Below are 72,089 nucleotides of genomic sequence, written 5' to 3'. Positions count from 1 at the left end.
CAATGACTTTAACAATTAAAAAATTTCGTCTCATCACCACATCAAAAACCTAAACGAGATGTTAAAATCCTATCGAAAGTTTTAGGATTTATCCTTCAAGGATAAATGGGTAGAACTACATAGTCGCTGATAATATAGGGTAATAATAGCATTGTATTTTAACTTAATGGTATTCTAAAGTAGGAATTCAATCATAAAGCTTATCACACTGTTATAATTTCTCTTATTACGACCCAGCTATTCCTATCCCTTATTATTTTTTGACACTACTTCACTCGACAACTCCCTAAATCAGAACACGGTTGAACAGGAACGAAATTATATTCCAGATAATAAGGGTAGATGGAAGTAGGAATCAGAACAAGAAAATCGTTAGTATGTTTATAGTTTTTACATGAGATTCTAGAGTCTTCTCCAAGAATCTACTATCGCTGATTGGATAAGAAATAGCCAATCAGCGTGTACCAATACAATTGTGCACGGAACGTGCATTAATCCAGTCTATATTCCGCTAACATACGCGAATACTTTTTATTTTCAGTTGACTTCCATGTGGGGTCGATAGTTCGAACACACAAGTTGTTTCAAATTAAAACAACATAGCGTTTTGGATTTTTGCACTTCATTAACTCCAAATGATGTCGGTTTTCAAAGTAATAAACTCTATAAGAGACTGACAAAGTATTGTAACTGAGTTCAAAAAGAATTATTCATCTATAAATCATCACTGGAAATAAATTTCCCATCACTTAAATATGTAAATTATGTTACAACGGTAGAGTAGTTCGTAATTTTCCTACAATGTAGTTCTCTTCAACATATTATCTCCTCTATAAGGTTGAACTATTGGGAATGTTATCAGGTCAACAATACTTGGTATTAAAATTTAAAATCGATAGGATAGTTTTTAACACGTCACCTATGGTCTATAAATTTAGTACATGAAACAGTAACTAATTCACAACAACTTTAAATATTCCAGGCAACTATTTTGTAGTATTGGGAGTTTATAAAAGTCATATAGGCTCTGTCAAACAGTAAACATATTTCAGTGCATAGTTTTTGTTTATTTTTACACTGTTGTTTTTTATTTATTTCATTTTTAACAGGTTATTTGGCTTTAAAATACATCCTTTGGCTTATCAACTACAATATCAAGCTGCGGCTAATTATGTTATGCCTGTACGCCCTGGTTTTTCAAAACGTGCATAAAATTAGAAACGACTTTACTGTTGATCGTTGTAAATCACGTCTGATTTAAGCGTGGTGGAAACTAATACTTATTTGTACTGTTGTTATTGTTTTTTCTTCACATCTTTAGTGAATTCATCAGTTAGAAAGAGAAATATAATTTTAATAGAACCAGATAATTGATGTTCTCTTTCTATGTTAGTACCCTATGTGTTTATATTCATTTCATTGGAAATCTGTTAAAAGAGTGCAAATGCACTATACTATATGTTCATTTTGGAAAACTAGTCCCCAATTTGTTCCTACTTTGAACCGTTAATATGGTGTACATAAAGCATCGATAAAGTTCATTCTACCTGTGTAGTTTGAACTCATGTCTTTCAGTTAAGAATATTAGGAGTAAACTTTTCTGCTTTAGATAACCTTTTGCAATGAAAGACCAAATGAGAAAAGTAGTTATGACGATTTTCTGTTTTTCATTTTGTTAGCCAACATGCTTCTTGTCAATAGGTGTTAACTTCATGGATTGTAGCCTTCGTGGTATTATTATGTCATCTCTTGTGTACATTACTAGTTTCAAAATAATCTTACTTCACGGTAGACAATGACTTAGATTCTTAAATACATTTCCAAACAATTTTATTTGGTACAAATATACAACCACAATTGTTAATCAAAAAACTAGTAAATTTATTGAGAATCACTTGTGCTCAAAACTTATATCGGGGATCGACTAAGTTGAACAAGGCCTGCTAATTATTCTCTGCCGAACGAATGCTCTTCTCAGTGTGACCAGATGTGGTTGATATTGTCTTGTATGTAAGCGCTAAGGAAAACTTCAGACCATGAGTTAGTGTCATTTCAGAGCAGTGGTATGCGTGTGTGAAGAAAAGTAACTCTGTAAAACAGTAGTGATGTAACAGGAAGGGCGTGACTAGGAATTTCTCCATCTGAATATCGTGGGGGTATCGCCAGTAATTTAAGATGCCTGGTTCGGTGTGTTTGATTGGTATCTGGCCAGCCGCTGAATTAATCAATGTTTTTGACTGTCAAACGACCTACTGGGTAGAAAACTGTAATTCAAAACTCAATAACTCAATCATAATGTTGTTTACGGTGGGCAAAAATTGCAACTTTTTAATATTAAGAATAACCCAAATTAAGTTTTGCATCCGAGGATCCTCTCTAACCAGTTAAACAATTATTGTTTCCTGATTGTAATCCATATGACGTCTCTTTGTTTTAATCACTCACATTGTGGTGGCTCAGCGATCAAAGCTCTGGACTCACTAAGTATCAGATCTGAACTGCCGCATCTAATTCGATTTGGTTAGATGCCTATTGTCACTAGCCTTGACAATTAGAGTGTATCTCAAAGCCAAATGCACTCATATGTACCTGATAAATGAGTTAATGATTTAATAGATAGAAAGACTTAATCATTAGGTCAATTTCAGTAGACAGGGTTCAGTACTTATCATTCATATTTTATATCTGGAACACTTTACCAGTCTCATTTGCAAAATCCACTTAATCATATGGAATCAGATTGTTCGAAATGTATGGCGCAAATACACCATTTTGTTTTCAGATCAACTTAATCTCATTACATTATAGAAATAAACTAATGGTCTCGGAAAAATTTATATTTTTCCTTCTGAAAATATCAATATAATAGGTTGTAATGGAGAAAATTGATTGCACAATTTCCAGCAAACAATTACATAATATAAGAAATATTCGATCATTAGGGTGAACATAATCAATTTTAGGTATGTAATTAACCTATAAACTAAAAAAATATGCATCTATGAAAGAAACGAGAACCAAGAAAATACGGATCAAGTCTTTCATAATAATAATGATAATAAGTAGAATCATTGCAAATAATATTAAGTAGAAGTGAACAAAATCAAGTAGGGTTTACTGTAAAGAGAGTTTGTCTAATGAAGAATACTTCTTATAGTTGATCCTTACTTTAAAATATTCCTGTGTAGACTTATTTGTATTGATTGTCTGGCTCTTATAAGTAGCGTCGAGTGAAGAATCTAAGTTCGAATCAATGTAAACTTGGTTAAGCTATAATGATAGATGCTTATTAGTTGGACAGAATAGACATACCCATCTGACTGCTACTTATAATGGCTTTATGTGTTTTTGTAAAAGTATTTTTGTTATAAGGAAAAATTGGAACTTGAATTTGGTGTCTATTACAACATGCACGAAAACATTATCCCTTAAACTGCTGAATCCGTTTGATCACCAACTTGTTCAATGCGTATGAATTTATTTATAAGACTTTATATGTCTGATGTTATGGTGTCAACTGATCTGATCCCAATTTGGATGAATGTATGAATATACTATAAATATAAATCTTCCATTTAACTTTGTATATTACCTAGACTAACCCCGTTTGTATGACGGCAGTAATAAGAAACCAAATACAGGTGGCGTTGTAGGAATTTACTTCTGGCATTCGTTTGTGGAGATAGGCCTAATAAACCTGTTTCGTAAATAGTTTTTGATAGCTTTCGCATTTATTTTGTTTATTTCCACAATCTGTACATTTATCACTAAACGATTGTACTTGTTGTTTGAGTGTGACCTTGATAACTACTTCCGTTTTGAATTACACATAGGACTACATTGTTAACTATGCATTAATAAATACACTCTTATACACACATACCTCGTTCTATCATCCCTGTGGATATAATAACTAAACTATTTATTAACTATCAACTATATTTATAGACTGTTGTGACATTCCTATTGCATTCTACGTCGAGAAAACTGGCTGGAGCCATATTTACCTCATTGAAATTATTAATTATCTATAATTGTGGATCTTTGGTACCAAGCACAGTGGAATAAGCAACGTCCCTGAACCTTTATTTTGCGTTAATGATTTATAAGTTGTTTATTGTTATATTAACTTCTGGACGTAATAACTTTATTACTATTCCTTTTTGGTTAATATACTGTTTGGTCCACCACACGTTTATCCCGACAGACGATCAGATAAAGGAAGCGAAAGGAAATGACGCGCAGAGGGGGAAAGTGAGTCAACTCAATTTAGTCAAGCGTTAATCAATATTTATATTCAGACAAAAATAAACCACAGATATGTGATAAGTAGGGTAAGCAATACACGCACATACGATCATATAAAAACAACCAGGTTAATAAGCGGACAAGTGACAAGGTCAAAGTGCAGCTCGAGTAGAATGAATAAATTGATCTGTCCAGAAGCTAGAATAGCCAATGTGGGCCTGACATAGCACCGTCCACTACAGTGTCAATAACTAATTGTGAGACAGATCAAAATTAACAACGTGGAAATGTGGACTCGTACAAATAAATTTGAATACTGTTTTAAACACACTCAACTTTAATTAGAACACTACAAATTCACAGTAGACATTGATAAAAATTTTAAATTTACCTAAACATATGTACTGAAAGAAGTGTTTTCCAGAAAAGATTCCAGCTTGATCAATATTGTCATTTTGTATAGAATACCAAAGAGAATTCAATAAAATGCGTTCAGACAATACTGTGTGAATAAGACAATATTTTTATATCAGCTTGTGATCTTGATATTTTATTAATATCTGTTTGTTGAACAAATAATCGATGGCTGAAAAACCGTTCAACATTGAGTAACTGTAATGACTTGACAGAATACTGGTTCTGCTACGTGTTCTAAACTGCGGACACGATTGTTTACTTGTTAATGCATAATGGAGCAAACACTGATATTGCTTGATTTAAAGGAAGAAAGGTAAGACCGATGATTAAGTGTCTATTGTACGCCAAACACAAATCCACTACTGATCAAAACAATATCTAAAGTTACTATGAAGTGTATGTCATTCAAATATCCAGTCAAAAATCAAATCTGAAATCATTGGACTGGCGGTAAGTTACATTGCATTAATCAATAACTGAATGTGTGTGTACACATTTTACAGTATAAATGAATTATCTGCTTTAACTAATCAATATAACTAAATTACTGAATAACATAATTGTACCCTCGTAACAGTAACGCGGTATGACTATTCGATTTAAGTATAAGACTGGACACTATCGTTCATTTTTTATTTCTTACAGAGTAAACCGTACGACTGTTAACTTTGAAATTGAACGCGTCTTAGTTTTTTTTTCATATGCCTTTAAACTTTTCGTAATTAATTGAAATATGTCATGAATGATGTTGTTCAGTGTAGCAGTTAAACAATATTACTCTAAGATTAATCCAGATAGCTATTAACTACGTGACTGTTCTGTTTAATGTGAATATTGAACACTCTAGCAAATTATTTGTTCAATGGTGTTGAGATAATGATTTGCACACCATTAACAATGATATAGAGTAGGTCACTTGTCATGGAATGGATTAGGCATATTTTAACTGTCACAACTAGTAAATTGTATACGACATATTAATTATTCAGTGATAAGTTTGACAATTATAATACTTGATTCAAAATGTGACACTATTCAATATAAAATTAAAATGCAGTGAATAAATGTTTTAGTTATTGTACACCTCAAGTATTTGATTAACATTTTTATTTGTTTGTGGTAAATTCTTATAACAGACTATTCTGTTGATATATCCGATTGATGCTTCTTCTACAGTTCTTGTTTTTGTGCCTTATATAGATCTAATTATTTCACTACTAATTCTTACTATGATTCAATTATCACAGAAATTTATTTCAGTGTAATAATGAGTGATTGTGAATCTACCCTTGTTCATTTTTATTTCACTTTCATCGAGACGAATATGTCCATGTGTGGTAAGTGAATAAAAAAAAACAACTGTAATTTACGTTTATCCAAACAAAATTCGATTGGGTTCATTATCCAATATTAAACAGACGAAACCAGATCACACCAGAAATACTTTTTATTCTTTCATCAGACATTGAATTAATTATATCATCAATTTAGTATGTTCTTGAAAAAACATACCAAATATATAATACTTTACTCCAGTTCTTTTTCCCCTTATCCCTCTTCCTATTCTTATTCGATTTGTCTTATCGTATACGACTACTTTCTATATGTAAATAAGTGTTAACTGGTAACTTATACTAGATAACAGATTACTTATGCGATTGTGTTGCACGTGAATGGTTGTAAAATGCTATTTCCTTCGTGGTGAAGAGATAGGGTTGTGGAGTATTATATATGTACGGCAATATCTAATCAAACGGTAGTAATATGTTGGTATTTGAACGCTAATTTTTATTCAAGGTAAAACCAAGATATCCCCAGTTATACAAATGAATTCTACAGGTAAGAAGATACATTTCAAATGTTAAAAATGTTATACTCTGAGTGTAGATACAATTGAAGTAATAAATAAGCAAGTCTCAATTATGGCGTCTCTCATTAAGAAATCCGTCAAACACACAATGATTCAAAGAATAAAATAAGGGCTATTAAACAAACAGAGCAGACAACATGCCACAAAAGTAAGTAAACAGAAAAAAGTTTCATATAACAAATACATCAAAAACTCAATGATCATGACTAAATCTCGTGTCCGTCAAATTAGTTCGTGAGAAATGGAAAATTACAAATAATAAGACAAACTGAGTACAATGACGGTAGTGATCTAGAATAATACCACTTCATCATAGCGAAGAGTATAGATTTCAACCAGAAAAGAGCAGAAATACGGCCTGAAAAGTACACCGTACATATATAATGATATGATAACTAGATGTATCGGAATTGATTTTCCAACTAGGAATTACCGAAATATTGTAACTTTAGGCGGGTAGAACTAGATGACCACAACTGAAAATACTAAATTAGTAAAGGTACGCGTCTTCTACGATGGTACTTTGTGTGCTAGGGGTACACAGAATAGCGTGAGTGAGGATGACTGTAAAAGAGAAAAAATAAAGGTTATCTGAATACCAAGCAGATGCACATAATGCACTTAAATTTAATAAAGAAGGCAACTGACATCAACTACAGACATCATAAGTCTCATATCAAGACAATCTTCGAACCGAAACTATGGGAAGGTGGTTTAACCCGCTACATATTTGGAATTAGTAATAAAAGCTCGATGACGTACAAAGTAATCATCAGTTAGCTTGAACACTACAAATTTGTAAATATGTTTTATTTTGAAATATCCACGAGGCATTTATTCACTTTTTATATCACTTACCCTAATTATATTTGTTACTGTTTTTCCTTGATGGTGTATAATTTTCCAAAGACAAATATGAACGCGTGACAATAGTTTATTTTAGCACTGCGCAGACTAGAGTACCAGCAGCCGTATGAAAGTAAGAGAAAAATGCTAACATAGATACGAATGAAAGCGCGAGTGAATAAATAAAAATGAAGAAGCACACATATACAAGGGTTAGCTAACTCATAGCACACTAATTGTCACTAGATACGTGTAGTGTCAATGAAATGTCACAGAGTCCTAGTTAAACCATCTAGCAGTGGGATCTGTAAAAGTAAAAAGCTTTAACTATCCCAGTCAACGTTGAGGACAGCTAACGCAAATTCATCACTTATAGCATTCACGAGCAGTGTCATGCGGCAGTCGTTGCGTCTTGTACTCTAGGCAACTATTAATGCTAATGGGATAAATGTTACCTGTGTTGACTCAAAAGCAACATGAAGCATCAGTAAGAAGTGAAACATCTGGCAGCAGAAGATTGAAATTAAAAGGACAGAAGGGAAATCGGAGAGCAATCGAAATAACGACAGAACGCGATGAATGGTGGGGTGTGTAAGGGATAACGCAGAGAAAATGTGCAAATGATGTATTTAATGTATGGTTTCCATTATTTGCTAAACCACTGTGCAATATTCCACCGAATATTAACTTGGCTTTCCCTACCTGAGTTCTCGTTTGCTACACTAGTACATGCTATTGCTCAATGGGAGTATCTGTAACAGCTTAGGTTGGTTGGTTAAGAGTTGACCCCAAACAACCAAGTATATGCCAAAACAGTATTGTTCAAGTATTCATTCACTTCCTTGTTTTGTATAAGCGTTATATTCCCTATTATCTTATATTGAATGTTGAGAGCCTTTGTTTGTCTGAACAGATAATCCCACGCTCCACTGTGACTGCGCTAAGATCGAAATAAAGACCTATTCACTACTTGTCTGGTTTCTTCTATCAATAGCACGAGGGTTACCTATAGACACGAAATTGGTGAGCCCTTTTGAACACAAATTTAACCTCATTTTTGTTATTAATATTATATTTTTTGTACTCAATCGTAAAAGTAGACCTGATTATCCGTAAACTAAGTTGGATATATAAATAGTTTTTTTTCTTTTTTTTTAATTACCTTAAGTTATTCATGTTATAGAAACCATTTTTTTCGTGCTAACTTTATTGCTATATTTGTCACATACCTCATGTCAGACTCAATAGAAACCCATAATCTGGATGATTTGTCACCAGTGGAGATAGACACTGTTATGACTACGAAATCCCGACTTCCAGAATTTGATCGTAGTGATCCTGAGTTGTGGTTTGCTCAACTAGAGCATTATTTCACGAGACACAATATCAAATCTGAAGGGATTCGCTATAGAGATTTGTGTTCTATCCTTCCTCCTTCAGTCGCCAAAGAAGTCCGTGACTTGATTTTAGATCCACCATCACCACAACCATACACCATCTTAACACGAGAGATAATGAACCGTTTATCATTATCAGATAGTCCAAGAATTCAAAGACTTTTTCAAGGTGAGACACTAGGTGATCGGTCGCCGTCACAGTTTTTACGTCACCTCCAAGTCTTAGTGGGTGATAACACAGTGGGTGAAGCAGTCCTAAAACAAGGATGGGTACAAGCTCTCCCATGCTACGTCCAACACTGTTTGGATGCACAAGATCCTGAAACCTCATTATCTCATTTAGCGCGTATAGCCGACAGAATAATGAAAAGAGGTCCTCCAACTGGATCAGGCACAATAAATCACACACAAAAAGTAGAATCAGCAAAAGACCCCGTAATAGAAGGACTCATTGCGAGTGTTAAGAGTCTCACTGAGGCTGTCACCAGAATGCAAATGGGTCATAGAAACAGGAGCAGGTCACCACAACGACCACGATCCGAGTCACAAAACAGGTCACAAATGTCCAGACAATCTGGGAAGTTTTGTTGGTACCACTGGAAGTTTGGTGTCAACTCAACCAAGTGCATGCAACCATGCGCCTGGCCTAAGCATAATTCTAAGACAGCGGGAAACGAGTAACCCCTCCCCAGGTCGCGACGACTGAGGAGGGGCGCCTAAACAGTCGCTTGTTTTATGTTAGAGACAGAAACTCTGGCTTGAATTTCTTGGTGGATACTGGCGCTGCTCTTAGCATCATCTCTCAAAATAAAACTGAGATTAGTCGAGAAACATCATTAATTACACTTCAAGCTGCAAATAAAACTAAAATCGCGACATTTGGGCACAAAACTTTAACCCTAGATTTGAGGTTCACGAGGCAATTCCCTTGGGTTTTCACGGTAGCCGACTTAGATCTGGCAATACTGGGGATGGACTTTCTAGAGAGATACGAATTTCTAGTTGACACCAAGAAACGGCGATTAACACTAAAAGAAACTTCGTATTACACAAAAGGCAAAGAAAGTCACATCAGCTCTCTTAACTTGATTCAAACTCCCCCAGTAACAACAGCGAAATTCCAAGATATACTCGCGGAATTTCCAAACTTAACTAAACCAAACCCACAGCCTTCTAAAGACAAACTAAAAGTAAGTCACACTATCAAAACCGAAGGTGCACCGGTTTTTGCAAAACCCAGGAGACTAGCACCAGATAAGCTCAAAATCGCTAGGGCCGAGTTTGATTATATGCTACAATTGGGTATTATCCGTCCCTCTGATAGTCAATGGGCATCCCCTTTGCATATGGTCCCAAAGAAGAATGAAGGTGACTGGCGACCGTGCGGGGATTACAGAGCCCTAAACCGTCAAACCGTACCAGATAGGTACCCAATACCTCATATCCAAGATTTCACAAACGGTTTACAGGGTATGAACATATTCACTAAAATTGATTTAGTCAGGGCATATCACAGTATCCCGGTGGCTGATGAAGACATCCCCAAGACAGCTATTACTACACCCTTTGGCTTATTCGAGTTTGTACGCATGCCATTCGGCCTGAGAAATGCGGCACAGACATTTCAAAGATTCATAGATAACCTACTTCGAGATATGCCATTTGCGCAGGGGTATACAGACCATTTGTTAATTGCCAGCCCCGATTTGCAATCACATGAACAGCATGTACAAGCAGTGTTGAAAAGACTGGATGAACATGGAATAAACATACATCAAAGTAAGTGTGTTTTCAGTGTTCAAGCTTTAGAATTTCTCGGTCACACAATAAGCCCAGAAGGGATTAAACCTATCAAAAAAGAAGTGGATACCATCAAACAATACCCCATACCTAGTTCTCTAACACAACTGAGAAGTTTTCTAGGTCTAATTAACTTTTATCGCAGATTCATACCAGGTTGTGCACAATTAATGCAACCTTTGACAGATTCACTTAAAGGAAAACCAAAAGAATTCAAACTGTCTTCTGACGCCATCGAAGCTATTAAACAGCTTAAAGATAAACTGGCTCAAGCAACTACGTTGATATATCCGAATTCTCTTTCCCCACTTGCTTTGATGGTGGATGCTTCAGATAAAGCAGTAGGCGGTACCCTTAACCAACTGGTTAAAAACGCCTGGAAACCAATTGCTTTCTTCTCGAAAAGACTCGCCCCAGCCGAAACAAGGTATTCTACCTTCGGGCGAGAACTTCTTGCAGTCTACCTGACCATTAAACACTTCCGACACATGTTAGAAGGCAGAGAATTTATGGTTTTTACGGATCACAAACCACTAACGAATGCATTAAAAGCGAGAGCCGATAAATACTCACCTCGATAAGTCTGACACCTTGACTATATATCACAGTTCAAAAGCGATATCCGACATGTCAAAGGTCAGGACAGTCAGGCGGCAGATGCTTTATCCAGACTAGAAATGAACGTGCTACAGCAGTCTACAGTAAACTTCGAAACGTTGAGACACGAACAAGAGCAGGACCTAGAATTACAAAACCTACTTAAAACAAACAATTCAAGTCTTAATTTAAAACAATTCCCATCACCTATCGATGGTATTCTAATTTATTGTGACACGACCAAGGCAATGCCGCGACCTTTCGTTCCCAAAAATATGCGAAAGTTGATATATGATAACTTTCATTCTTTGTCTCATCCTGGCGCAAAAGCTTCAACAAAACTAATCAATGCCAGATATATATGGCCGAATTTACAGAAGGATGTACACAAATGGGTTAGAGAGTGTTCAGCATGTCAACAATCAAAGATTAATCGTCACACAAATTCACCCATAGGTGTTTTCTCGCAACCAGATGCACGTTTTGCCCATGTGCATATCGACTTGGTAGGTCCTTTACCACGTTCAAACGGTTTTAATTATCTGTTTACATGCATAGATCGATTTACCAGATTCCCTATAGCCATCCCGATAGCGGACATCACAGCGGAAACAGTAGCCAAAGTTTTCATGCAGAACTGGGTAACCATTTTTGGTACACCCATAACAATAACGACGGATAGAGGAGCGCAATTCGAATCCGAACTATTTAATAACTTGACTAAACTTCTAGGCTCCAATAGGATACGCTGCACTGCATATCATCCTCAGGCTAATGGGATGGTAGAACGTTTTCACCGTCAGCTAAAAACCGCCCTTATATCTCACTCAAACCCCAATCAGTGGACAGAATTCCTACCGTTAGTTATGTTGGGAATACGAACATCTGTCAAAACTGACGCACAGTGTTCAGCTGCGGAACTGGTTTTCGGAACAACCCTGAGACTACCAGGTGAATTTATTAACCCTAATACTAACAGTCAAAAACTTAATTTGGAAAATTATGTAGATCAACTACGGGACCACATGTCTAAAATTAAGCCGATTAATACTCGTGAACGATCGCGCGCCGTATATATACCTAAAGACCTAAGCAATTGCACGCACGTCTGGATAAGATGTGACAAAATAAAAGCACCACTCAGTCCTCCATTTGAAGGTCCTTTCAAAGTCGTCTCAAGAAAATCTAAATATTTCGTGATAGAAAAACATGGAAACATCGACACAGTAAGTATTGATAGGCTAAAGCCGGCTTATCTAGATCATGAACCACCATACGTGTTGTTAGATCGTTTAACTGACAAATCCATTACGGAGTCGAAATGTAAAGATAATAAATCTTTACAAATGACTAAAACGGTTCGCTGGGCACATCCAATTAGTCAGTCAAGGATGTTGACAGTTTCGGCTGCAGGATAAAATCTAACCACGCAGCTAATCACACCCTGCATCTACTTAAAAATAATTTTTTTTTCCTCATTCCGTCTCACCGACAACTCCCCAGACCTTTTACCTTTGATATATACGTTATGTTAAATATTTTTTTAAAATACTGGACACATAAGCTAGGTATTCCGCAACGATGGCTGAGGATTTTAATCAGACTCATACAACTAACACTGGCAAATACAACGAATTCTAAAAGCAACCCAGGCGAGTTTTATAATTTCTTTTTCTGGTTAATTAACTATGTTGGCTGTACTTCTTATATATTTATATACATTTTTCACGTAGACTGGCTATACATATATACCATATGAACTACTTCTAAAAGTTTTCGGTTGAGGATATGTTCAGTAGCTTGATACGATTAATACTACCATTAATAAGTAGTTTTCTAGACAAAACATTTTGGATTAAACCATAGTCAAGTACTTATCAAAGTTCTCATCATTTTTTTTCATGTTTAGGAAACTTACGTAATGACTTAACCAGTTTCCCTGCAGCATGCTTTTTAGTGTGATCATATAACCCATCTTTATTGGCAATATTCAGATTTTTTTTAATTTCTGACATTTAAGAATCAATAACCGTGAAGATATAGTACAGTGCGTTACTGTAAGGTTACTATGTCAGCCGCATTGATTCCACATACCTAATTTTAAACAACTTATAAGGGAACTGTTTAGTAATCATAACATTGAACTGACAATATGAATATCACGACTATGCTAACGTTAAACCAATTATTATTAGTGGCCCATACAAAGTCCTGGAACTTAACATTAGCGTTATAAAAAGACATTTTATGTCAATAACTGATATATATATATATATATATTCGTTAGTTTAAATATAACGTAAAATGGAAATTTACTAAACTTGTAGTTTTTTTTTCTATCGTGATAATATTCATGTAAACAAAGAACTTATACTTTTCCAATATGGCACTTTGATATATCAATCTGTCCTCTTGTCATTTTTTCTCTCATATGTGCGCGACTTACGGGCAACAAACATCGTATTGAAGGTGGGCCTGGTGAACAAAAACACAGGCTCCACACGCACTCGAACCTCTGCCCTCCTGAATGCTAGACCGCGTGCTTAGCCGTCAAGCCACATCAGACCACGGAGAAAGTGACTTCAATATTTCCTTACACCAATTAATCACTCATAATACTAATGAGTAATAGGACTTACACACTTCTGAGGTGCAAACCAATTCGTTACTTGGATGAATTGACGATATATTGCTTCAATATATCATGCATACCTAAATCAAACAAGAAAAGGGTATTTGACACAACTGTACTTGATCCGCATACTCTACACAATTTTTTTGGCTTCTTAACCGTATATTCCTTTCCTTTTCGTGGGGTATTCTGATGCACCCTTGGTTACGCACCCAGTTGTAAAACGCGGTCGTTACAGGCTCAAGGTCACGCGTTTGATCGATTTTGTTAAAGAGTCCAACTTCTAGCAAGTTTACCCTTTTACATATATGCATTACAAAAGAGTATTTTTTTGTTTTCACGGTTTTTCGTGCACAAGATATCTACACTATGTCTATTCTCTTCCAGAATACCAATCCGTTCTGGAGACCAAGCACTTACGTGGAACCGAACAACTATCAATTACATTTATGTATTTCCATTTTGTATCTTATTATTTTATGCAGGCAGTGGAGCAGTTCTTCAGGTTTGCTTGATTTTCACCATTACCTTTGAAGTAGCTTCTTCTTTACTTTTTACTTGAGGGCGACTCAAGAGGCAGGTGAGTAAACACCTGATAGCCGGTCTGAGCACGGAAAAATCGTACCTCACCAACATGGTGTTGGGTAGCCCGCTCGCGGCACTTCCTCAGATATTCTTATTCCACATTCTCACACTTTCTCTTGAAAGCACGCAGCAAACCGTCGGCGATAGTTGTAGAAGAAATCACGTGCTACAAAATAAGATGACAAGCTAGTAAACAAGAGACATCCATGGACTATCGTTGACAGCGTCAGTCGTCACTGATTGTAAGTCAAACAGTGAGGGAGTTGATAATTTTCCCTTGGGATGAGAAATAGAACTAAGGTGTTTTCGATAGATAGGTTAATCGAACCGACGTTCCTACGGAAGTCGATTCTAGGGGGAAGCTAATGTAACAGCTTAGGTTGGTTGGTTAAGAGTTGACCCCAAACAACCAAGTATATGCCAAAACAGTATTGTTCAAGTATTCTTTCACTTCCTTGTTTTGTATAAGCGTTATATTCCCTATTATCTTATATTGAATGTTGAGAGCCTTTGTATGTCTGAACAGATAATCCCACGCTCCACTGTGACTGCGCTAAGATCGAAATAAAGACCTATTCACTACTTGTCTGGTTTCTTCTATCAATAGCACGAGGGTTACCTATAGACACGAAATATCTATCCTATTATTAAGACAGCATAATGAGAGTTACGTATTATCAAAAAATGAGACATTAGGGTAAACTTGAACGTCCCACTATGTCACTTGAAGTCGAGGAGACGCAAAACCGTCGACAACCGAGAACTACGTTAGTAATCTACATTAGTGAACAAGAATTTAAATTACTCAATCTGCGATGAGTATTAAATTTGTTTTTACTTTCCTAACAGATTTTCTTCACTATCTTCACTGCAGTTGCTTACTAATTACTGCTAATTTTAAGTGTCATATTTTAACGACAATTAGTATTCAAAATCAATTAACTAGCTCAGTCGATAAACATAACATAATTCTCTATATGTAGACAATCCTTTGAAAGTGTCTTCGAAATCTTTCATTTCTAACTCCCGGTTTGACTGGGTTCGGTGCCCTCGATTATAAAGCTTTTTACTGGAAACAGATTTGTCAAGCTCGGAATATCTGTGAAATCTCTAGGTTGCTGGAACTTACCTATTTTTAGCGGGATTCGAATTCAATGTATTTTTTCAACGTCATCTTGATGAAAGTACTCGACACACTGGTTACGAAATTAAATATGGAATATGTATTTCATTAGTATCATGTACCTGTCGTCGTCAATTAACTGGATTCAAAGACAAACACTAATGTCTTGAGTTCATACTACCGACACTAAAGTGGAAAGCTTGAATTCACTGAAATTTTAAACTTTTATTTTGGTGGCTGTGATTATCTGACACAGTATCTATGTACCTATCGACTACCCGCTCCCTATACATCCTGAAGTTATTTCGGTTGAGTAAGCAGCCAAGTGACAAGAATATTTGAACAAATCACTGAACGCCAACGAAAGTTAAAGGTTTCTTTGTATTATACAGGGGTCACTGTTGGAAGTGGAGAGGTGGAAACTGAGCAATTCATCTGATCCTGACAACGTACACAAGAATTTCCTAAAACAATTTGTAGGCGAATCGTTTTGACCACTTTCTTACATGTTCAGAGATCCGTGAACCACAAAAGAGTTTGTAGTGACATACTTTTGTCAAGAGAACGCGATTGGTGTAATGGAAACAATTATTATTATAACCAGTTGTACCAGGGATTGTTTTACCGTACTTGTTTGTTCAACTGTACCAAAACACAAACATTCTTCCGTTGACTGTGACCTTGCACGAATTCGGTTACGCTCAGTAACTACTCTTGCAACCTGGCACGATCTCTGTATAATTTCGATATCACGAGCTCACCAACAAATACATCTCGACTTCAGCCATCAACTGCCTTCTGATATTTGGCTTACAGGGGATGTTATCGGTTAACTGGCACGTAGTCTTCCTGTAATGGTGATCATAGTCAACCGCAACTCGACGCCACACAACAAGTTAGAAATGGCTTATCAGCTCTCCAATGCTCGAAGGTTTTAGGATCGAGTCGCATGCCACACAACGATAGTATTCTTTAAGTTGTCCAAATGTCCAATTAATGACCACCTGAAAGAGATCACTACTAGGGATATAATATTCAGGAATACTCAAGACGTGTCACGTGGCTCAAACATCATTTAATGTGAGATTATGGAATGGACAGCAATATCGTAATGAATCATTTCATGAGTGAAATCTTAATTAGTCTGAAATTTTTAACCTTGAATTGAGCTTTTCCACTCATAAATATGTAAAAAATGAGTTTCGTCTGCCTGCTTGAATTCTGGGCGTATTTCCACTACAACTATCCTTACGACGAATCGGAGACATATCTATTGTTGCTCGACTTACTTTTTGTCTTATTCTCTCCTTTCCAATGTTTCTTCGAAGGAAATTTTGTTTTAACCACCTCAGAACACAGTGAGCCTTCAGGAAAACCCTTATTAGTATACTAAAAAACCATGAAGATATTGGACATTGGGTTCTCTTTGATCCACAATTAATTGGTTACGCAACCTTGAATCGTCAAGTCAGTATGTAGTGTGTACCAAATATATTTAAGTCTAAAAGATTTGTGTAAATATCCTTACTAATGCATCAGTATTCCTTGTGATTCTACCAAACACATGTTCACCCAGATAATTACGTCTGAGGGGTCGGCTTGTGGAGATCGGTTTGACAAACTTATGTTTTAAATAAGTTTTGATATTATTTGCATTCGTTTTGTTAATTTTCACACTGTGTAGATTTAACACAAAATGATTGTACATGTTGATTAAGTGTATGACTTACTTTTAACACTTCAAAGTGTAAAGTAGTCCATCTGCGATATGTCGCAGACTACATTTATAACTTAAGAAACTCCTCTCTAGTAGTATCCCAAGTCTAAAAAGATTTAGGAGTCCTGGTGCCCTACGATTTAAAGTCTTACGCTAACTGTGACAAAAATGCCTTCCGAGCAAACCTTGCACTGGTAAATTTGAAGTGCATTTTTGGACAGTTTGACGGAAGAACTTTCCACACAATCTTCAATAGTTTCATCCGTCCCCATTTAGAGGACGGAAACATAGTACTTCCCCACTTAATCCAAAAGGATAAGGACACTTTGGAGCGTATCCAACGGCGAGCCACGAAATCTTTTCGAGGACTCAAATTTAAACCTTATGAAGAGCGCCTCCATCCATTAGACCTTTACCCATTAAAGTATAGGCGTCTTAGAGGTGACCTATTAACGGCTTACAGTATCCTTAACACTCCTGGACATTCTCTCAAACACCTACTTAAGCTTATTTCCAACACTAACCTAAGGGTTAACACCCAGAAACTGGAGACACAACATAGCAGAACGGACTGTAGACACAACTTCTATTCTTTAGGAGTTGTCGAATGCTGGAATTCGCTGCCGGACGAGCTAGTCCAAGCGAATTCCCAGGAGTCCTTTAAGAGGCAACTTGACATATTCTTAAGGACCAATGAAAGCATCATACTATGAGTTACCGATTTCTTTTTCTTCTTTTATTGTTAACATACCTAGGTTCCTGTCTAGAGGATTCGGTGATCCCCTGCTACTAGACACGGAAGCCTGTTAAGCGAAAGCTTCTATTCCATCCACAACCATTTGAACCATCTGAACATTTATGACCTTGAGCACACTTTCTTCTATTGTGTTACACTACTAAACATAGACCTATTGTTCTCTATAGCTCGTGGTTGTGGTAACTGAACTCTAAATCGTCTACTGTTCTTATTTATAGACCACAGCCACATTTACGTTATATTCTACGGTTGGCTGTATAGCTGGAAGCACAGTAATCTTACTGGAATCATTAATCATTTATAATTGGTGGTTCTGGTACCAAACTCAATCTAAACACGCACAAGCCAGCTGAATTAAGTAAATTCCCTTATTTTTATTGCATTTATAACGTATAACTGATATATTTTGACATTACTGTTCGTACGCAATAACTTTATTACTATCTTTGAGTTCGTATGTTGTTTTGTCCACCACAATTATCTGGTGAGCCTCGAGTTTATTCTAATTGTCATATTACTTTTTTTACTTTGCACATTGGTTTATTTTCCAAATTATGTACTCTCCAACAAACGTATTGACATGGACTGTCCTCCAGTAAATACCCTTAACTTATTATCAAATTCTGTCGACAATATTTTAAGTTCAGTTAATGCTATTTCGGAATTCAGACTACCAGCACGCAAAGTACAAACTGCCAGTAAAAGGATGCGTGTAACACATTCAGCTTCCAACAACAGTTTTCACAGCTGACAAGGTAGTTGGCATCGTTGCAGGCCACCATTGCAACGATACATTCCAGACCAACTAGATCCTTGTCTAAAAAAGGCCATTTCCGGATAGCACCTTTGGTTACCTAAGCGGACAACTGGAATTTGTTGGTATCATCAGAAATATGGTGCAAAAGCATGTCGCAGCACACAACCGTGTACCTTCCCAACATAAAGCAAGCGACTCAGGGAAACGGACCGGCCAGACAGTGATCGCAGCGACTGTTTCTGGCCACACGGTAAGTCGTTTTTTTTTCATATCAGGGATCGTATTTCAGGCTCACACTTCTTAGTCGATACAGGAGCTGAAATTAGTGTAATCCCATTAGAGCTCTCACGACGGCGACACACCACATATAGCAATGTGTCACTGCAAGCGGCCAACAAAACAATTATCAAAACCCACGGATAGCAGTCTTTAATCTTAGACCTCTTTTTTATTTAGCTTCAGCAAATCTGTTGAGGGTTGTAATTTTTCTGCGCAATTGGTTAGGAAACGTCGACAATAATTGCACATTCCAATGAATCGGCGTAATGATTTTACTGAATTTGGCTCAGGATAGTTGGTGATAGCGTCTACTTTTTCCTGTAGTGGTTTAATGTCTTGTGAGTCGATGTAATGTCCTAGAAACTCTAAAGCCGGGACACCGAATATGCACTTACAAGGGTTAATTACAACGCCATGCTTTTTGAAACGGTCGAAGAGAATCTGTAAACGTGCTCTTCAATTGATGAGCTAGCAATTAAAACATCATCGATACAGGCGAATACAAAGTCTAAACCTCTGATAATCTCGTCCATAAATCGTTGGGAAGTATGAGCTGCATTTTTTTTAGTCCGAATGGCATTCTTAAGAACTCAAACAAACCAAAAGGTGTAATAATGGCTGTTTTTTTTAATATCTTCTGGTGCTATCGGAATTTGATGGTATACTCTTACAAAATCAAGTTTCGAGAAAACATGCTTTCCATGTAGGTTTAGTGAAAATTCGTGTAGGTGTGGGATTGGGTATCTGTCTGGGATGGTTTGATTATTTAAGTGTCGGTAATCTCCTCATGGGCGCCAGTCCTGATCTTTCTTGGGGACCATGTGTAACGGCAAAGCCCATGGGCTGCTAGAATGTCTGATGATACTGGGTTGTATCATATACTCAAATTCTCGCTTAGTGATCTGTAGCTTGTGTGGAGGTGGTCTCCTCGACTTAGCGCAGATGGGTGGACCGGTAGTAATGTGATGTTGTACATGGTGTACGGTGCATTCCTTTTGATAATCTACTTTTGTGATGCATATTTCGACAAGATATCGGTGAAAAGTTTGCTCATATGTTTTATTATTCGTACACCATGGATTTCATAGTTAATAGTTATGCCGTTCACATGTAGACGTGTGTTGTTGTCGGCTAGTTGCTTTCTGTGCATGTCTACTAACAGGTTGTACGCGCTGAGGAAATCTGCACCGAGAATCGGCTATTTGACTTGTGCTACAATGAAGATCCACGTGAAGCGCCTTCTAAGTCCGAGGTCTAAGACGGTTTGCTTTGTTGGCCGCTTGCAGTGACACATTGCTATATGTGGTGTGTCGCCGTCGTGAGAGCTCTAATGGGATTACACTAATTTCAGCTCCTGTATCGACTAAGAAGTGTGAGCCTGAAATATGATCCCTGATATGAAAAAGATTGTTGTGCTCCCAGCTATATAGCCAATCGTAGAATATAACGTAAATGTGTCTGCGGTCTATAAATGTAGACAGTAGATGATTTAGAGTCCAGTTATCACAACCATGAGCAATAGAAAACAAGAGGTCTGTGTAAAGTAGTGTATTTGTTAGCAGATAACAGCGTGTTATGCTATGCGTGTATACGCGTATACAGCCTCTGCCAGGGAAGTCCTACTCACTGTCTTCTCGTGGCGGGGGCGTTGTTTACGAAAATGAGAGGACGAAAAGCGAATGTCCGGCGCTTTAACCGAATTCCAAACGAAACCAATGGTGCACATGGGCTCCAGTATCCTGCGGGAACAAACGGCGTATGAACCAAACGTTGGTTACCGGCTACCATGGGACTGCATCTCCTTACGATGCTCCACTGCCTTGTGGGTTAGACCTTTAGGTCAAAGGCTCGGGGAGTGGCCTCCTAAGAAAACAACCTGCCTCGGTTTGGGAACCCGGGCAGTATCTCAGCCCGCACACAAAAACATGATAAACTGTCTACCTATGAAAAATATTCCTCTCGCTCCAAATAACAATCAAGTGACTCGCATTATTATTATTATTATTATTATTATTATTATCATTATTATCATTATTATTTACTACGTCATTATTCACCCTCTTTTGTTCCTACACTGTCTATACTTATTTTTTCGACTTATACAGCGGCTTGTCTATGGTTGAAATTTGACTGTATCTAAACGTTCTCGAGTCAATTGTATGTTACAACCGAATATGAGTACTGAAGCAGTTTTTCTGAAACCGTGTGCACCATTCAAACTGGCTACCTTCAAAGTTCGCACACTTATGCAGGTTGGACAACAGATAGGGCTGGCTATGTCTTTAGAAAGTCCTAATATCGATGTTTGCTGTCTATCCGAGACCCGTATTCAAGACTCTGGTGAAGTATTATAAATTCGCTCTCCATCTGTCGCTTCGAAAAGCTTGTTTTACGTGCGCTTATCCGGGATATCTGTGGCATCGTCTGGTCTTGCTGGCGTTGGTGTCGCACTAAGCGCTAGACCTGAGGCAGCACTAATCGATTGGATCCCCATTAACAGTCGGTTATGTGCTGTTAGATTAGAAAGTTCCATCAAAGTGAGAAGAAATCGGCGTGAGAAACTATGTCTTTTCGTCGTCTCCGCCTATGCTCCGACAGATTGCAGCCCGGATGCAATCAAGGATGAGTTTTACCACCAGTTATCTGTTCTTCTCCAGAAAGTGCGTTCGACAGATATTGTAGTACTAGCCGGAGACTTGAATGCTCAGGTCGGGCGTCTAGGCACAGAAGAGAGTCGTTTAGGTGGCCGATGGGGACTTGTTGCTCGCAGGACAGATAACAGGGACCGTCTACTGCAACTGTGCACAGACCACAACCTGTTTCTGGCTAGCACTAACTTTCTGCACAGTCATCGCCGATGTGCCACCTGGCGTCCTCCTTCTGCATCTCAAGCATGGACTCAGATTGACCACATCGCGACCAGCTACCGTTGACGTGGTTGTGTACAAGACTGCCGCTCCTTTTGGAGTACCTATCTGAACTCTGACCATGCTTTGGTCTGCGCCAATCTTACCTTACTTTTCAGTGGTCAATGAACTGACCACCATCAACGGATTGATATTAGCAAGCTGGTTGCAATTGCATGACGCCATGAAAATGGCGGGAACAGTCAGTTGTGGGTTTGCGAAACGTCCCGTTTATGAGCACTGGGTTTTTCCAGGTTCCTTACAACTGATTGAAGCCCGTCGGTCTACTCCAGGTGACCGTGAGTTTGGCCACAAACGAAGAATGTTACGTAATGAAATTGGGCAAAGTTTGCGTAAGGACCGAGAAGCGTGGTGATCGAAGTGTGCTAATGAGCTGGAAGCAGCAGCTGCATCTGGTAATCACCGGAAGCTCTTCCAACTCATCCGAGCCACTGGCTCAGAATAGAAGCCAGTGGCGATCCTGCTGTGACCTTCTTTTACTTTCTTCATAAAAAGTTTTTGTATCTTCCTTAACTGAAGGATTTCGTCTGATTGTACCTTTCCGTTCCCCCATTATTACTATTATTATTACTACACTACCTTACACCAATCTCTTCCTTATTGTTCTTTTTTTTACCCTCCTTACCTTTTTTTCTTTTTCCTTCTCTTTAAATTCTCATTGTTTTGTGTGGCGCATATATATTTGGCGATTTGTTGTACAAATATGTATGTGTTCAAATAAATAAATAATAAATAAATACATGCGTGTAACACAGCAGAAGAAAGTGTGTTCAAGGTCATACACTTTAACAACATGCACAATCATTTTGTGATAAATGTACAGACTGTAAAAAATTAACAAAATGAATGCAAATAATATCAATAACTATTTACAAAATAGTTTTATCATGCCTATAATTAATATATTATAACATTACCGCTTGTACGCAATAACTTTATTACTATTTTTGAGTTCAAATATTGTTTAGGATTTATATCCTGCAACAGACACCATTTTATATTCAATGCCGTGGGAAACTAAAAATTTTATGAGTTTGAGGGGAACCCTGGAATTTTCTTGAAATCAAGAGATTTGGCCGACGAGAGAAAACCACTTTGTCAGGAAATATTCTGGCGCACATATGTGGTAGCGGATATCCGCTACCATGAGTTTTGTCTCATTCTTCAAATCTGACATGCTTTCACATAAACCGTTTATGTAGAATCAGTAAGGTAATATACAAAGGGGGATTGTTCGCATATCATTTTACAAGATTGAATGGCTGATGTTTAGTTCTCTATATTTTTTATTACTTTAGATGATTCTCATTCACTAGTACATGGTTTTTATTCTTACCTAAATTATATATAAGCAGTAAATTACTAATACCAACTGTCAAAGTTTGACTTAAAAGCAAAAAATAAGCCCGTTATTACCAAGTCTAAAAATGTGTTTGTTATAGTTCCAATTGTTTCATCGTATACTTTGCATTTTATTTCGTATTTTTGTTGACTGAGCTGTTAACTTCACCCTTAATGTCATTGTTTACTGGATTGTGAACTTGAACCAATGTTTCTTTTGTAAATCTTTATCCAGTGTGGCGGAGAACTTTCGTTTCAACAGTCCTGTCACCTTGTACATAGTACATCTGGCCTTAGACATGGCGTGGACCATGGTTTGTGAATTCGATAAAAGCAATATTTTAAACACATAGAATCGAATAAATTCAGCCGTAAATAACAACTATAGTCGTTACTTGATACATTGCAAACGTTATTTAAAAGAAGTCTTAAGTTCAGGAGTACTGGGTGCTGAAGCAGCCTCACTTGATATAGTTGAAGTAAGCCAGCTTTTTATCTAAAACGTTTTAGTTTTGTCGGTGAATAAATGTGCTTTTTTCCACAAATGTGTTCTCTCTAACTACATATTCTTCTTCCCGTCTTGGACTTCAAAATGCATGCAATTGATTAGCAGTCCAATAATTTCAACGCTCAGTTTGGCAATCAGCTTTTGTGCTTAAACCTTTTTTACCTACTCACGGAACTTGGGACATTTGGGAACACCGATAGTTTTCAATAGACTTACAACTGATCGCGCGATGTTTCGCACGGTTGATGACTAATCCTACGGATCCTCAGTATCTATCACTACCGTTGTCGAAAATTTATGTCTACTGACTGAGATACTGTATATTTTGTAGCCGCTTTCTTACTAGATCACTTAAAGTTTATACCCCCTCAATTTAGTTTATTAACACCGATCACTAGTACCATGTTTCATCTACCAACCAACTTAATAAGTAGTTGAAAGAAGCAAGACTATTAACTAGGGACGAATTTGGGGGTCGGTCGTGCCAGGGCATTTGAGAGTAATCCCCAAACATGTGGTCTAATGAATCGTAGATAGATAACAGATAGTTCTACAATTGTATGAGTTTCTGCTTAAACTGGTGTCTGTGTCAGTAAGCATAATGAATGTAAGATAGTAGTATAGAGTGAATATTGGAAGTGACCAATTATGGGAAATATTACACCACCATTTTATTGATAGGATGTTCAGGATAAAATTGTATATACATTCGTTCATTTCTGCAGTTAAGAAGTAGTGACTCAGTAGTAATCATCTCACAGATAAGATTACGGTTTGAGTCTTCGGAGAAATTCAGCGTATGAAAAACATGAATACAAGGCTCAAATTCTGTATTTAACAATAATCATAGTGTAATTAGGAAGAATGAATTGTGATAAAAATTTGGTTTTTTTAAATTAAGATGTTAGCGGGACATAGACTGGATTAAAGCATGCTCAATGCACGATTGCTTTGGTGCACACTGATTGGCTAATTCAATACTTAGTGAACACTCTAGAAATGCTCTCATATGAAAACCACAAATATACTAACGTTTTCCCTATTGTGCTTCTTACTTCCATCTAACCTTGTTATTTGGAATAAAATCTCTTTCCTGTTCAACCGTGTTCTGATTTGGGAACTTGTCGAGTGAATCGGTGTCCGACAATACTAAGCAATAGGAATAGCTGGGTTATAACCGTAAGAGAGAATTATAACATAAGATCATGAACCGATTGATGTTAAACCACCATTGGAAACCTGGATGGGCGTTCCATCCTATTGTAGGACTCCTCAGCGGTGTGCACCCACGACCCCGCCCGCGGGATTTGGACCCGGGGCCTTCAGTCTCGCGCGCGAACGCTTAACCTACTGGACCACTGAGCCGGCGTCCGATGATGTTAACGTCTAGCATCAATCGGTTCATGATCTCAATCAAAAACTTAACAATCTCCACAACCCCTAAACTGAAAATTTTGGTTTCCCTGACTGGGAAGTGATCTAAATTCGTTTATGTTCTAAATGATATTTAATCACTTTTACTTTTGCCCTCAGATTTTGCATACAGGTGTGGTATTTATTTCGGAAACTAGATTCTAAATAACTATCACCGGAAACTATAAGCCAAAAAAATTAATAATTCAGTCATTATATACTTAAAAGGTACAAGCTAGTTAAAGGCAACACAAATGTACTGTTATTATGAATAATTCAGAGGTATTGAGCAAATATATACCCCCCAAATGCCATGGTACGGTTGAGGATGGGGAGAGTCAGCTCTCATGCTCTCACATGACCACACGTATACAACCACTACTAGGGATGTCCTACTCACTGTCTTTTCACGAAGGGGGCGTTTTTTTACGAAATTGAGAGAATGAAAAACGAATGTCCGTCGCTTTAACTGGGTTGGTGGACATGAATAGTCCACTTATTTACTTACTTACTTACTTAATTACGCTTGCTACTCCTCGTGAAGGAGCATAGGCCGCTCACCAGCATTCGCCATCCAACCCTGTCCTGGGCAATCCTTTTCAGCTCCTTCCAGTTGTTATTCATCCTTTCCATATCAGCTTTTATTTCCCGACGTAATGTGTTCTTTGGCCTTCCTCTTTTCCGCCTTCCTTCAGGATTCCAAGTTAGGGCTTGCCTTGTGATGCAGTTTGATGATTTGCGTAATGTATGTCCTATCCATTCCGATCGTCTTTTCCTGATTTCCTCTTTAACTGGAAGCTGGTTTGTTCTCTCCCAGAGAAGGCTGTTGCTGATGGTATCCGGCCAATTGGTGTTGAGTATCTTGCGTAGACAACCATTTATAAATATTTGTACCTTCGTGATGGTGGTTGCTGTGGTTCCCCAAGTTTCAGCTCTGTACAGTAGAACTGCCTTAACGTTGGTACTGAAGATCCTGACTTTGGTATTGGTTGAAAGTTGTTTTGAGTTCCATATGTTTTTCAATTGTAGGAATGCGACCCTTGCTTTGCCGATCCTCGCCTTTACGTCTGCATCTGAACCTCCTTGTTCATCGATGATGCTTCCCAGGTTTGTGAAGGATTCTACATCTTCCAGAGTTTCGCCGTCAAGAGTGATTGGATTGCTGTTCTCAGTGTTGTATTTGAGGACCTTGTTTTTCCCCTTGTGTATGTTGAGGCCTACTGATTCAGAGACTGCTGCTACACGAGTTGTCTTTATCTGCATCTGTTCGTGTGTATGCGATAGGAGTGCTAGGTCATCTGCGAAGTCCAAATCGTCTAATGGGTTCTGAGCTGTCCATTGTATGCCGCGTTTTCCCTCAAATGTCGAGGTCTCCATAATCCAGCCGACCACCAGAAGAAAGAGGAAGGGAGAGAGTAGACAGCCTTGTTTGACTCCGGTCCTTACTTGGAATGCGTCCATCAGCTGTCCTCCATGCACGACTTTGCACTGTAGTCCGTCGTATGAGTTCCGGATAATGTTGACAATCTTCTCAGGAACTCCGTAGTGTCGAAGAAGTTTCCATAACGTCCTCCTATCTACACTGTCAAATGCCTTTTTATAATCAATGAAGTTGATGTACAGTGACGAGTTCCACTCAGTTGATTGTTCGACGATGATCCGTAGTGTCGCAATTCGGTCTGTGCACGAATGATCCATACGGAATCCAGCTTGTTGATCTCGAAGTTAGGCGTCTACTACATCTTTCATCCGGTTCAGCAACACTGTTAAAGACAGTAGTGTAATGCCTCTGTAGTCTTCACATTTGCTCAGATCTCCTTTCTTTGGAATCTTGGTGAGGTGTCCTTCTTTTCAGTCCATCGGCACTTGTTCCTCCTTCCAAATCTTTTTGAACAGAAGGTGCTCATGGGCTCCAGGATCCTGAGGGAACAAATGTCGTATGAACCAATTTTTGGTCACCGGCTACCATGGGACTGAATCTCCTGACGTTGCTTCACTACCTTGCGGATTAGACCTCGAGGTTAACGGCCCGGGAGTGGCCCCCTAAGGGAACCACCCGCTTCGGTTTGGGCACCCGGGGAGTATGACAACCCTCACAAAAATCAGTTGTAACTACGACTGGAAAAAATTTCACTTGCTTTAAAGCTCTCTCAAACAAATTTTATTCGCGATCATATGACAACATTCGCTTTTATTTCTTCTATACTACGTCATCTATGTATTCTCCTTTATTTTCATTTTGTGTATTTTATCTTCCAACTTATACAGCAGCTCGCCTATGGTGGAAACCCTGTCCAATCTGAAGTATTTCAAGTCACTTACTGGTCGAAATTCGAATGCTACCACCGACTGTGAATACTGAAACAGTCCTTCTAAAACCACTTATACCATTCAAACTGGCTTCCTATAACGTTTGCACACTAATTCAGATCAGAAAACAAGTGGGGTTGACTGTGTTTTTAGAAAGTCTCAATATCGATGTCTGTTTTCTATCCGGGACCCGTATTCAAGACTAGTGATGTACTACAAATTCGCTTTCCATCTGTCTCTTCGAAAAGCTTGTTTCATGTGCGTTTATCCGGGATATCTGTGGCAACTTCGTCCGATTTTGCTGGCATTGGTGTCTCAATTAGCACTAGTCGATTGGATCTACATTAACAGTCGGTTATGTGCTGTTAGATTAGAAAGTTCCATCAAAGTAAGACGAAATCGGCGTGAGAAATGATGTATTTTCGTCATCGCCTACTCTCTGACAGATTGCAGGATGAGTTTTGCCACCATTTAACTGTTCTACAGAAAATGCGTTCGAATGATATTGTAATGCTAGCTGGAGATTTGAATGCTCAGGTCGGGCGTCTAGGCACAGAAGAGAGTCGTTTAGGTGGCCGATGGGGACTTGTTGCTCGCAGGACAGATAACAGGGACCGTCTACTGCAACTGTGCACAGACCACAACCTGTTTCTGGCTAGCACTAACTTTCTGCACAGTCATCGCCGATGTGCCACCTGGCGTCCTCCTTCTGCATCTCAAGCATGGACTCAGATTGACCACATCGCGACCAGCTACCGTTGACGTGGTTGTGTACAAGACTGCCGCTCCTTTTGGAGTACCTATCTGAACTCTGATCATGCCCTTGTTTGCGCTCATCTTGCCTTACGTTTCAGTGGCTAACAAATTCATCAACCTAAACGGATCAGTGTCAGTAAATTGGCTACAGCTTCTGTTATAACTAAATATCAAACCGAGCTAGGTTCAAGGCTAGCTATCATCCCACTGAAAAGTATAGATGAGCATTGAACGCCATAAAAATAGCTAGTAAAGTCGCTTGAGGCTTCTCGCTACATCCCGCTTATAAACACAGGGTTTCTACAATCTCGTTACGACTCGTTGAAGCCTGTCGGTCTACTCTGGGTGACCGCAAGTTCGACCACAGACGAAGACTGTTACGTAACAGAATTGGACAAAGCTTGCACAAGGACCCAGAAGCCTGGTAGTCGGGGCGTACCAACGAGTTAGAAGTAGCAGCTCAATCTGGAAACTTTGGAAGCTCTTTCAACTCATCCGAGTCATTGACAGCAAGAAGTCTGATGTGAGTGAAACAATCCTCAAAGATGACGGGATGCGAATCACTAACATCTATCGACGTTTTGAACGATGGGCAGAGTTTTTCGAGGAGCGATTCAACGGGTCTGCTGCCCTGGTGACATCGATCAGACTGTCATGCCTTTCATGGCCTGTGACGACTGGTCTATTTAATGAGGCGGAAGTCTGCGAGAAATTCCAACTCTTGAAGCGCTACAAATCACCGGGGTCAAATGACTTGCCTCCGACCCTTTTTAAAGATGATGGTGACTTTCTGGTTAGGGAACTGACAGAGTTGTTTACAAAGGTCTGAAAATTAGAGAGTGTTCTAACGTCATGGAATGAGTCGATAGTTGTTCCTATCTTTAAAAGGGTTCACGTCGTTTCGACAACAACTATCGGGTAATAAGCTTACTCCCGTTTGCGTCCAAACTATTGGCTTCCGTCCAAAACACGAGAAAGATTGACTCGCGAGGAGTAGGCTGGTTTTCGTTCTGGTCGAGGATGTATTGACCATATCTTCACCCTCCGCCAAATGTTAGAACACCGCCATACTTATCAAAGGCCAACAATCTTAGTGTTTCTTGACATCAGGGCTGCCTTCGATTCGTTGAACAGGACTGTTCTCTGGGATTGTCTATTGAAGAAGGGTGTGCCTGAGAAGTTTATTCACACCTTAAATGCCCTATATACAAACACTTCAGACAGAGTGAGGGCATACAACTACCTTTCTCCATTGTTCCATTCGAGCAGTGGGGTTAGGCAGGGTTGCCCAATCTCACCATTCCTCTTCAACTTTGCCATCGATGATATTCTGGAAACAGCTCTGATGGATGTAAGTAATGGCGGTGTGGATTTGTTGCTTGGAGAAAGACTTCTCGACCTTGAGTATGCGGACGATATTGTCTTACTGTGCGATAATGCCCAAGGCACGCAATCCGCACTTAATCAGTTGGCAATCAATGTCCGTAGGTATGGTATGTGCTTTGCACCTCCGAAGTGCAAAGTACTTCTACGAGACTGGCAGGATTCTAATCTTGTACTCACTCTGGATGGTGAACAGATAGAAGTAGTTGAGAATTTCGTGTATATAGGTAGCTGTATTAGTTCTGGTGGTGGCGTGAGTGATGAAATCGATTCACGTATAGTGAAAGCCAGAACGGTTTATGCCAATCTGGGCCATCTTTGGCGCCTTCGTGATGTTAGTCTGGCTGTGAAAGGTCGGATCTACAACGCGTCGGTGAGAGCAGTTTTGCTCTATGCTTGTGAAACCTGGCCTCTCCGAGTTGAGGACGTTAGACAACTATCTATGTTCGATCATCGTTGTCTCCGAAGGATTGCTGACATCCAGTGGCAACGCCATGTTAGTAATGCAGAGGTTCGGCATCGTGTGTTCGGGCACAGAGACGATAATGCAATTGGTGTCACCATCTTGAAATACCGACTTCGGTGGCTTGGACATGTTCTCCGAATGTCGTCCCAGAGAATTCCATGTCGTGCATTATTTGCCGACTCTGGGACTGGTTGGAAGAAGCGGAGAGGTGGTCAGTATATGTCATGGTGTCGTGGTATGAAGGAAAGCTACAAAGGACTGGCTTGTGTTGGTCCTTCACGACCCCCTGGCTGGGGTCCGAGAGATGGTGCAACACAGTGGATAGAGACGTTATCAGATATGGCTCAGAATAGAAGCCTGTGGCGATCCTGCTGTGACCTTCTTTTACTTTCTTCATCAACTTCTTTAATTGTAAGAATTCTTCCTGGTTATATTCTTGCCAACTGAACTGTTTCTGTTATTATTATTATTATTTCACTCTTGTACACTAATTTCTGCCCGTTGTTGTTCATTTATTATACATACTCTATCTCTTCACAAACTCATTGCTTTTGAATGGCGCATATGTGTTTGGTGCCCCGTTGCGCCAATGTTTATTTGTTTAAATAAGTAAATCACACGTTGACATTCTGTTCATCATTGTAATATCTAAAATGTATATAACAAACAGAAATATTCAAGAATCGCTGTTCCTTAAATCGATTCTTTCTATTTTCTATAAATTTCAGCTTATACCTGGAGATAAGTATGCTAAAATTGATGTCAACTGTAAACTACCAGTATATGATGGCTCCAACAAACCTTCAATAAAGCAAACACCCACCGCATTGGCATTTCATATTCAGCAGTATATGAATAGTGGAAGTAGTGAATTAAGGTAGTTTGCTAATTCTTATACTGAAAAATGCACTTGGCTACTTTTCCACAGATCACTTTTGCATAAGGGTTATCCAAAGATGAAGATTCCTGTTTTTCAGTTTTTTATAACTGAACAGACCTGTATAGTGAGTGTTTCTATTGTACGTGTTTTTTATTTTTATACCATAGACTTTTTTTCATGCACATTGCTTCAGCTCTAAAAGGTTCTGTATTGATCTAATAGATTATTCAGTCTCACAATCTAAATATGTGTATAAACACCGGAACTAAACAGGATAAAATGATATAGTCCTTTGATATCCTTTCTGTGTAAGCAATGGAGGATATTAGCCGGTTGGGAAGATTAATCGACAAGAAGCCATAAACTTGGGTTTCTTGCTACTTCCCATTGGTCATAAAGATGTATCTTCAGGATGTTCAGTTATAATTAAGGTTGGTTGTTGCATTGCAATTGAATCGATAAGATTCACTTAGAACTAAGAAGTTAACAATCTAACATTATAAGCAAAGATGGATGGTGCCTAGCAGTGGAATCCAGGACACATGTTTCGTCCTATATGGAACTCTTCAACTTGGTGTACGTGCATTCCAAAGTTGACTCGAACGTAGTACCGTCCGCTTTGAACACCCCTACGTTATCCACTTAGCTACTGAGTTCTGATAACCACTAGCTTGTGCAATAGGGTGAAGTTTCAATTCATTTTTGTATTGTTTGTTTGAGTCTTCTCATTGATGGGAAGGTCCAAACAAACATTATAAAAATGAATTAAATCCAACATTGGTTACGACTTAGTAATTAATTATTTCAACTAATAGAAAGCTGTTTAAATATTGTTATGAAGCCACAGATTATTTGTATGTGTAATTTTCAACTATGGCTACAAAAGTAATTTCCAGTTTGAATCACACTACATTTTTTTCTAAAAATAAGGTCTTGTTTTTAGCTATACTGATAATATGTACTAACCGAGCTAATCTTTCATAGCATGATATGTAGTAATGATGGTCAGGATCTTCTAAATATTTATATACCAGCCAAACAGACCTTATCACACCATAAAATAGGGAATAACATTTGTAGAAAATCAAGCCAAAAAGTGGCTGTGAACGTGGGAGACGGTAATTAATAAACTGAATATAATTTAAGAATAATATATCGTATAATAATTATTTCTAGGTCAGAATGAAGCTTATAAGGGGAATATCGATATACATAATCTAGTTGCTGAACTGTTATACGATAGGAATATATATATTAGTCCATTAATAGTTCTCAGAAGTTACTCATAATTTAATCTTCGCTAGGACATAACAGTTCGTCATTCAGTTTTTTGAGCACATTGTTTCATATACCTTAGCTCCACTCCATATCTAAATGTTATCTATATATTTTCTAGAAATCGCATATTCATATACATTTTCAGAAATTTATCTTCTGTCAGGAGGTTCAATAATCGACTTAGGATCCACAGATGATATTCTTATTTGGTGACCATTGCGCGAACAATCCTTTGGTTCGAGGTGGGCTACTAGGCGAAAATAACAAACCGAATAGTATGGTTGATTACTTTTATCGACTTGTTACATATATTGAAATACCACCTACTTCAACGCCAAATGTTGGCAGGTGTAAGAGTAAGTTGGAAGAAAACCAGTAGAAGCAGCTAGAGGATACTGTGACATTAGTTCATGAAATCACTGACCGTTCGATTGGCCTGTTGTGATAGATGTAAACTACCTGGTTGTGTTTTGTGCGACTGTAGTGGTAAATGGCTGGGACGTTGAGTTTTAGGATTCATAATCGATTCCAATGACGCGGATGCATTCACTCCCTATCTTACTCTAGATTTCAGGCTCCACCATCCCTTCATACAGACATTTTCATCCCGTTTTCTCGAACTATATTCCCAATATTATTCTTTTCATCATAGCTACTACATTATTTTGAATCCTTTTCTATTCATATTGTTAGTTTTACTTCATCTTGGTGATGTGGTATGACATTGCGAATAGTTATTTTGTGTATCTGATTCTAGATTACTATTGGCCTTTTCATTTCATGCGTAATTTAGTGTCGAATAGTGCGATAAAAGATATAACAAGAATACTTAACAAAATAAATAACTGAATCGCAAAACCATATATTTTTAAAATGTTATCTTTCTGTCCATCAATATCCGTAGTCTTACCAATTAATCGGTGATCTGAAGTTGTAACATTTCACAAAATTAAATATACATCGGTCTTTTCTCTTACAAAATACTCTTTGTGGTAGTAAATTTATCCCATCTCTGTTTACATTGTTTTAAATATCCATAAAAGTCCTCAAAAGTAGTTAAGCTTCTCACTTATTATGTTCTTTTACATCTGGAAATAAAATGAATTCACAGAAAGCTAAGTGTATTGAGTTGGAAAAGTGATCTAACATGGTAATCGAACTATTGGATAAGGACTGTTGGACAATCACTGTAGAATATACAAGCAAATGGTCTCATATTTATTGGATAGGCCATCTCCTCACAGGGAAATCACAGTTTTCATCGATTATTTGCTAATTAATAATAAATCATCGAGGTCAGGTTGACTCCAGGCGATAGTATTTAAGTACATTGTGAATGGTCGCTTGCTTAGTCATTTCCATAACTAACGATTTAGCTGCCCAGTTCACGTATTTAATAGAAAGAGACTACTTATGTTTCTCACATGGTTAGCTACATATTAACCGTACAATTTACTTTTGTTAATTTATATTCCTCATTATCATTTAAAAAGTTACCTTGATTTTCTTCTGTGCATGCATTACTGAATTAGGTAAATGCTCCTTCAATTGATTCAGAACATTTACAGTCATCCAACGATGTAGTATGTACTGCTATTCCAGCGTCTATCAAACCTAATAATGTTTATGGATTGGAACGTGATAAACTTGTTAAAATAATTAATTCAAGATTGAAAGCGATAAGGAAGAAATCTCATACTTTAGAGCCAAGAAATTTAGTACGTTATTATCATTTGTATTTTCATTATTGTGTATTGACTGTATGCAAAAATTGGTCAGATGACAAAATCTCTCTGGTTTGCATAGATATCAAATAAGTGGAATTCTTATTGTCATATGATCACCAGTGACTAACTTCGAGAGGAAAGTTCCAAAGTTTTAGTGAGAATGGAGTTCAACCGTGTTGGGTGTAAGAGAGGTATCCATCACCAGGTAATGGGTGAAGGTTGTGCAATATCTTTAGTTGATTGAATCTAGACATTAACACCGCTGGATGTTGATTCAGTGGTCTAAAGGTTATTATTATTAGTGGCGTTCTCGTGCAAGACCGATGGTCTTGGGTTCGAGTCCTTTGTGCGGAGTTGTGAGTGTCACTCTTGAAGAGCCCTATACCTGGCCGGTATGGTGGTTCAGTGCTTCTAGGTTTTCAGTGGTGGTCTAACATTAATGGGTTCGCGATTTCAATGAAAACTCCTTGTTTTGTTGTACAGCTTGAATGAATTGAAATTCCTTACAATTTTCTAGACAGTTCGATCGTATTGTCATTCTTCACATAACAGGTATGCCTGATAGCTTAATCTATAAACTAAAATGATATTTTGAAATCATGCTATTTGTTATTTAATTATTCAAGACCGAGAGACGTAACCCCGGTAGTTGGGAAGATTCGAAAATAGTAATTTAAAAGAAAATGTCTCGTAAACATTGCTTAGTCATATTATTTTGGTATATGAATGATGTTGATATCTTCCTAGTATTCAACCTTTTGATCTAGTGCATACAAATAATATTTTGCCCTTGGAGGACTTAACTAACAAACATACAGTCCTTTAACAGTCTTCAAAAAAGCCACAAAACACCTAATGTTCATTTTGTAATTGAAAATTACAGTGATACTTGGAGAATTAAATGCTAAATTCGAAGAAGCAGATTCATCAGATTTGGTATGCTAATTGTCATTGAGAACAAATAGATCTTGATAATCCAGAAATGCTATGATCAATTTGTTATTCAGTAACATGCAACGTAGAATCCTGTGCATCTATGCAATGGTTCAAATCCCTGGATCACATCACCACAGATTGATGAAATTATTCAGATGAGTACCAGTGTAGTAGAAGTAGTAACTAGTATTGGTGATGGCAAAAAATCTCAGACATGGAGAATATGTGTCAAGAAAAAATGATCAAATTGTAACCCAATGGTTTAATCTCTATGCTTTCGACCAATAAATCATAGTTCTAAGTCCTATTCCACAATATTTATTATTCAAATCTGAATAAATAGACCTTTACTCAGTTGGTGGTGTACAATTCTAAATCTTAATACGTAATAACTGCAACTTAATTTATTGTTTGGAACAGGTTTATTTTACATTCTGGGATTGATTTGTACTGCTTACTTGTGATAATACTCAATATAAAGCATTAGTTTTTGTAGCTTTATTGGATATTAGTAATAAATTGGTCCTAAGTTTAGGATTACATAGTTGAGGTTGTTTTACGTTTATTCAGTTAGTCTAGTGATGAGCAATACAGATAGATCTTAACCGTTTTGAAATCTCAACATCATTCCCACTATTAAGTAGATGACGAGCAATGGAATACAAGTTGACTTCTTAGTCTTAATTTTTGAGGAATATGCTCATTTATGCGAACGTTAACTTGCCTTTCTGTTCTCACAATCTATGTGCATCGGGATGTACTTGTAAATCGTTATGCACAATTGGAAATAACCTAAAGTGAGTATTTTCCCACTTTTAAGCGCTTCAACGAGCATTTTGTTCAACATATGAATGTAAACATATGTGTATTAGCTCAAGTTAGCGTACCACATTAGTACTATGAGATGATTTTTTAAAGGGGAATGGCAATGAAATTGAAATAATGTAAAAGCAATAATTATGGGGAAGATTGAACTTTGATAATATAACAAAAGAAAAAAACGGTGAAAAGGTATATCTTCATTGTCGTGTTAATATATGTTCCCTCTGGTTCAAAGATATACTGGTCACCGTTTTAGGCCTTAAACTTGACCATAATGTGATTTGAATAAATTACTATGGTAAATTTTATCTCATTTTAAATTAAATGACTCTAGTCAATCTACCTAATTACCTTAGTTTTAGGTTCACATTAATACGATCCTTTTGTAGCCAACTTATTCACAAAGCGTCTTATTATTTTACATCTTTCAGATATCTGATAATTATGAAGAGATAAATATCACTCCTGAATCCATTAAACAAGATCACACTTCCATCAGTGCATGGGCAAAATATTGGAAGGAGAGTCAAGATTGGCGAGCTATAGCTAAACGCGATAGAAGACTTCGTCATCAAAGTACAGGATTAGAATTTTTAACACATAATCAAAACAAGAGTAGTGACGCAGAAAATTGACATTTGACTAAACATTGTGTAAATAATACTTATTGAAATCTATTTCTTCGTATTGTTGTGCTTCTTTCAATAGAAAAAGGTTAATATTCTCTTTGTTTTAAACATGGGATATGTAGGGTGTTACTAATAGAGTACTTCTAACAGTATTCGAAATCACCTTGTTCACGATCATATTACATCGGTACCTAGCTTCTTAATTAATCATCTCGTGTACTGAACATTCAAAAAATCATTTTGAAGATCCTTTTGTTTTCACTTGGTATTGTTTGGCTTGTATATTCCCATTGAGGTTTAAGACTGCAATTGATCAGTCTGTTATTGGCATATGCACAGTATGCACATATGCCAACAACAATAAACAATCTTAAACCTCAATGGGAAGATACAAGCCAGACAATACCAAGTGAATTTAAACTCACCCCATTACACAAGCAAGTGGCTATCAGGACTCAGTAGCTGAGTGGATAACGCGGTGGCGTTTGGAGCGAGTGGTACTGGGTTCGAGTCCCGCGGTGGACATGAACTCTGAGATGCAGGTACATCCAGCTGACGAGTCCCAGATAGGATGAGACGCGCGTCCTGGGTTTTACTGCTAGCTACTATCCATCATTGCTTACAAAAATCCTTTTGTTTTATTCTCATTGTTTATTAATACTGACTAAACGTAGATCACACTCATCTGTTGGTCTTTTCCTACAGTCAGTTGTAATTATCTCAGTCTTACAAAAGGTCAGTCTCAATCCAGATGCCTAAGTGGTAAAGTCTAGGATTGCAGACTGGATAACAAGGGTTTCGAATCTCATTAGGTCTATCAATTCCGTCATGATTATAAGTAGGTCTTCTGACGATTGGTAAGTAGTATGAAACCTATGTCTTGGACATCTTGTCAACTACTTCCGACTAATTAGGAAGTTTCTTTACTGTATGTATTTTGTCAAATAAACCAAATAATATCAGATAGGAGTTTCTTAGTTACTCTCTGTTTTGTAGGTTTCTATAAAGTCAGTTGAATATTATCAACAAGTTTTTAACTATAAAAATGATGGGTTCATCGAGGCTTTTATAAAACTCGTAAAAATCAGTGCAAATAGTATCGTTTTTCAAGGATTAAAAAGAAGATTATAGAATATAGTATATCTTTTCGAAAATTAATCTTCACATCATGAAAAATTGGGGGGTTAGTATTTGTAAGCTTAGGTATTACTCAGTGATAACATTCAACTCATCTATCTCATAAGGATTAACGGCAGTATCTATCCACTCAAATCTCAACATGCTAGTTTTAGACTTGACCACAAATAAGTGGATCATATGTCTACTCTTTGAGGAAATTTGAAACTGAAGTATCTTTACCGATGCTCGACTGTGTTTGCATCCATTGATCCGAACGTAGTTTCCACCATGTCTGACTAGTTTTATGGTAGTTTGGTCCACTTTCTCCGAAATCGAAAGTTCTACAGTTATATCATTGTCTATCTAAATTTTCAGCAATTTCATCTCACTGATTAGTCATGGTTTATTAGTCTTGTACTATCCTTACTCTATGGGAATCGGATTTGATCGCTTTTAAACGGAACATGTGTGGTTCAACTACGCAAAATCAATTTTCCACATCTGCTTGATAATCTATGGTCTGCATAGAAATCTAGTTAGTAGAGAAAACTATAAATTACCCACTTTGGGAAAATGAATGAGAATTACTCTGAATTTAAGGATAAGATTTGCAAAATAAAGTCGTTTTCAGTGATGATAATCTCCACGATATAATTAATTCTGTTCAGTCGTGTTTATGGTTGTTTTTTTGCGTGTAATGAACATGGCGTCATTGGCAGAGGTACTAAAAGTCAACCAGAATTCGAAGTCATGTAATAGTTGTATTAGCTACGGATGGAGTACTATTACCAAACGCAAATCCGAGCACTATCCAGGGTTGTTATTGAAAGATATGTGGAAATCCGTTATCAGCACAGCTGTTGAGTAACTGCTCATTTGTCTCGATGAAAATCCTCATTAAGAATTATTCACAAGGTTAAGCAAACTAATTTGAAGAGAAGCCGGATAAGGGACTTGTGCATTTCCGCGGCTTTGAGAGTTCATCATTTTAATTCGGATCTTTGTGCCTCGAAGCTGTATGTCTAATCTCTTAGGCTACCATAGCTTTAGCACCCCTTCAGATTTTGTCGGTTATTTTTTGACATATGCTTTTATATGTTCTTCATCCTCCCATATTCTTAAAGTGTAAAAATATCTTCCAAATCCCTGTTCGATATGTCATTTCCACACGTGGTGATTCGTATTACCCTTTGACTATTACATAGCTTTAAGTCCTGACTGATTGCTGTTAGTGATACAACAACCCTCTATTTTCACTATGAACCATTGTATGTAGGGAAAATAACTATGAATACAACTGTAAAGCTCTCTTCACCGAAACATCTTTGTTTTTAATAACGCCATTAGTTTCTCGTTATTTTTCATAGAATTTACTTTACTACTAGATTAATGAATAAGTAGCGCAGGAAACGAATCTAAACGTTTTGAAATATTAAACAATATGAAAATCGTCTGTTCACTTCTTTATTATTTAATAAAAAGACGTTTGATTAAGGTAAAGATAACAAATAAGTATACAAGATGACTGATTTCTTAAAAAATATATAAGTATATAAAAGGCACTTCTTCCATAGTTTTTTTAAAAACGAAATATATCAAACAAGCATTATGAAGTTTTCCTACATCACATTGTTAACAATTGAACGGTAGTTATGTACACATTCATCTTGTATTGTCCATATGATAAGACTATAATTTATGGACGGTGTTTAGGCGACGCTAAAGTGATCTTGAGAATAGCCGTCCACTAACTAGGACTGAATGACGGTTACAAATCAGTGCGAGGAATTAGATTTAGGGTTTTCATCACGAATTGACTTAAGCTAAAATGCTATTTTGCCAAGTGGATGAATGAATTTCGCTCCAAAATTCAATTACTGTTATCCTAAATCTGATTGATTCGTTCATAAATTATAGTCTTGCTTCCATTTTTCTTTTCTGTTTGTTAATTCAACAAAATTTATGTACAATTTTCTGCCAGTTTAATAATGTATATGAATTGTAATAAAAACGACAGGTGATTCGTCTTTTTTTTTGATTATCTATTTACTTCTTCTTACGATAGAAATTTGTCAATGGTTTCGATGCTGCACGAGCTGCACGTTGTTGATATGATTGTTTTGATTCACGATTATATGAATCATATCCTTGTGTAAATGTATTTTGTGATTGTTGTTGTTGTACTAATCCATCGAATTGTATATTTCTTCCTCCTCCTCCTCCTACATATGAATTATTTAATTGAACTTGTGATGGAAAATCTAATGCAGTCAATAATTCTGGTGGATTATTCGATTCTGTTGTTTGTTGGAACATTGAATGATTTGTTATTGGATTTTTAGTACGTTTTAATAAGTTTAAATCAGTTTTAGATAATTGATATGGTGCAACATTTAATAAATTTTCTAATAAATGCATTGAATATGTATACCAACGACGTTCAGTTTCACTTTCAAAATATGGTTCATTATATGGTGTTTTACGTATAAATTCTTCACAATTTTCAACAAAACTACGTACTAAACTTGTTGCATACAATCTCCATGTTGTTTTTTCTTCATGTAAATTATTTAATTTGGCTATAATTTCAGCTGGAATTTCATCATGTTGATTGTTATCATTCTGTTAAAGAGATAATAAGCAGTTTTATTATTCATGATTTATATTTTAATTATAAATTGATATGAACAAGTAAATCATAAGTGAGTGAAGATGCCTATATGTATGCCATGGGATACGTGGGCGAAAACGTATTTGCTGCCGGTATGCATATGACGTAAACTTGCCCCTGGTATGACGTCCGCCCTTCAAAACTCGGGGGGTTCTAACAATTTCCTCTCGCACTCACATCGTCGCGGTAGGTTTGTGAGCCTTGAAAAATGAATTCCGATTCCAAAAAAGGTACTCAAGCTTTATCAGATAAGGTTTGAGCAACATTAAATGACTGAAACACTAAAGTACACAAGATTTATTTTGTAATACACTATGTTCGAAGCATTGCTCACTTATGGTCAAAGTACTAAGTTAATAATAGAGGTTAGACTTAACTTTCCAATCAGATGTTATATCTCGATTAATAAGTGTACATACCTTCATATACTAAGGCGGTCAGGATATTTATTGTTTATATCTAACTACCATGCAATGCTTTTTGAAGTAGAAGTAAAAATGTTGGGGGCAGCTAATCCACAAGTTCGTTGACTGCTACTTTGAGCCAAATCAACAGATCTAAACTTTATGATTGGAACCTGCTTAAAACTCACGATTAATGATTGGCGACACCTGATGGCAAAGTGGGAAATCCCTCACAGTGCAGAAATTTCATTCATTTATTCTATCTTGCACTTAATCTTCAGTTCTTTCTTCTGTCTTATTTGTTCCTTTCAGGCTGCATCACTTATTTGTACTGGTTGTCTGCATCTTCCCATTGGTGTTTAAGACTTCATTTGGTCAGTCTCTATTGGTATATGTGCACCTGTGTGGAACTTCTCGATACTGCCATCAAAATGTAAGCACTTTCAAGCAGAAATGAATAGTAACAAACAGTGGAATCCAGGATCTACATCTCGTTATGTCTAGGACTTGTCGACTAAATGTATCTGCATCTTGGAGTTGGTTTTCAGCCAGGGTCTCTAAAGCAGTATCTTTCACTTCAAACCCCATCACGGTATCCACCTTGCTACTGAGTCCAAATTGCACCATTTCTCAAACCAGTGACTATCTGGACTCAGTAGCCAAGTAGATAACGTGATAGAGTTTGATATGAAAGGTATTGCGTTCGAGTCTCTAGATTGAAAATCAACTCCAGGATGTTGGTATATACAGATGACGAGTCCTAAGCAGGACGAAACGCGCATCTTATATTTCACTGCTAGCCACCATTCAACTCTATCTATAATGTATGGGTTACTCATATTAAAATAGTCATTGCAGTTGGTGTTATTTCCTTTTCTTTGTTTCTCATCTTATTTGTCTCTTTTTAACTGCAATCATTTAAATTGCAATAACTTGCATCGGGAAACATTCATTTCACATCTTAGGTTGTTGATAACTGATTGATTTGTAACCTTATATGGTATTTCAATAGTATATTAATTAGATTAGAAAATCCAACTTAAACATTTTCAGTGAATGTTCATTATCCTAAAGGATCAATCAAATTTGAGATTGGAGCTCATGGCTTCCTATGCAAAATACATAATTCATTGACGGATAGATCATTTTTGTATTAAAAGTCAAAGAGATATTATGAATATTTAATTAATAAATGCCTGCAATTAATAAATATAAGATGACTAAAGAGTATGGACCATGATAGATAGATTTTTAAATATAAATTAAGGGTTGTTGGTATTTAAAATCAGGGACACATGTCTAAATGTGACACTCATCTACTCAATTTCTTTCCATTACTCATAATGTCTAATGTTATACTCTTATTTCTAAACTTAATCCTAACTGTGTTAATCTTAACCCGACTTTAAATTTTAACTCAAACTTCTAAGCCTGAATCCCCCCCGCCTCGGAAAAATTCTTATTACTTATGAGTTTTTACTTCATAAACTTTTCAACTAAATTTTTAATCATTCAGAATTATTATCAGATGTTTTGTGGATATTATAGTAATTTTTATATGGCGAGGTCATAAGTCAATTGAAGCTAGACTACCATGAGAAACCTGGAAGTACTGGACGGCTGTCCAGAATTAATTAACCTTCATTTAATTAATTCTAATTATCATGAAAATAAATTCATTTCATTAGCTTTTCAATTATACTTATTATCCCATGTTAATATAATACAACTAACTCAGCCTGAAGCCCCTCTGGAACTACTGCCGGTCCCAAGTCCGGATAAAGGAGAAGGGTTGGGCATGGAATTAGCGACCCCATCCCTTAGGAAACTAACTCGCTAAAAAAAACGCTAACCAGAAAAAAATATATATATATAATACAACTAACCTGTGAATTATTAAGGTTTTTTCCAACTACCTGTTCATTAGCTAATCGAGCAATAATTAAATCTTGTTGTTTTTTCTCTTCTTCTAATAATTTTTGTCTCTGTAATAATTCTTCATGTGTTTCTTCCCATTGTTTTTCTTTTTTTTCATAATTAATAATTTCATCATGAAGTTTTTTTATATCATTATTTATATCTGATTCTGACATCATTGTATTCCTTTGTAATAATTGACTATTACCTGTGAATGATTTATATTCTGTACTTAATATAGAATTACATTGATCAGTACCAGTTTTTAATTTATCTAATCTACTTATACTACTTGTATGATGATTATGATTATTATTATCTACTGTTAAATTAGGACTATGATAACTACCATTCAATTGTATTTCATCTAATTGTTCATTAAGAAAATTACATTCTTGTGTTTTTAAATCTAATGATTGTTTAGTTCGATCTAATTGCCAAGTGAGTGCATCAACTTCCGCTTCTAAACGTTCACATGCATTAATTAATATATTGACTTGTTCATCATGTGTTTGTGTATTATTTAGTAAAAACATACTTTTCATCTGTGTTAAAAAGAGAAAAAAGGAAAGAAAAATGAATACCAAAGAGGAAATTTATGTTTTAATTTATTTTAACACATAGATGTTGGTACAGTCAGTCAGTCAGTCAGCTACAACGTAGGACCAGGCACATATATGCATCGGTTCAGGTTGCCATACCGCATTAGCACAGCAAGATGAATACCGGATTCATAGGAGTAGTTAATTCAGTGGTGGTAATATATAGGAGAAAGATTGCATATAAGGATACAGTACAGGAAGAAAGAATTAGTTACTAGAAAGAAAGATATGAAGTGATTTTAATCTCTTAGTTTAAGGGAGGACTGGGAGTGTATACACAGATATTGCTACAAGGAGGCACCAAATACATATGCGCCACACAAATCTCATTCGATATGTGTGAGGACTGTGATACTTCCCGGGTGCCCAAATGGAAGCAGGTGGTTTTCTTAAGGGGCCACACCCCGAGCCTTCGACCTGAAGGTCTGATCCACAAAGCAGTAGAGCATCGTGGGGAGATGCAGTCCCATGGAAGCCGGTGACCAACGATTGGTTCATACGCCATTTGTTCCCGCAGGATACTGGAGCCCATGTGCACCATTGGTCTGGAATCCGGTTAAAGCTCCGGACATTCGCTTTTCGTCCTCTCATTTTCGTAAACAACGCCCCCGCCACGAGAAGGCAGTGAGTAGGACTTCCCTGGCAGAGGCTATATATGCGTGGCTATGTGAGAGCATTTGGAGAGGGAGAGTGGACTCTTCCCACTCTCGGCTGTACCAGGGCATTCGGGAGGAGGAAATAGAATGAAATAAAATAAATAATGAAGTAAATTTATTATCATTTCAGTCAGTCATATATAATATAGAAATTGACATATATGCGGGTGTCGGTTCAACTTATTGCATGACAACTGCACAAAAAATATAATAAAATTATCAGGGTAAATATCAATTATTTCATGGATTGATGCCATGTATTGATTTGTCCATCTTTACCTTTCTTCCAAGCTAATATTTACACTAGCACAGGTTGTACTTTGAAGTTGATGTTGGTTGGACATATGTTAATGGATAAACGTCTCTGTTGATATAAGCAATGGCTTAGTGGTTGGTAGAATTAGGCATTTTAGTGTTTAAGTCATAAGTCCAAACCAAACTCTATTTACTATAGTTCAAGAAGATGAACATTACCGCTTATCTTCAGATGAAAGACTTCACTCAAAACCGAGTAAATAAAAATTGTTTTATGTAAATAAGTCAAATCAATAACTATACATGAAAAATAATGACATGTCAGTACAGAAAACATTTCTATTTACTTAACATTGTACTCGTCAACGACTAACAGATAGCGACTGATTCAATTCATTGAATAGAAATGGTAGATAATATTTGACGACACGAATAACTGTTTGATAATGTTAAGAAATGATAGATTAATTCTTTTTACAATGACATAGTTCTCACGACATACATCATATTTATCTCATTACTGTGAATAATTTTCAGTTGAAAGGCCTTCTGACATTAAGCGTGCTTGATTATACATTTATGTATATCTTAGGAAGTATGAATAAGTGTAACGTAATAGGCTACTGAAAGAAACAGTATTAGTCAGTCATGATCTACATAGAGCCTAGAACAAATAACTTTCCGCTTTTCAAAATATCAAGATGAAGCGAAACTAAGAAGAGGAATTGTGAAGAGATCGAAATAATGCAGTGACAATAAGACTAAATACTGAGAATATATGGTCCGAAAAGGCAGAAATAAAAAGTATATATGAAGAAACAGAGGAGGTCAATACGTAAGAACAAAAAAAATATTGAATAGATCCGAGCTAATGTAACCAATTCCGAGGTTTGATGAATACATCGACTACATCCACCATTCTTGACCAAATACAAAAACTGAAATCATCTTGATCCATCTTTATAAAATATTGTCTGTTAGCCCACATTCATTAAGCTCATTGACAACATACGATTGTAGACGTGTGGTGTGTTACTTATATCCACATAAGTAGTATATAACGGTGGTCAGGCATAGAATGTATTTCAGTAGAAGATCAATAAGGAAAGAACGGGAACGGAACGCAATCGGTATGAAAATACATAAACAATGGAATTTGAGACAATGGACTGATATTTGCAAAAGGAACAGTCAAGTTTGAGACGATAGATTGATATTTTGCAAATCAATTATTTACTATACGGTTTTCAGTTTTTAATGAGATGCTCTGTAATTTCGCGCCAAATACATTCGGTTGTCCCTACTCGTGTTCTTGCTCATTACAGACGTAATTTAATAGAACTAGTTTGAAATTAAGCGTTTTAGGTTGTCAATCTGTTATTTATAAGCATACGTTGAACATTGAATGTCTAGGGGCACAAATTTAGACAAACAATAAAAACAATGTATATATATATATATATATATATATTTTACAATAATGAGTAACAATTTTTAATTACTTTAAATGCTTCAGCATCAGTTTGATATTGTGCAGCATATCGTCGAAATTCCGTTAATTGATTTTGTTGTTGATCAATAATAGTACGAGCTTCAATTAATGCTGTTTTCATTTCATTATTTTGTACTCGTGCATTTTCCAATTCTTCATGTAATTTAAATATATCATCTTCTGTCATCTGTTCATATTAAAAATAAAGAGATGAGAACAAAATAGAATTTTACAGTGTAACAAAAGTTAGATTTTCCGATGTTTCGTCACGCAGTATAAGTCACTTCTTCAAAGAATGTAACAAATGGATATTATGGTAAACAGATGAATTATTTATGTGATTTCAAAACAAACAGAGAAAAAGGTAATAAAAGAACATAGAATCAGTTGAATAATAATTTGAAAATAATCTTGAATTAACTAACACATAAGAAACTATGATTTTTCTTATATTTAATTAACTTAAAGTATGAAAGGATAAGTTTCAATTAGTATTTATAACTGTGATTTTATTCAAAGTAGACATGTGAATGAATGGTAAACAATTGTTACATGTTTTGTTATATATAGAATATATCAATTATGTGTAATATTGTTTCAGTTTTAAAGTTTCTAAAATGTTATGAATTAAGCAACGATTAGTTTTATATCTACAGAGTTATCAATTTAACTTGTGAGTTAAAATAGACACAGTTTTTCAAAGTTGAATACATGAGTCGATCTAAACTAGACCACCATTAAGAACCTGGAAGCACTGAACGGCCGTTCTGTTTTAATAGATGACTCTTCAGAAGTATGCATCTATAGTCTGTACGCGGGACCTGAACCCAGGACCTTCGGTTTCAAGCGCGAATGCCTAACCTCTAAACCACTGAGTTAACACGAGATGTTGTTAATATTTAACTTCAGTCGACCCATGACCTCGCGTAACCCTTCATCCATTACTTGAGGTGAATAACCATCTCATACACGAGACAGACGGTCTTGGGTTCGTGAGCGGACCGTGGATGAACACTGCCGAGGAGTCACATACTAGGAAAAAACGGCTGTCCAGTGATTCCAGGTTTTCAATGGTGTTCTAGCTTAGATCGACTTGTGAATTCAACAAATCCCCATACTGACATTTTTTTAAAGAATATAAAACATAAGTAGAATATGGTGAAATACGACTCATGGACTCAATTAGAACTTTCTATGAAGTAAAAAAGAACGTAAATGACTTCATTAAACCAAAGAATTTCGAGTTATAGATACGATGTACCAACGACTGAGGTACAAATGTGCAAATACTTCAATACATATTAATTCAACATTTTATATAAAGTTCTCAAGATACGTAATTATTTTTGGGGTATGATCCGTACTATAAATTAATAGATTATCAATGATATATTCCTACTAAAACTTTACGGCTCAGCAATTAACATTGCGACAATTAACTGAATTAAAGGATAGTAAATTACAGTTTTGTTGGAAGCAATGAAGATGAAATTTTACTTCAAGAAACTGTTAAAGGTCTTTTGAAAAGATTAACTGAACGTTCAAATGTAAAAGAATTACCATTGAGACTTTTGCGATTGGAAATAAGGAATTCAATCACTGAATCAAAAGTTATTTATTGATATCAGCAAATAATTAAAACTTTTTCAAACAACCTAATTACAATAATGCATAAATACATTTGCCTTTATAATGGTGAATAGAACTAATCACTTCTCCATCGATATGTCCAGCTAGTCTTGAACAATCATCAGATCCTAGGTTTCGTGTTAGGTGACATAAGAAATCACTTGAATCCTGGAAGTAATTGTAATCATGTCTTTGACTGATACTAAATGAGATAGGTTCAAATATATCATGATGTACCAAATCCCTCAATACTATTGGCATACCATATTGACAAGTGCTAGCTAACACAAAACCAAAGTTTAGAGCTTCCCATTGGTCGTCTTAAACCTTCTAACTATACCGTTTTCAAGAGGTCAATCCACAGAAAACAGATCAACTAGTCAACTTAAATGAAAAGTCATTAAATAGGTTGTAGTGACAGCAATGTAAACAAATTTATTTTCTACCGAATTTCTTCCAGTTTTTCTTTCTTTTGGTGTTTAGTTAATACCTCGACTGAATGTTGACATAATTACCTTAATTTTTTATTGTTGAATATCACGACCTAACAACAATTAATAAGCTGAAATTACCAATTCAGGTGACACACCCTAATTTAATTCAATATACATAGCGTAACCTAAGTAAATAAATTGAAAATTACCATAATAAGTATTTAATAAATTTCATTATGTTAAGCATAATAGAAAATAGAGTGAATGTTTATCAATTTCAACGATTAAAATGTTTAAATTCACTTGGTATTGTTTACTTAATGTTCCTATTGATGTTTTAGACTGCAATTGATCAGTCTCTTACTGGCATATTTGCATACTGTGTGTATTGCCTCAATATTATCTTAATTCACAAGTATTATAAGCAAAGATGGATAGTGGCTAGCAGTGGAATCCAGGACGCTCATTTCGTTCTACTTGGTACTCGTCAGCCAGATGTACCTGCATCTCAGAGACTGATCAATTGCAGTCGTAAACATCAATGGGAAGACACAAGTAAACAATATCAGGTGAATTTAGACTTCACCCCACTGCACAAGCAAGTTGCTATCAGGACTCAGTAGCTAAGTAGAAAACGCGATGGCGTTTGAAGCGAACGGTACTGGGTTCGAGTCCAAGAGTGAACATCAACTCAAATACGGGTACATTTAGCTGACGAGTCCTAAATAGGACGAAACGCGCGTCCTGGATTCCACTGTTAGTCACTATCCATCCTTGCTTATAATGATTAAAATGTTTATTGCGATTCTTTTTTATTATACAACTAACATAATCGAAAGATAAGCAGTCAAAGAATATAAAATACTATTTTCATAATAACAATAATTTCAGATACCAAAAAGAAACTTAAACTGATTTGTTATGGAAATTATTTTTATTCAATGTCAAAGTTAGAGACGTCACCATTTAGATATTAGGTTTAGGTTTAAGATTTCTTATCCACTGGCTTCAGTTAGCCATCACTACATCAATCATGTTATTATTCAATTGTTAGATGTCCAATAAATAAGAAGAGATCAAACTAACAAAAAAAACACAACTATAACAAGGAATATAAAACCTAGACAGTTTGAATTGTTCTACCATTAACCTACCCTTAAGTCAGTATTATTAAATAAAGATTTTAGTTACTAGGTTTATAAATAAAAATAACTATGACCTTTGTGATGAATTACTGAACTTATTAGATAATTAGGTCAAGTTGCTGTGATTCACACAGAAACGAAACTCAACTAATTAGTTACATAAGTATTTATATGATTAACACTTAAATGTATGCGGGATTGTGTTGGTCAAATTTGAAAAACAAATCAAACAGTTTTGTATGAATATAAATCAATGATATGTTTATCATAATGCATTGATGATTATTCTGATAGTTAAGCTTAAAATGAAAAGAAAGTATTGAGAATATGACGTCAATTCTCGATCGTTCCTTCCATAGAGGTTATTGAATGTTATATATTGTGGATCATTTCAATGTTGTTAATTCATTTCAGTATAAATAAAGATAAGAGGAAGTTCAGTATACAACATTGTTACCTTTTAAAAGAAATTAATTAAATGTAGCAAATATTGTCATTGCCGTATATGACATAACTCATTGGTTTTCACATGATTGTAGGTACGTCTTGTGTGTGTCAACTAACGTTAGACTAAAGTCTTATAATACTTGTTAGGGCGAGACTCTAATTTAGGGACGAACCAATCAGAAGCGTTTGAGCAATTTCAAGGTCACGGAGCCAAGTTCAACACGCGATGCTAACATACGATCGGTTCACAGCGGATTTTAGAGGGGAGGTGAATAATGAAAGGTTACAACATATGGGACGGCGAGACTCTAATTTAGGGACGAGCCAGTGAGAAGCGTTTGAGCAATTTCAATTATTAGCCTATCAGAAGACAGTATAAAGTAAAAATATATTACAAGAAAGTAATGAATTACAGTGGATATTCTTCTTTTACATGATTAAAAAACTTGTTAAGATTTGATAAAGTCTCAGAAGTTCTGAATTCATAATGCATGCGGTATAGAAACTCGTGCATAGGGTTAGGGTTTAGGGTTAAGGTTAGGGTTAAGGTTAGGGTTCAGGGTTAGGGTTTAGGGTTAGGGTTAGGGTCAGGCTGCTAACATGAGATCGGTTTACATCGGATTTTAGAGAAGAGGTGTTTATTGAGAGGCGAGATCAGTTTACAACGGATTTTAGAGGTTAGGGTTAGGGTTGTAGCCTCTCAATAAACATCTCTTCTCTAAAATCCGATGTAAACCGATCTCATGTTAGCAGCCTGACCCTAACCCTAAACCCTAACCCTATGGACGAGTTTCTATAACATATGCATTATGAATTCAGAACCTCTGAACCTTTATCAAACCTTAACAAGTTTTTTAATCATGTAAAAGAAGAATATCCACTGTAATTCATGATTTATAATATATTTTCACTTTATACTAAATGTCTTCTGATTGGCTAATAATTGTGAAGGTCACTTAAGATTCGTTCAAAGATCGTCCCTAAATTAGAGTCTCGCCGATAGAATTGAGACTAGACAAACAAGACATTGGCCATTACATCACAGTGATTAATAATTGAAAATATGTATACTACAGAAGATTCTGAGTTGGAAATGATGAAGTGACAAATGCTTTACATATACTCATTTTCACATCGTTTATTGTAGCTCTATGAATTTGTCTCATTTAATAAAAATAAGAATGTTATCCAAATATTCCTTTTCTTATAAGTTGATTTTTAATTGAAGTATATTATACATGATCAAAATTTACTGCATAGAGAATACTTTATACATGCACACATACATAAACACGTATTAATATAATCGTTGAAATCTTTCATATTTGTCAAAAATAATTGTCCTAGATTCCAATCCTAACCGTCAACCATTTCTCCTTATAACGCTTGTGACTTAGAGTAATATCGAAGGGAACCTCATAGGATGTAACAAAAGTCAATAAAAGACTGATCAATTGACAACAACCAACACAGAAAGGAAATTATTATTAACTGTTTTTGAAGTTGAAATAGAACAGTTGAATGGTGTATACCAAAAATAAAGTCAATTAAGAACTGTTAAATATTCATTTTTATCATGGTTGATAGAAAAAAATAATTTACTAGTTTTTCAATAAAATAAAGACACACAGATCAATTTGTCGGCTTAATCATATAAAAGATTAGCTGTTTATGAACAATGTGTTCAAACACTCTATATTTGTTTTACTTAGATCGTTCGATTTTCCTTGTCGGATAAGAAAAAAACAGTTTCGTTTGAAGCAGATCATGTGAAGTAACATGTATAAGTTAGTTATGAGTGGATATTTAAATATTTATCTCTATGAATTAATTAAATAAGATGTAGATTGTATTTAACACAGATGTCAGTTGGGATCTCATTCGAAACTACAATACATTGAACAGCTGTTTCGTCCTAGTACGTAACTTCTCAGAAGTACACGTCTACGACCTTACAAGAGATTAAACTCAGAACTACAACGATTGATTAGAAGTCAAATCATATCACTGTCTTTTTTGATATTCAATAAATGTTTGGAAATGATTGTTGGAAAAATAAGTATTTCAAGTAGTATAATCCATTGCCTCATTTGGAAATAGATATAAGAGAAATTATGTTACGAAGTTTACCTTAAAAACTTAAAATATTGTAGTGGCTGTGCTTCGTTAAAAAATCACTCTCGTAACCGTTACCAACGTTGTTTGAAATCAGAACATTATTGTATTTTGGATAGAATAGAATCCAAAACTTACGTTTTATCTCTATTCGAGATTCATCATTTAGATGTGTCTCCATCATGATACATTCAACTAATGAGTAGCAAATAGAAGGCAATATATGTTCTATGTCCTATTGTTATCTAATGTGTAAAATATAAATATGGAATATATGAACCTAAAAACACTGAAAATAAAATAAAAACTTGACACAGTTGGTTTATTCCTCGTACAAGATAGAGAACTATAAAATTGTAATTCTGTTCATGAACAGTGTTAACGAACATTAAGTTTTATCTACAAGTAAGATAATACTAGAAAATATTATTGTACTGTTGATGATTTCTAATCTTATAAACTCGAAAACGTACTCTACTATTCAACATTCATAGACAGATGGAGGAGCTATCACCAGTCAATGACAAATCAATAAGGTGTATTTTGATCTCAACGCAGTAATTTATAAAATAGTGATTTCGGAACACAGTTTTGATTCACACAATGCATGTGTGGGATAGTGGTTCTACAAAGCTGTTCAAAATAAAATAGGTGAAGTGAGACTCAAACCTTGGACCCAGTAACTGAAACCCGTAAACCATTCCCACTAAGGAACTGCTTCCTAACTAAAGGCCTATGGAAAATGTTAAATGACTGTAAACAGCAGGGTACCAGAACGTGAATACCTGTGAACTTTGCACGTGATTCACATTCTAATATTAGTCTTGATGAAAATGCAAAATGTCTAAATGAATATCTCTTTAATATTAATGACAGTTCACATTCATAAAAGAACTATTAAAATGTTCCTATAAATTTTTCAAAATCACTTTTGACAAACCTGATTTAGGTACAATCACTCCTATACTTAAACTTCGGTACCTCCATTTTCAGAAACAATATACATGTACATACTGATTCATATGAATGAGTTTAAATTAAACCTAAATGAAACCGATGCTAGAAACTCAAAGCTTTCTACCTAAATTGTCTAAAGGTTGTTACCTGATCATAATTATCTGATAAAACATTTATATCTGTAAGCTGAAATCTAATTTTAATAAATCTAGGCAAAAAACCAGTTCTTTCATAGTTAAGGGTCAATAAATGACAAGCTAAGAGAAGAAGTCAATTTTCTATTGGTAACGTAAGAACTAGCAATTAGACACGTCGGGTCAAGTTTCTACATGAATCAATTGAACATTAAAGAAACCAGAATAATGATAATATTAACTGATAATCAACATCACTGAAGAATACTCGGAAAACACGTATAAAATAATATCGAAACTCGAAATCTACGGAGAAGTTACACAGAATAAAGGTATATGATTCATTTTAACCCCAATACGTACTTTCTCAGTGTTAAGAAGGAAACAAATGTATAATTTGTAAATTGAAATTTCTATTTCTCAGTTAAGTCAGTTAATTGATTGGTTTTGCCGATTCTACAAACATACACACATTAGATTATCGATTAATCATTAATTCAATTTATTCAAATTTATTGATTGATGTAAACATTTAAAGTTATGTGTTATATTATTATTATTATTATTATTATTATTATTATTATTATTATTATTATTATTATTATTATTATAAGTCTTAGTCTTAGCATTCTGGATGTCATCCAATTAATCGCTTATGAACAAATTAGTCTTCTTCTACAGTCTATGTTTTCTTACTTTTGTTGGCATAATAGTCTGGCTGAGTTACAATAAGTAACAGGTAAGTCATTATTTCTCAGTCATAGTAAACAGCCATATCATTAACAGTAATCAGAGTTTAGTTCAAGTGATAACACTGATACATCAGTCATTAAAGAGTAACCTAGGATCTTCAGATGTGGCATATAACTGTTACTCAAAATTTAACTAGTAAATATTTATATTTCTGTATTGAACAATTCAGTAATCAAAAACTTCACGAACTAAAGCAAAGCCTTGATCTAAACACTACTAACAATCTCCTAAATTAATGTTACATCAACCAACATCAATTATTGAGGAGACTGATGGTTAAATGTTTGTGATACATGTTTCAAGTACTTCAGACAATTGTATCGAGTATAAAATACTAAAAAGAAATCCTTCATAGATTCAGTGATATTCATCAACAAAAGCATTCAGATACTATTGTGTATACTTTATATGCCCTGGTATAACCGAGAGTAGGGTGGGCCCACCCTCCCTCTCGAAATACTCTCACACGGCCACGCGTATACAGCCTCTGCCAGGGAAGTCCTACTCACTGCCTTCTCGTGGCGGGGGCGTTGTTTTCGAAATTGAGAGGAAGAAAAGCGAATGTCTGGCGCTTTAACCGGATCCCAAACCAATACTGCATATGGGCTCAAGTATCCTGCGGGAACAAATGGCGTATGAATCAATTCCTTGGTCACCGGCTAGCATGGGACTGCATCTCCTCACGATGCCCCACTGCCTTGTGGGTTAGACCTTCAGGTCTAAGGCTCGGGGAGTGGCCCCCTAAGAAAACCACCTACTTCGGTCTGGGCACCCGGGCAGTATCACAGTCCTCACACAAATCGAATGATTTATGTGGCGCATATCTATTTGGTGCCTCCTTGTACCAATATCTATGTGTTTAAATAAATAAATAATAAATAATAATACTTTATATACAATTCAGAGTATATATGTTTCAAATCTAAATATGTATACTGTCTGCCAAGTAGTTTTATAAAAGTATACTGCATATAATATAGAAAAGAAACTATTTGTAAGCACCTCTTCAGAGTATTTCTTTTGAAGTAATTCCATTGTTTTTATCTAATAATTTATCATGAAACTTTTCTTCAAAATTGTTCACTTAAACTGATAGTTTGAAATGTCTTTGTATCAAATTTGTCCTGTAGTGATTTCGGTTAACTTCACCAGTAAAAAACAATCTGTCATTACATTGACTCATCTTTGTTTTATATTCAACGGTATTTGTAAATGTTGAAATTCAACATGAAAGAATTGAATATAGTTTATTGGACATAAAGAATAAGACTAATATATAATAAACATAAATCAATCAATAAATGATTGTTTGTTTGTTGTTGTTGTTTTATTATTATTTTTTTATTATTTTTTTTGTTTAACAAATAACTAAGTGACTAACTATGACTACATACCTCTTTATATGAGAACAAAAATATGAACTTTATTTGTTTACATTATGAATAAGCCATGTATATATGGACATATTAATTGTGAATAGAATAAATTAACTATTTTCGAATCTGTTTTATAAGTAGTAACTAATCAATATCTTGAAAAATATTCACTTATTCTTTTAATATTGCAAAATGTAAATCGAGAATTATTTAGTTATATGACATTGTTGCTTATTTCGTCACTGCATCTTTTCATGACGTTTTTGGAATCTTCAGTCAGTCAGTCATTCAATCAGTAACAAAGTAGAACTTCGTACGTACGTACATCAGTTCGAGTTGCCACAAGGGTTTAATATATAAAAAAAACATGAGAGGTTTCTGGTAAGTTATTGACCCATTCTCTAGAACTGATTGGTTGAAAATGGACCAATAAGTATATTTAGACTTGAGATAAGGATTTACATTACAGTAAGATAAATGTATCTACATGACAAGTTCAAAATAGGATGAACTATATGTTGTCAATTCCGTTACTAGCTTCTACCAAATCTATTTAAAGATATTAGACTGTTTTCAAAATAATCTATTATTCCTATACAGTTGTACATCTTTGAAAATAAACTTGAATCTGAATTAAGTTGGTATATTCACATTAAATTTATGCAAATAATAGATTAGAATATGTTAAACTATAAAACTGAATATTGTAGCCAGAGTGAGTGAGTGAGTCAGTCAGTCAGTCAGTTACAACGTAGGACCAGGCACATATATGCATCGGTCCAGGTTGCCATACCGCATCAGCATAACAAGATGAACACCGGATTCATAGCAGTGGTTAGGTCAAAAGTGGTAATATATAAGAGAAAGATTGCATATAGAGATATAGTACAAGAAGAAAAAATTGGTTCGTAGAAAGAAAAATATGAAGCGATTTTAATCTCTTAGTTTAAGGGAAGACAGAAATTGTATACACCGACGCCATTGTGATCGATTCTGAACCATGTAACCAAGAGTCTCCAACCATTGGTTACGATAGTCACGTGGACCCCAACCAAGTAGTCTACATCTACCAACATGGCTCAGATTAGAAATTAGTGACTTTAAGCACTGCTGACACGTTTTGGTTTGGCCACCCCTAACTTTCTTCCAACCATCCCTAACACCAGTTAGCATTGTGCGTCGTGGTAACTGGTGTTCAGGCATACGCAACACGTGGCCCAACCATCTCAGTCGATGAAGATTCACAACCTCATCAACTGATTTACCATCATCCCTAATACCCTGTGTCTAACTTCACTATTACTTACACGGTGATCCCAGCAGATGTGAGTAATATTTCTAAGGCATCTATAATCAAATACTAGTAGCTTACGTGTATCTTCCACTCTTAATGGCCATATTTCGCAGCCGTAAAGTATTTCGAATATATCTGATGATCAAATGCTCTTAATCCACAAATATTTTCCATTTTTAAAGACTATATTTCACAGTCATAAAGTAGAACTGAACAAACAACTATGTAGTATACTTGGCTTTTGGCTGGTAGATAGATACACTATAAAAGCATTATTAGCTTTTAACGAACTATCATATATCATATGAAGTTATATTTCTATTTCTTTATCCGAATACTGACTCCTTTTAATGATGATAATAAAATGAATATCACTTAACAATTCAATATTTTTTCTCCTTTCATTCTAACTTCAAACTTAATAGTTATAATAATAATAACATGACAACTATGATGTGTGATTACTTATGACCTAAATAGCTAATGTAACTTATGTGCAATATATATATAAACGTTTGTCAATATACATGTAAACGTTGGTGATTAAAGAATTCCTACACTTAATCATATGATTAAATAACTCATTTTAAATTAAAAAAAAATTTTTTTTCTATAATACTAATAATAACGTTTATATAGATACATATAATCACTTTTAAGATATTCTAGTCATTATAATCATAAATTACGTTTATTATGAAAATTTCTATATTTGATAATAGTAATTTTCCCCCTATGAATAACAGTTCAGATACTCTCTCTAGCAAATCATACTAATAAAAAATATATACAAGTTCTTTTTATGTATTTAAAACGAGAAGAAAGCCATCAAACAGTTATTTTGTTAAAGAAAAAGAAGAATGCAATTCAGAGGAGAAAAGTTTGACGATTTCACTTATATCAGCTATACTGCGGTGTGCGCTACTGATATCGACAAATGTAAGTAGTATGTTTCATTCATCGAATATGAAATACATGGCGGTACAGAGTTAAGAAGATCAAAAAGAAGAGAATGAGAACAGAAAGTAACTGGTAGAGAAACAAAGGTACAGTCAAGTCTGAGACAATTGATTAACATTTTGGAAATGAAGTATTTACTGTATGGTGTACGGACTTTACTAAGTGATTTTGTAATTTTGTATTCGAATACAGTTACTTGTCCCCGTTTGTGTTTTTGTTCATTACAATACAATCGTATAATCTAGTCTACAGACTACAATTCTAGCAAATAAAATTCACTGTAAAAATATGATTGCACACCTAAAGTAAATGAAATAGTTGAAAAGAAAGTTTACTTCGCTAAATTACCAGCTTTCTTCTTCAATCAAACAATGAGTCAAATATGTTACATTTTTATGTTATCATTACCATGGAAAATCATTCTTTAATAAAAAGTTATGAAATATACCAGTGGAGTTCAACCAGGTCTGTTGTGAGATAGTCTCACTGGAGACAATGGTGTACGGTGGCGCAACTTCGTGGATTGGTTGAAGTAAGACATTAACACCGTTGGATGCCGGCCAGCTCAGTGGTCTAGTTGGTTAAGCGCCTGGCGCGAGACTGATGGGTCCTGGGTTCAAATCTCGCGGGGTGCGGGATCGTGGATGCGCACTGCTGAGGAATCCCATACTAGGATGAAACGGCCGTCCAGTGCTTACAGGTTTTCCATGGTGGTCTAGCTTCAATTGACTCATGATTTCAACCAGTGACATTTCTAAAATCTCCACAAAACCCATTCTGATACTATTTAATTATATAGATAAATTAATTTTGCGCCCGAATCCAAGACATGCTATCTTTAATTTCATTGGTTCGTCCAGATATTATCATCTTGCCATTTTATCCAGTGTATTTTATTTACAACTGAACATTAAAAAAATAAAACAATCTTTCAGTAAGATTATGAATATAATTTTAATTTAATTACTTATCTTGACATTAGTTTTATTGAATTATTGGATAAAAGTGAGAAAACTGATCATAGATATTTACTTCTATTGAAAATAATACACTTATGTACTTTCTAGTAGTCATATGATTTGTAAAACAAAACCAAGTCAGTTATAGTGACAAATCAATAGTTTTAAAATCGTTCCACCTGTAATGTTGATGATGGCGCAATTTCGTGGTTGAAGTTAGACATTAACACTATTGGTCTATAGGTTAAGCGTTCACGTGTGAGACCGGTAGGTCTTGGGTTCGAATCCCGTGAGCGAGGTCGTGGGTGAGCACTGCTGATGAGCCACGTACTGTGACAAAACGGTTGTCCAGTACGTCTAGGTTTTCCATGATAGTCTAGCTTAAAGTTAAGAAAAAAGGTTATAATGTAGTCAAGCGAATGATAAGTACTGAATCAATAAAGAATCATTTATTTACTGAACAAGAATACCATTAAATTTAAGTTACTAATATTATACTGAATTTAGTAAGATGAAATTCTGAAATATTGGTATATTAAAACTAAAATTTAAATGTACCACAATTATTATTCACAAATAATTTAAATAAGTTAAGTTTGTTAATTAATAAATTATACATATCAACTCATAAGCAAAGATGGATAGTGGCTGGCAGTGGAATGCAGAACACGCATGATATGCTTGTAAATTAAGGCAATATGTACAGTATGCACATATGCCAATAAGAGAATGATCAATTGCAGTCCTAAACATCAATGGGAAGATTCAAGTAAAACAATACCAAGTGAATATCAACTCATACATTCTTTTTCCCTTTTGGTGTAAATAAATTATAATTTTTAGTTTACATCATTGATTTATTATCACAGAAAATCAGATAGCACTTTTGATCGTACACGTGGTCGAATCAATCACCTTCAGGTTTTGTGGAAAGCACACACGATCATTATGCTATTGAGTTGACATTTAAAAGTTTACATTTACAGCTTAATCTTATTAAATTTATGTATAATTTGGAATACAATTTAAACAATAACCATAAACCTCCTCATTTAGATAGTATGAAATAAGACTGTTAAAATTTAACTTTTCTACTAATCACAATGAGAGATAAAGAAATTTATATCTCCGAATTCAACAATCACTCAATTAGTAGGGATTCATAAATTCCCATTTGAGTAATCGCCATTGTCGTATGTGCATTCTGAGTAGATTGTCTTAGTAAATTTTCCGATCAAAAGTGACCATATATTTAGTATATGGTTGATTATATAATTGAGGAAACTTATTTCATTTTATTTAGGAGCTATGCCCACATCTCAATGTTGATAACTAGTAACTTTCACTTCAGACACCAGCAAGTTATTAACACTGGTACATGATAGGCACACTCAACTGATAAATTCTGAATAGAAAGAAACACCTGCTCTGGATTGTGTTGCTAGTCAAATACCAATCAGACTAAAAATCAAAAAATCAACTATGGCATAAAACATACTGTATCCATATTATGATTATTATCAGCCGCATTGTTAAAGTTTTATTTGGAGCGACTTTTCAAAAAAAAAAAGTCTGTTACTTAAGGGACAGATAATTGTCTACAATACTTTTCTAGTATTGAATAAATTTCTTTCATTTAATCTCTTTTCATTACATAAACAAGAATTATTACATTTAAAAAACAATCTATCATTGTTTCAATTGAATGATCATAACAATAATTGATCGATTTAGACATTTTCTGATAGGTTGAATGTTACTCAATAAATGTAGACAGATTAAACCTGTAAAAGGAATAAGTTCACTGAATAAACAACTAATAGCTCGTTCGTTACCAATAGCAACAAACAAAAACTTTAAACCCATTTCGAAATGACTTATATATATATATATATATACGATTTCCTGTATATGTCTACTCACCTCTTCTTCATAATCGTCATCTTGTAAACTAATATCATTATCTAGTAATTTAGTTGCTTTTTTCAATTCTTTAGTTGGTAAATTATCTGGAGTTTTACGCCAAGATTGACGAAATTTTCGATTGAATGGTTGATCAGTCGATTGTTGTTGTTGTTGTTGAGTATTTTCCAAAGACATCAATGTTGACGGTTGCTCCATTGATGGTTGTAGCGATGATGCTTGAGATGGTTGTGCTTGTGATTGATGACGAAATGAAAACTCTGATTTGGTTGACTGTTCTAATTGTTCTTGTTGTGAAAAATTTTGTTGGTATATAGGTGGCGGTGTCTGTTGTGGTAATTGAGTTTGTTTTTGTTGTTGATGGCTTTGGTTATTATTAGGTTTTGAAAATTCTTGTAATGATTCATCATCATCATCATCATCTTCGTTATTAACATGTTTTTCATGGGAATTTGTAGAATTCATATAGCTTTGTGAGTTGAATAACTGATTCTGCATTTGTTTCTGTTGTTGTTGTTGTTGTTGTTGAAAGGGTGTTTGTGTCAATGACTGCTGTTTTAATAATTGTTGTAATCTCTCCATATTTCACTGATCATATAATACTTTGTTTACTAATTAAAACCAACAAATTCCATGAATGTATTCTCTTTGATGATGCCAATAATAGTGAAATAATTTAAAATTGGTATGTGTACATTATTGTTATCATCTTTTATGGTGTAATGAATTGACAATTTTCTATATTAGTCAAATGTGTCTATAAATTAGTCTTGTTTTCTTTACTTTTTTCTCTCTTAATAGTTAATTATGTATCTACTTACTTCACCTATTACTTGGATTGTATCCAACTAGATACCATTAATTAAATCAACTAGATAGATAGATAGACATATGGATAGTCAATATTTTTAAACAGTTTCATGTATTAACCAATGAGAATTAAGGATGAATATTGTTTGATGATTTTATGAATAGAAAATGATGATGAATGACCTTACATGTAGTTTGTTTAATTAGATTTATTATTCTAGTTACCATTATTATTATTATTATTATTATTATTATTATTATTATTATTATTATTATTATTATTGAAATACGATGTCAACAACGATGATTGCTGTAGTTACTAAATCGTATTGATGATTTTAGTGTCCACGTAAGATAAAATTGTTCTCCGAAAATTGAATACTTAAGTAAAGTTAGATAGTAAACTAGTAGCATTAGTATTAGTAGTAGTAGTCATTAGCTGAATGGAACTAAATCTCAGTGTTGAAATTTTCATCATGATTTGAATTAAGTAGAGTTCGCCCCACAAACATCCAACTTTGCTAAAATACTTAAGAATACCAAACAGTTTTTAGGGTCTCAACTCAGAATGTACAAATGATCATTAATATTAATGGAAAGATACAAAAATTGGTTAATTCAAATTGAGTAGTGTTACATGAAATGATATTTGAAAATATGATGAAATAAAGCAAAATATTCATGACATTACTTAAGTTGTTCTACAAATATGATGTCGGTGAACTACAGAAGGAATGCACAGTTACACTTTATTTTTAGATATTCTGTATAAAAATATATCTTCTGGCACAGTGGGACAATGATAAATGAACGAGAGTCTCTGGAAACTGGTTTTATTTACAAGGGATTATATATATATATATATATACGCATAAATGAGTGCACATGCAATCAATTCGGTTCATTCAAATAAAACTTTCTCACTCTCTGTTTTTTTTCTCAAGTAGCTGGGCTGATCTATAGGCAGTGTGTATCAGTATCAACTCTCTGACACCACATATCACATCTTCACAAGTAAACTGCAGACAAAATGATTTTTATTTAAAATTTGGATATAATTCAATATGAAATAGTCATCATGATCGAACTTTGTAGTATTTTCAACGTTTTCTGGGTTTTCAAAGAAAATTAGATGATGAACTTTATTTAAATCATTATTTAGATAGACCTATTTATTGTGATAATCTAAATATTAGTTTTTCATATTGCGTTTCCTGAAGTAAGAATTCAGTGAACTATTCATGATATTTAACAAGTTGATACCTTTTATTTCCATTTTTATTTAGATTACATACTCAGTAATTTAACCAAGTCAAAACTGTGAAATAATATCATTAGTGTTAATGAATAGGTTTCACCTAATCCTATAAATTGACTGAAGTTGAAAGTTTGTACTGTTTTGAGCCAATTAAGTAGTCGAATAACCATGAACTCTCTTTGAAACCTGATGAGATTGTGAGTATAATCTGTTGAGGAACTCTATACAAGGATTTTTCTTTCATTAGTATCTTATAGATGAGAGAAATCGATGACGAATACCATATGTAAAAATATAATTATTTGATAATCTCTATCTTACCATACAATAATTATTTCACTCACGAATTTGTAGAATAAGATGAAGTTTTTACATAGTTTTTCATCAGCTTCAAAAAACACGTTGAATTTACAATGAATAATAGAGTACGAGAAAAAAAAAAGATGATTGACACAATTTAGCAAACTCAATTTCTTAAACGAGATAGGAAATCATGAGAATAAACTAAATATACAATAATGAATGAATATAAAATAAATCTTGGAGTTGAAACATGTGCATACACATAAATATACACTTAAGCATAAAATCTTACATTTTCTAAGGTAGAGTACATAGGGTCATAATTAACATTACTTGTTATAAATATAAGTGATCACTTAATAGTAGCATAAAATTAACTCTCAATATGAAAGAGTATAATTAAGTCACTTGGTGAAAAACGATGATCTTGTTTCAAAATAATAATAATAATAATGATAATAATTAGCTTGGGGTGTGAAGATTATTGAATTTCATTGAAACCAATGTTTGATCTGATAATAACAATTATTAATATTTCATTAAAACTATGAACTGATCTAAGTTAGACAACCATTGAAAACCTGGAAGGATTAGACGTCCATTTTATTATAGTATGGAACTCCTCAGGCATCGACATCGACAACTTCGTGCTCAGAAACCGAGCCCAGGACCATAGGTCTCATATGAGAACGCTTAACTTCCAAATCAGTAAGCTGGTTTCCGCCGGTGTTAATGTATAATGTTAATCAATCCTACTAGGGTTGAAGCTATCACGACTTCACTTAATCTGCGAACGAGAACAAAGACTCAGTGACCTAAGACCAGTAAGCTGGCTATTTGATGCGTCCCAGCCCCGCTAACTAGAGGGAGAAGTTCCAGCTTGGAATGGGGAAGTATATTCAGCAAACAGCCAGAAACGAGCGATAACAACAAACACAATTCAAAACGTATATATACAGTACAAAACCGTCCTTGGGGATAGTTACCAAATAGCATACTAAAAGACGCAACGGACCAATAGCATTTAAGATATTTCCCAGTGGGAAATACGACATGAACGTGACAAGAGCGTCTTTGGCGTGGAAACAAAGAAATTCAAATTTTCTAAATAAAATTACAAAATTAGGTCCTTTCCCAAGTGAGTTCTGGGGATCTAACGTCCCCAACAAATCCACAACATCGCGATATCATATTTCATTGTTTTCAGTGGGTAACTGCTTCATACCCAGAACGGTTAAATTCCACTAGTCACGGCTTTTCACTAGACCTCTGTTACCTCTGATACCCACTTCGATTTCCGAGTCCATGATCGTAGATGTGCACTACTGAGGAGTCCGATACTAGGACAAAAGGGGAATCGAGAGCTTTCAGGTTTCCAGTGGTTGTCTAAATTGGATCGCTTCATGAGTATAATGAGCTTGAGCTTATACCTGTTACTCCCAATGGAGCATAGGCCACCGACCAGCATTCTCCATCCCTCTCTGTCCTGGGCCTTCTTTTCTAGTTCCATCCAATTCTTGTTCATTTTTCTCATGTCTATTTCCATTTCCCGGTGTAATGTGTTCTTTGGTCTTCCTCTACTCCTTTGACCTTGCGAATTCCATATGAGGGCTAGCCTTGTAACGCAGTTAGATGTTTTCTTCAATGTGTGTCCTATCCACTTCCAGCGCTTCTTTCTGATTTCTTCCTCTAGTGAGATCTGGTTTGTTCTCTCCCACAGTTGGTTGTTGCTAATAGTGTCCGGTCAACGGATCCGAAGTATTTTGCGTAGACAACTGTTAATAAACACCTGTATTTTTTGGATGATGGCTTTCGTAGTTCTCCAGGTTTTGCCCCATACAGTAGAACTGTCTTGACATTTGTATTGAAAATCCTGACCTTGGTGTTGGTCGAAAGTTGTATTGAGTTGCAGATGTTCTTTAGTTGTAAATATGCTGCTCTTGTTTTACCGATCCGCCCTTACACATCTGCATCAGATCTATCATGTTCATCAATGACGCTGCCCAAATATGTAGAGGTTTTTACATCTTGCAATTCTTCTCCGTCAATTGTGACTGCTTTGGTGCATGCTGTGTTGTATCGGAGAATCTTTCTTTTCCCTTTGTTTATATTGAAACCTAATGCTGTTGAAGCTGCTGCTACACTGGTCGTCTTCTCCTGCATTTGTTGTTGCAATTGTGATAGAAGAGCCAGATCATCTGCGAAGTATAGATCGTCCAGCTGCATCCTAGATGTCCACTGTATTCCGTGCTTCCCCCAGATGTTGACGTCTTCATGATCCAGTCGATCACCAGGAGAAAGAGAAAGGGTGAGAGTAAGCAACCTTGCCTGACACCGGTCTTTACCTCGAACAAGTTTGTCAACTGTTCTCCATGCACAATTTTGCAGTGTAATCCATCATAGGAATTTTGTATGATATTGACTATATTTCGAGGTACGCCGTAGTATCGAAGAAGCTTCCATAGTGTTGTTCTGTTCACGCTATCGAATGCGTTTCCGTAGTCAATGAAGTTGATGTGGAGTGATGAATTCCATTCAATTGATTGTTCCACAATGATCCGTAGAGTTGCGATTTGGTCTGTACACGACCTATCCTTACGGAATCCTGCCTGTTGGTCACGAAGTTGGGCGTCTACGGAGTCCTTCATCCTGTTTAACAGTATTCTGTTGAAGACTTTTCCTGTTATTGAGAGAAGAGTGATGCCCCTGTAGTTATCACAGTTGCTGAGATCGCCTTTCTTCGGTATTTTGATCAGAAGTCCTTCTTTCCATTCTGTTAGTACTTGTCCCTCATCCCAAATCTTGCTGAAGAGAATGTGGAGTATCCTTGCAGTTACCGCTACGTCTGCTTTTAGTGCCTCTGCTGGAATGTTGTCTGGTCCCGCTGCTTTGCCACTCTTGATTTGCCTGATGGCCGTGCTTATCTCTTTAATTGTTGGTGGGCCAACATCGATTGGGAGGTCCGTGGGTGCTGCTTCGATGTTGGGTGGGTTCAGTGGGGCTGGTCGATTCAAGAGTTCTTTGAAGTGTTCTACCCACCTGTTTCGTTGCTCTTCAATGTTGGTGATTACCTCGCCTTCTTTGCTTTTGACTGGTCGTTCTGGTTTGCGGCGATGTCCAGAGTTTCTTTGTTATGTCATACAGTTGTCGCATGTTTCCTTCTCTTGAAGCCTTTTCCGCCGTCATTGCTAGATCTTCCACATATTTACGTTTGTCAGTTCTGATACTCCTATTCACTTGTTTGTTTACTTTTGTGTATTCAGCTTGTGTTTGACTTTTTCTGCTCTTGTTCGGCTGGTATTGATTGCTGCCTTCTTGTTCTTCCTTTCTTCAATCTTATCCAGTGTATCAACAGTGATCCATTCCTTGTGATAGTGTTTCTTGTGGCCCAGGACCTCATGACATGTTGAAGTGATTGCCTCTTTGGTCCCCTTTCAGTTGTTCTCCATAATATTAGTGTAATGAAGTAATAATAATTATTATTATCAGATCAAACATTGGTTTACTCAACTTCCATTCTGTATATATGGGACTATTAAAAAAGAATGCTATTTGACAATGGTCTCTGTAACGTGAAGTAAACACTAATGATCGCTGTTAGTTAATAATTCTAAAGCTTGAAAATATTCACTCAGCAGATGCGAATAAACTTGTCAAAACTTTTTCCCTCCTCTTTCTTCTAAGATTATTTTTAAAATACAATTTATGAACATTTCTCTCATCTCTTCGTGTATATACTTCCTTGCAAAAGTACTTGTAAGTTAGCAAAGAAAAATCAGATATGACCTCAGAAGTGCATTAATTATTCTGATCTCAATTAGTTTAATAAGAATTTAGCGTAATATTATACAGAAGCAAGTCAATCAGTAAAAACCTCCTTTGAAATACCATTTTATCTCTTTATCATACGTAACTCCGAAATTTCATTTACCTTGAACTGTATACAAATGAAAACAAGTTTTATAGGTTTTAAAACTGTTTAAAAATATCAATTGAACATAATGTTTGTGTTATGAATTGATTTGAGTCAGAAAACTATTATAAATCAATAACTACGAAACAGCTCTTTCGTGGTGGTATAGGACACTTTAACAATAGCCAATCACAAATGCATGATGCATCAAACTCAGTATCTTCAGATCGTGCAGAGAGCACTTAACATTTATACTATTAAACAAGCATCTTATACTTTACAAATCTAACTCTAATCAAATCGCGTTATTGCTTAAACATTTTTCAGAACCATTACTGAGTAACCTCCTGACATCATATATAGTCAGACTTCCTTTCTCTGCAACTTCTCACTAGAACTCCGGAAATCTATTCCATAAAATTTTTTTACCATAGAGATTAATCCGTGATGCAGACTACAATATTCAACAAACTATAAAAACCACAAGAACACACTAATTTACCAAAGTTTAGTCTTTTGTTCTTTTAAAATTTCTTGTAAACAAATATTTGCATGAGTCACATGGTAATTAATTTGCTCGAAAATAATATCTTTTAACATTGTTCAGATTTGATTGAAATCATGAATTGATCAGTGTTATACCACCAATGAAAACCTGGAAGCACTGGACGGCCGTTTCGTCCCAATATGGGACTTTTCAGAAGTGCGCATTCACGGACCCTCATACGGGATCTGAACCTAGTACTTTCAGTCTCGCGTGCGAACCTCTAACCTCTACACCACCGAGCCAACATTCAACGGTGTTAATGTCTAACTTCAACTATTTACAGAACACTATTTTTCATAACATGATGAAATTGTTCATACTACGAAGTATATTTTTATTTATTGGCTATTTGTATTAAACCATAAAATGTTCAAAATATGAGTATCACTTATTTAGTATGATCAATAAAATATTGACATCTCCCATAGTAATCATATCATTGCCTAATATGTAGTATAACTATATTCAGTAAAGCAATAGTTACATAGAATTAATTTGAAATGAAAGTTTAAATAGCTTTACTGCTTCCCTAAATATGTTTACATTTTCTTTCAATTAGTTGTACCTTCAAAAACTGTGCTGACTATGATCAACAATACCTTTAACGAGTATTAGTAGTTTTGATTAAAAGGGCTTAAAATGACAAAGCACCAGCTCTATAGATAACAATAACATTCTTATTCGAAGCTGTGACTTAAAAACTGAATACACTTATTTATTCTTTATTTACTAAGTAACACTTTTATAGAATTAAGCGATATGTTCGTATGATCTAATTCATTTTGTATTGTTTGTTTGAATCTTGCTACTGATATTTAGGACTGCAATTGATCAGCCTCTTATTGGCATATGTGCATCCTGTGTGGATTACCCCGATATTGTCTTAAGTCACAAGCATTATGATCAGAGATAGATTGTGGCTAGCAGTAGAATCCGAGATGCACGTTTCGTCCTATTTGGGACTCGTCAGTTGGATTTACCTGTATCCCAGAGTTGATGTTCCCTCCGGAACCGATCAATCACAGTCCTAAAGATCAATGGGAAGATTCAAACAAACAATACAAAAATGAATTTAAGCTACACCTCATCGCACAAACTAGTGGCTACCGGGATTCAGTAGCTAAGTGGATAATGCCATAGTGTTTGAAGCGAACGGTATTGGGTTCGAGTCCCGAGATGAATATCAATTCCGGGATGCAGATACATCCAGCTGACGATTCCCAAACATGACGAGATGTATGTCCTTGATTCCACTGCTAGCCATCATTCATCTTTGCTTATAGTTACTTGTTTATTTTTGATTAGGATCATTTTATCATTCGTTTATTCTAAAATGTGATTTTTCATATGAAATATTTGCATACAAATGAAAAAGTATATTACAAGTGTGTACACTATCCGTCAGTTAATAATAATTGATTAAAGAAATAATATATACTAGGTAATTCGTTAAGTTGATTAGATAATTGACAATCTCTAATTACAACTGTGTTATACCGAGAGATAAAAAAATCATTATTTCGGTAATTCGTAGAGGAATACACAAAACTGGAATATTATTTGAGAAAACAATTGATGATGGTTAGAAAATCCTGATGTGATCCAGGTTACCATTTCCTTATATATTTACAATAGTAAACTAGAATATTACTATAATCTAAACTCAATTAAGTATAATTAACATGATTCATTGATTTATTTAAGTAGTACTTCATCCTATTTACTTTCTTGAATCATTTGTGTATGTCTGTCGTGAATAATGAGATACTTTCCAAAAATAGATAGATAAATAGATGCATACGTACAAGAGGTTCTTATTTACCTCTTATGACTTAGTACATTCTTAAGTCTATCTAAGAATCGATTCAGACTGAAATCTTTATCACTGATATATAATCCATATATTACCTATAAACAGTAACCTTTCTGATAAGTTCACTAGTCATAATTTCAACATCTTTTATATAAAAATAACTTAAGTGTAGTGTCAATAGACTAACCAATGAAACATCACTATCAAATTGCAAAGAGATTTGAAATGAATCTTATCTGTATATAATCCATTAAGTGTATACTTCATATTTTCTAGATCATCTACATCTTTTTCATTTTGCTAACAATGTGGTCAAATATTTGGATAAAGAAGAAACCATCAAAATACAAATAGAATAAAGATGATAAAATTGGTCAATGACTAATGTTTGTTTGATTTTAAAATAATGAGTTATCTCTGAATTAGTAAACTAGCAGATTTTTAGTATTTTTATACTACTAATAACTCACTGACTTTCTAATTCAATACGAAATGGTTTAGATTGTCCCATTAAATTGAATTAAATCTCATATCCGTCAAATAATTAAATGGCTATTTGAACTCAGTAACTAAAATGTATAACACGATGGTGTTTGAATCAAACGGTACTAGGTTTGAGTCCCGAAGTGAACATCAACTTTGAGATGCAATTACATTCAGCTAATGAGTAACGAATAGGACAGAACCCTCATCCTGAATTGCGTTATTATCCTACTTTAATCCATTCCATATCTACTTAATTCTGCTTACATAACGAACATAGTTTCTCACTATATTTGACGTGTTAGGTAGGAGGGGGGCAAAGAAATATTTTCAGCCCAATGGTAGATTTTTATTCTGTGATAAAATGTATAGTTTAATTGTGAAGTTTTCACAGTAGTTCTGGACAAACATCAATTCTAATTGAAATTGTTGTTTATTATATCATCTAGAATGACAGTCAGAGCCTATAATTATACTTTTTTTATTGATATCATGAACCGATTGATATTAGACCACCATTGGAAACCTAGAAGCACTGAACGGCCATTTCGTACTATTGCTGGACTCGTCAGCAGTGCGCATCCACGATCCCATTTACGGGCCTTCGATCTCGCGCTTACCCTGTAGACCATTGAGCCGCCATCCAAAGGTGTTAATGTCTAATCGAGACCGAACGCCCCGGGTTCGAAACCCGAGGGTGGGATCGTGGATGTGCACTGCTGGTGAGTCCCACAATAGGACGAAATGGCCGTCCAGTGCTTCCAGGTTCTCAGTGGTGGTTTAATATCAATCGGTTCATGATCTCAATCAAAAACCTAATTATCTCCACAACCCCATAGTAATAACTACAATGAGACTATTTAGTTTACAGGACGAAATATTCGTGAAAATGTATGACATTTCCTTTGTAAATTTCACTTTTCTATCATAATTATAAATAAAGTTTATTTGATTTGCTTAATCTGTTTGTTACAATGTGATTCTTATTATTTCGCCAATTATTTAAATGATTTAGGAAATAACTTTAAATTACTATGAACCAATTAACACAAATGATATGATTTTATATAAATTTTATTAATCAGATGAATTAAGTACACCGATTATTTATCGGTATTTCTCATCATATCAGATTAAAACAATTTGTAAAAAACCATTGAAATACCATTGGAAATATCAATAAATTGTGTTGCCATGCTACAAGCCTTTTCACAATTTATCATTTCACTGATTGAAATCATGAGTCATTTGAAGCTGGACCACCATGGAAAACCTGTAAGCACTGGACGGCCGTTTCGTCCTAATATGGGGCTCCTCAGCAGTGCACATTCACGATCCCGCACCCAGCGGGATTCGAACCCAGGACCCATCAGTCTCGCTCCAAGCGCTTAACCAACGAGACCACTGAGCCGGCCGGCGTCCAATGGTGTTAATGTCTAACTTCAACCAATCCACGAAATTGAGTGACACATCCACCATTGTCTTCAGTGAGTTACTACCTCACAACTGACCCAGTTGAACTCCACTGGTCACTGCTTCTCACTAGAACTCCAGGATATATCTCTTGAAGCCAGTCACTAGTGAGCATATGTTGATTAGTATTCAGAAGGGGTTTTGTGGAGATTGTAGTAATTTCAACAGTTGAGATCATGAGTCAGTTGAAGCTAGGCCACCATGGAAAACCTGGGAGCACTGGACGGCCGTTTCGTCCCATTATGGGACTCCTCAACAATAAACCAAGGAGTTCTATTTGAAATTCTATCAGAACCGAATGAATTTAAACATAATAGAATCCATGAATTGAATATGAAATTTAAAAGGAAACGTTTCTTGAATATACACTCCGTTATTGATTATGGTTTAGATACAAGGTATTTAGCTTTATCTAATCATTAAAAGAATGAGAGTATAATAATTAATACAAAGTGTAAATTATAAATCTACCATAGACTTATTTCATAAGAAAATTCTAGATTTGAGTCATAATGAAAACATTAACGCTAAGATGATATTTTACTAAACTGAATAAAAATAAAACATTCATCCTGAATTTTATTATTGCTATGTTTGAAGTGATTACGAGTTCACCTTAATTTGAGAACGGAACGAAGACTCTATGACACAATGACCAATAAGCTAGCTATTTCAATGCATTTCAGCCACGCTAACTAGAAAGACAATTTCAAATTCGGAGAAAGGAAATATACTCCATAAGCAGCCAGAAGCACGAACAACAACAATAATCATAACGCAAGCGTATATATATGCAGCATAAAAATGTCCCAGGGAAACGTTACAAAATAGCATACTAAAAGAAACAACGAACCAATAGTTCTTAAGGGAAATACGACATGAAGTTGAAAATGGGTGTTTTTGTTGTGAAAACAAGAAATCCAAAATTTTAAAATACAATTACAAAAATAGGGCATTTACCAAGTGAATTCTGGGGACCTAACATCCCCAACAATTGTTAGCTATGATAATTCTATACTAAAGAAATATTAGAAAGTTTAATTTTTGTTTTTAATCTAACATTGTTAAATCCCTATTATTCACAGTTTCATACGAGATTAATCTTACCAAAAAACTATCAAGTTTTTCATTCAACATGATAATTGTTTATTTGTCACTAATATGAAGTGAATTAGTTCTTATTTTCAACTTTAGTCAAGTTTTACATTGAAGAGACTTGTTTAAATATCTGAGCTGCCTGTTCCTGCCATCTAGATATTTCAACAATTGATCTATCTTTTTATTTATTTTAACATATCATTATGTTTAATAATCGCATAACCTATTCAGATGCGTTTATGAAAAGTTTACAACCTTAAGTTGCACAACTTCATCAGAGATATCGTGGTTGCTAGAAATATGAATTGAAAAGAATGAACATTATTTAAATATCAATTCCTGAACTGTCAACATCTTACTGATGATCATTAATTGGCAAGGTGGACTATCTTCAATTCCTACTAAATCTAAACATGTATCGTAATTGTAGTATAAATCACAATTCAAGTATAGTGGTTAAATCATTTACAAGATGATTGCTCAGTATCACTTCAAGATTTCAAGATTTATCATTAGGATCGATCAAGAGATAAGAAAAAGAAACTTGTTGAAGTATTGAATAAACCCATTAATAATAATAATAATAATAATAATAATAATAATAATAATAATAATAATAATAATGTAAAATAATATTTTCATTTCTCACTTATTTTAAGTTTGCATTATCATGGTTATTCATTTAAAACATTAAGAAATTAAAATTGATTTGGTGTTGTTTTACTTGTCTCTTCCCATTGTAATTTAG

The 72,089-nt window shown here is 35.3% G+C and overlaps 3 protein-coding genes across 4 annotated transcripts in view; 2 read left to right on the top strand and 1 right to left on the bottom strand.

The window, feature by feature from the left end:
* CSNK2B (Casein kinase II subunit beta) overlaps positions 1–1,367 on the top strand; it is a 15,225-nt gene extending 13,858 nt beyond the window's left edge. Inside the window, exon 5 of the mRNA XM_051216823.1 lies at positions 1,110–1,367. Within this exon, the coding sequence (XP_051065438.1) occupies positions 1,110–1,212 (103 nt within the window). The 3' untranslated portion in view covers positions 1,213–1,367. The remainder of the gene's footprint in view (positions 1–1,109) is intronic.
* A 14,817-nt stretch (positions 1,368–16,184) lies between these two features.
* On the top strand, positions 16,185–36,827 carry MS3_00008482 (uncharacterized protein). 2 transcript variants are annotated; one of them, XM_051216822.1, is made up of 8 exons: positions 16,185–16,982; positions 18,208–18,347; positions 23,529–23,607; positions 23,647–23,772; positions 30,858–31,006; positions 31,058–31,133; positions 33,820–34,005; positions 36,204–36,827. In XM_051216822.1, the coding sequence occupies exons 3-8, from the start codon at positions 23,593–23,595 to the stop codon at positions 36,405–36,407; spliced, it is 756 nt and encodes a 251-aa protein (XP_051065437.1). In that variant the 5' UTR covers positions 16,185–16,982; positions 18,208–18,347; positions 23,529–23,592; the 3' UTR covers positions 36,408–36,827. The 2 variants fall into 2 exon arrangements, with proteins under 2 accessions (XP_051065437.1, XP_051065436.1); XM_051216821.1 differs by having other exon boundaries at positions 16,185–16,986; positions 32,433–34,005.
* A 2,141-nt stretch (positions 36,828–38,968) lies between these two features.
* On the bottom strand, positions 38,969–60,225 carry MS3_00008481 (uncharacterized protein; the record flags this gene model as incomplete). Its single annotated transcript, XM_035731566.2, has 4 exons — positions 38,969–40,142; positions 42,482–43,057; positions 45,528–45,704; positions 59,644–60,225. 4 exons carry the CDS (start codon positions 60,223–60,225, stop codon positions 39,567–39,569), a joined length of 1,911 nt encoding a protein of 636 aa, XP_035585923.2. The 3' UTR covers positions 38,969–39,566.
* Between the last annotated feature and the right edge of the window lie 11,864 nt (positions 60,226–72,089).

The sequence above is a fragment of the Schistosoma haematobium genome, chromosome 6, assembly GCF_000699445.3.
Source record: "Schistosoma haematobium chromosome 6, whole genome shotgun sequence".
Taxonomy (NCBI): Eukaryota; Metazoa; Platyhelminthes; class Trematoda; order Strigeidida; family Schistosomatidae; genus Schistosoma; species Schistosoma haematobium.
The sequence above is the reverse complement of the archived record's forward strand: the minus strand, read 5'-3'. Positions and strand labels throughout refer to the sequence as shown.

What these genes read in the sequence shown, in the direction of transcription:
- MS3_00008482 (XM_051216822.1), top strand. An exon ending in TAACTGAACAGACCTGTATA is followed by an intron (nt 31,134 to 33,819) that starts GTGAGTGTTTCT and finishes TTACTGAATTAG; the next exon opens with GTAAATGCTCCTTCAATTGA. An exon ending in CTTTAGAGCCAAGAAATTTA is followed by an intron (nt 34,006 to 36,203) that starts GTACGTTATTAT and finishes TACATCTTTCAG; the next exon opens with ATATCTGATAATTATGAAGA.